Below are 65614 nucleotides of genomic sequence, written 5' to 3'. Positions count from 1 at the left end.
ATCAGAACTGCAGACAGAACAGTTCAGCACCCAGATTCTTCTTCTGGGATGCCATGCTTTTATGATTGATGCACTTTGAGGATTAGCATTGTCTTGCTGAAATATTCAAGGTTTTAACTGAAAGAAACATTGTCAGGATTCCTACAAGTTCTCTTTTTCTTTCGTTGAGATTATGTACTGTAGATGGTGGGATGCATTGGGAAGTCTTCCCAAATTAAAATTAAGGAACCTTTTTTATTGTTCCACAGTTTTTAGATCCAGTTTTTACATATTTGTGAATATCTGCCCTTCTTTGCTTCTGAGAGACACTATTATAACCAGTTATGTGCACTAGTTGCTACACTATAAAACTCAAAAAGTTAACTAACAAAAGCTTAAGTTGAGGTAATATCATTTGTAAGTTAATGAGGAAAGAAAATGCTAAAAGTGAACAGTATTGAGAGCACAGCCAACACAGAGTTACTATAGCAGCTCAGAAAATGATGCTTGTTCTTACAGTCTACGACACAGAGAATAAAGCAGTTAATTATAATATGTAATCTACAAGTTATATATATAAAAGTTAACCTAAGGTAGCTTGAGGGGGATCACTACACACTGATAGTGAGTGTCAAAAAATGAAGAATACACCCAGTATGCAAATAGATTGTGCAAGAAGCCAATGAAAAAAAAGCTGCCAATGGCAACAGACTAAACTTTCAACTCAAGTAAAATGTATGTGTGCCCACAAATATACTCAAAAGAATTTAAATATCCAATTTGTACGTAAAACAGCCTCCAGCTGTTTTAAAATTAATATAATTTTTTCTCAGGTGTGGTGATGTTTTTATATTTTAGCTTCATTCCCCCTCATTCATAGAGAACTCACTCGCAATCTACATTTAGCGTTTAACAGTCATTTCCTGATATAACAGGAGAACACAAAGTGGTCAGAGTCCCCATAAACGACTCTGCCCATGCAGAAAATATATTTTGGATTAGTGGTTCTTTATTTGTTTGTAAATAGCTGTTGTTCTTGACTCACAGTCACTGACTGGTCTAGATATTAAACCTGCTAGATATTTGCTGTGTGTCTGTGAATTGTTGGTTATCACTCAGCGACGGCTTGGTGAGCATCTTTCAGCAGTTCACTCTACACGAGGGCTTGTAGCATGAACTCGGCATAACACACCAAACACACACAGAGGTACCTGCTCATACAGGACAACGAGTATTTCATCACTAAAGCACGTGGACATGTCTATTGCATGACTGTTGTAGCCCACCCCCACATCACCACCTCCTCACCTTTCATACCACTCTGAAATGTCTAGCATGTCATTTTGACCTTGTGAGTTACATACACTCAGCTGGCACCTTCCTCAGTGAAATAACAGCCCCTATTGTAGTGCCCTCCCACACACGCGTCATTAAGACATGTCTAACATGCCTGCTTTACCTGGTATTACACACAAACACACACATTACCACGGCATGTCACTCATTATTGACAGGCTTCTTACGCTGAGAGAGAGCATTTTAGATGTGGGTGGAACACAATTGCTGCAATTCAAAGAAAGCAAAGATCCTGCATGGTCTGTTACTCTACACTATGATCCAGAAGCTGGTTGTTTAACTGGTTGCCCACTTGACCTTTGATCAGTGTAGGGTATGTTGTGTTTCTAAACAAGTATTAACATCAGTATGACCAAGCATGGCCAAGTTGGTTGACTAGCTTGACTAGGCCTAAGTAGAATATAATGAAGCTGGTTAAACAGCTAGATTGCCAGTATAGAGTAGGTTTTTACCTGGTTAACCAACTAGATCAGACCACGTTCCATGTTTCACTAAATTCACTAAATCTTATTAAAATTAAAACAACAGCATCCGTCTCTCAGAGTACCAGCAGCGTCCGTATGAAACTAGGGCTATTAAATATAAGATCGCTAGCACCAAAATCAGTTATTGTTAATGATATTATTACTGATAATCACCTTAATGCACTATGTCTGTGTGAAACCTGGATTAAACCTGATGAATATATCGCTTTAAATGAGTCTACCCCCCCAGGTTTTAGCTATTTCAGTTACCCACGCAGCTCTGGTCGTGGCGGTGGTGTTGCCACAATCTATGACTCAATGTTAGGTATATCTCAAAACTCACAATTGGATGCTAAGTCGTTTGAAGTTCTTAGTCTTAAAGTAGCAGGCCCGTCTCCTGCTTCCAAAACGCAGCATTCGTTTCTGCTTATAACACTGTATCGTCCTCCTGGACCATACTCAAATTTTATTAGTGAATTTGCTGACTTTCTAGCAGCAGTAATTCTTCTTTCTGATAAGATCATAATTGTTGGAGACTTTAATATCCACTTTGAAAAGGACCAGGATCCACTAAAATTGCATTTAAATCAGTTTTAGATGCTCTAGGCTTTAAACAAAATGTAATTGGCCCCACTCACCGATGTAGTCATACATTAGACTTAGTTTTGACACTGGGTATTGAGGCTGAGAATATAGTTACTCTTTCTCAACATGACTCAATATCCGATCATTATCTAATTATGTTTGAAATAGTTTTTAATCAAAATATCCTCCTCCCGCCCCGCTATATCAGCAAGCGTAAAATAACAACCGCAATTGCTAATGAATTTGTAAATAAACTCCCCGACTTAACCATCTCCCTTCCGTCCTATGAGCATGATCTCGAGCACAAAACAGAAAATCTACAAACTGTGCTCCGCTCTAACCTTGACCGCGTAGCGCCGACAAAAATAAAACAAATCAGGGATAAAAAGCTAGCACCGTGGTATAATGACCACACACGTACATTAAAACAAACCGCTCGTAACTTTGAACGTAAATGGCGACACACAAAACTAGAATTTTTCCGGCTAGCATGGCAGCATAGTCTCACAGACTACAAAAAAGCCCTAATTAAAACAAAATCCCAGTATATTTCATCGCTTATTGAGAAAAATAGAGACAATCCTAGATTCCTTTTCACTACTGTGGCTAAACTCACCGGCAGTCAAAAACAAACTAGCTCCGTTATCCCTGTCGACATTAATAGTAATGATTTCATGAAGTTCTTTGATGATAAAATTAATAGCATTAGACAAAAAATTCAGTATCACCCCCAAAATTTACTTATAGATATCGATGAATGCTGCTCCAGCTCTGAGACACACCTAGAGTGTTTCAGCCCGGTTACAGAAAAAGATTTACTTAGTGTAATTAACTCATCAAAATCAACATCATGTATATTAGATCCAGTACCCACACAGTTATTGAAACAGGCACTGCCAAAGGTGGGAAAATCATTACTAGAAATAGTAAATTCATCCCTTAGCATGGGCTACGTACCCAATTCTCTTAAATTGGCGGTCATTAAGCCCATTATCAAAAAGCCAAATCTGGACCCCCGCGAGCTTGCTAATTATAGACCAATTTCTAATCTTTCCTTTATAGCCAAAATCCTAGAAAAAATTGTGTTTAACCAGCTGCGCTTGTATCTACAAAGTAATAGTATGCATGAGGTTTTTCAATCTGGATTTAGACAAAACCATAGTACTGAAACAGCTTTACTTAAAGTAACTAATGATTTACTTTCAGCTCTTGATAGGGGCAGTAATGCCATCCTTGTACTGCTAGATCTAAGTGCTGCCTTTGACACCATAGATCACGCTATTCTACTTGATAGGTTAGAAAATATTATAGGAATTAAAGGATCAGCCCTCACCTGGTTCAGATCTTATCTGAGAGATCGATTCCAGTGTGTTTACTTAAATAACGAATGCTCTTATCAGTCTAGAGTAAAATATGGTGTCCCTCAAGGATCAATACTGGGTCCATTACTCTTTACTCTTTATATGCTACCACTGGGTAAAATTATCCGTAGGCATGGTATTAACTTTCACTGCTATGCTGATGACACGCAACTTTACATATCTGCTAAACCCAACGAGGAGCTCTGTACAAATCAAATAACAGACTGCATTAAAGACATTAAAAATTGGATGACACACAACTTTCTCTTACTTAATTCTGATAAAACTGAGGTCCTTCTATTAGGTCCTAATATTGATAAAAACATAAATGTTAATATTGTAGACATAGACGGTCACTTAATTATACCTGGTAAAACTGTGAGAAACCTTGGGGTCATCTTTGACCCAATTCTTTCGTTTGATGCTCACATATGTAGCATAGTCAAAATTGCATTCTTCCACTTAAGAAATATAGCTAAAATCCGCAGTATACTCTCTCTGGAAGATGCTGAGAAGCTGGTACATGCATTCATAACCTCCAGGCTGGACTACTGCAACGCGTTGTTGGCTGGAAGTCCACATAAATTACTCCATAAACTCCAGCTAGTTCAGAATGCAGCCGCAAGAGTGCTTACCAGAGCTAGAAAGTTCGATCACATTACACCTATTCTTTCATCCCTACACTGGCTACCTGTTAGATTTCGTATAGATTATAAAATACTTCTCCTGACGTATAAATCCCTCAATGGTCTGGCCCGGCATTATCTACAGGAACTCCTTACTCCTTACAATCTGCCGCGTTCACTCTGCTCCCAAGACGCTGGCCTGTTATTAGTCCCGCGTATTAGAAAAAACTATACAGGAGGAAGAGCGTTCTTTTATAAAGCTCCCCAACTTTGGAATAGCCTCCCTATTAATATACGGGACTCAGACACACTCTCAATCTTTAAATCTAGACTCAAAACATTTCTATTTGCTCAAACTTTTAAGTAATGTCTCATTACAATTTTCTTCCTCTTACAGCTTATCCAGCATATATAAACCCTGTCCTAATCATCTGCTTTCTCTTTCTCTCCCCATGTCCTGAGCTGCTGCTACCAGTGCCCATCCCACTCCAGCAGAGTTTTATAAAACCATTCTAACCCCTTTTTCTTCCCTCCCCTCTCTGTTCTCTCTCTCTATCTTTCTCACATGTGCTGAGACGCCTGGCCGGCCGGTCTCCCTGGATGTGTCCGTCTGTGGTTCCAGCTTTCAGGAATCAGCCCTGTCCTTCTACTCATCAGAATTATTTCACAACCCTTCTAACTTCTGCTTTTTTTTTCTCTCTTCCTTTCCTTTCTGTTTTCTCTATCTATCTCTTTTACATGTATGGAGATGCCCTGTTCCTGATCTTCCCAGCCTGGCTCTCCACTGCCCGCTGTGTTGTTCTCCGGCTCTGCAACCCTGCACTGATTACCATTAACACACTCAGTATCTGTTTCTGTATTAGCCATAGCTCTATAGTTTGTGCCCATCACATTCTTATATTCATAAATTAGTACCTGTTATATTAGCCATAGTTCACATTAATTCTCTGTACTGTTTTTGTTCTGTTATTTGTTTGTTGTTTGTTTGTACTGAGCGGGTCAACCCGAGTAGGATGGGTTCCTCGGACTGAGTCTTGGTTCCTTCCAAGGTTTCTTCCTCTTAAAGGGAGTTTTTCCTTGCCACTGTGTCACCATAAAATTGGCATCTCTGTGGTGCTGCTCATAAGAGGCGTGGACCTGTTTTTCCTGTAAAGCGGCTTTGTGACAACCTTTGTTGTAAAAAGCGCTATATAAATAAAATTGAATTGAATTGAATTGAATTGGCTATTTAAAGTTGCTGATAAACAACAAATAATCAAGAATTCTGAAGTTATATGTCCATAGTTTACTTTATAAATGTGAAATAGATTGTGCTTATTGTCACACAATAACTTGTTACACAATAAGCACATTTATGAAGTAAACTATGGACATATAACTTCAGAATTCTCGACTTATTTATTGTTTATCAGTAACTTTAACTAGCCAGCACTGTTAAACTGACTTAGAAGCATTTTAGATGCCTATTAAACCATTTTCTCTGACGCTAGCATTTTAATGCTACGCTAGCAGCTAGTAACTAGCCCATACTACACATGGTTAAACATGTTAGCATTCACCGCTAAATATATGTCTATTTGTCCTTTAGAGTGTGCAAATGTGCAGCTGCTGAAATCATGCTGTATTGATGACTGATATCTGTGTGCAGGTATGTTGCAAGTGAAAGTTATTTTTATTTTTTTATACAGAAATGTTTGTGTTTAGAGGTAATGTGTTCAAAGACTAGAGAAAAATCCCCTTACTCTAGCAAAATATTCAGCCAAAAGAGTATGACAACAACTCAGTGAATATTGTCTCCGAAAAAAAAAAAAAAACATTTATCCAATGTTATGTACAGTGTTATGTCACAGTTATCTTTTAAATACTTATATATTTATATAGTATAGTGTTTTATATATATGTGGTTGACATATTTGGCTGAAAAAATGTAAAAAAAAAAAATAATAAAAAATCCATCACGGAAATCACTGGGTTATATTTCTATCATCGCTTATCTTTCCAAATCTATACATGGTCTTGGAGATTTTTTTCTTGAAATTTACATTTATTTATTACTAGTTTACGGTCTTAGTAACTACAATTGTCATATGGTGTGACAGTAATGTTATTGTGTATTAAATTAAAAATGGCTATAATGTGATAATGTAAGTCAATTTATCCTGATTCTTTATCATTAATATATAAAAGTATAGCATTGTTCACATGCAAATATGTTAATTTTGCATTATTGTTCATTATCTACACAAAAAGGAAAACATTTAATCGAATTATTTTAATATACTTCAAATTATTGTGGGAATACCTTGTTATAAAAGTACCAAAATTCTTGTAACCTTTGCTGGCACTATTCCCCATATGTCACATTGAAGAGTTTAGGATAAATACTCAAAATCTTTATATATATATATTTTTTTTTATTCTGAATGTCACACCATATGATGAATCACACCACACAACAATCTGTATGCAAAAATCTGTATTAGCTACATTTAGCAAACAAACTTGGTTTGGCAAGTGACTGAAATCATTCTCAGTTACAGCAGAATAACAAAACTGTTGAAGAAAAAGTAAATTCTACTCAACATAGTGAGGAATTTTTATAAGTAAGTCATTTAACTTTTTTATATTTAATGCATCATTTTATTTTAAAATGAGAATATGCAAACAATAATCAAACAGACAGCTGTGGATGTATTGTTACATGTGGGTATTTTGTTTCAAATCATTAATAATTAAATACAGTATGAGCCTAAATTGAGTATATGATATACTGCATCTAAATTATTACTGTTCTGATTGGCTGCCTTGTGTTGTGCTTCATTCAAAAGCCGTCTGGGCGGAAATACAGATTCTCTCGGTATGTATGACTGTTTATATGTAAATGGGTGCAACATTGTGAACATAATGTATTCAAAACAGGCTGTTTTTGCATGTTAGTTTTCACACTACACTGGCCAGGCACCATAATGTCTGACCAAAAAAAAGTCACCAATCAAAAAAAAAAAAAGCTCACACTCTAAAATTTGGTTGATCATCAGATAAAAAAAATTATTGATGGAATAACCTGGTCTGTATTCAGTATATTCAGGTAGTCAGCTGACCTCATTCTTTCAGCACATACTGTTGCTGAACCTAGACCTGCAGACCAACTGCAGCATCAACCCCACATCATTTACTTACTTAAATCCAGGTGGAGACGTTTTTTTGGCCAGGCAGTGTATAACGTGTTTCATTTGGAATTCCATGGTTTTCTCCCTAATCGTGTCATAAAATGTAAGATCATTACACCTTTAGCTGTGGCAGCAAAGGCTGGATTGAAGCACCATCATCAAATCTTGAACAGAACAAGGTTTCATCTAAGGTCAGTCCAGTTTTCTTGTTTATGACATCGATGCAAACAAAGACAACAGTGGCTGGCTGACAGACGGCTTTGTTGGCGTGCAAGCATGCTTCTTTTAATGACGCCCCTCTCCCTCATTCTACTGGGGAGAATGTCTTTGTAGAGTTTTTTTTAGGGGCATGTCTTGCGGTCAACAACCTCAGAAATCCAATCTGCAGGCTCAGGGTGCATCAGTGTCAGTTCAAACTATCTGTCAATATTTGAATAAAATAAACTCTATGACAAAAGACCCAGGAGGAGCCCACTGCTGAAACATAGAGATAAAAAAAGCTAGACTACAGTGTGCCAAATTGTGGCAAGATGAGACAAGATAGAACTTTTTGGGAAAGCACATCATTCTACTGTTTACAGAAAACAGAATAAGGCCTGCATAGAGAACAGCCCAGTTTCTACAGTCAAATATGGTGGAAATTCAAAGATGTTTTGGAGAAGTTTTGATACCTTTGGCATTGGGTGGATTTTGGGTCGCAATGTAGGGACCAGTGTCAGAAAATTGTGTTTTCATCCTAGCTCATGGGTCTTCCAGCAGGACAATGACCCAAAAGATACTTCAAAATCACCCAGAGATGGATGAAGACAAAGCGCTGGAGCGTTCTGAAGTGGCCATCTATGAGTCTAAATCTTAATCCCATAAAATATCTGTGAATAGATCTTAGCATTGCTGTAGGTAATAGTAGAAGGGTGGTCAAAAATTAAGTTGAGAGGTGTAAAAAACTTGTTGATGGTTATAAGAAGTGATTGATTTTACACGGTATTTGATTTAACACTGTATTTGCGTAAGACATAACTACAGGCTGAATGAGTTTTGCAGCAATGTGAGGTATGTTTTTTTGGGTCCATGAGAGTATTTATGGACTGGACTAAATAATACCTGACTAGGCTCACAGGATTATAAGGGGCACTGATGATTTTTGGGAAAATTAAAGGCTTTAAATGCATCATATGGTGCAAAAAATACGGTAAATGTTGTCGTTTAAATTGCACTAAGCTACAAATGTAAGCAGTGAAGATAAGTACAGCTTTGCGTTGTTTACAGTAAAGCCCTGGCATTTGAGGCATCTGAGCAAAAAAAAAACCACAACTGTAATCATCTGCATCGCTAAATTCCTCAACCAGCGTGCGGTTCTGACTGCCAGCGAGGAATCCTTAACATGCTGTTCCTCAGAACAGCAGAGCCTCATTCACGCTTATGTCATGACAGTTTGCCAGCTATTTAACATCTTTCTGTCATCCTGTCATCTGCTCGCCCCAGGCCTAACAGACTACGTCCTGTGGGTGTAAAATTCAAATGAACATAAACGTACGACGTTAGCTTAAAAAAAAACTTTATTGAGACTTTACTAACAACAGCTCCGCAAGCAATATACAGAAATGCATTGCTAAAAGAATACAAAAACACAATAAAACATTAAAAACAGTTCATTCTTGCATGCACTAGTGTGTATACTATGTGTATGTACTGTACATACAGCGTATACAGTATACGCACTAACGTAAAAGGATCCTGCCATTCAAAAGGTTTCACATGAATACTCGTTGAAATCCCATTCTCTCCTACAGGCGGAGGTAAAGATTTTGTTGCTTTGCTTTTAGAAACAAATATGAATGTAAAATGTTGTACATTGTATTGAACCTGTAGTTGCTTATTGTACATTAAAGAATCAACTATTGATTTACATTTGTTGTTTAGTCTTCGTTCCTCATAACTTGCAACTTTTGGACAGATGAGACCAAGATAGAGCTTCTTGGTATCATTCAAGCTCATCATTCTACTGTTTTCCAAAAATGCAATGAGGCCTACAAAGAAAAGAACAAAGTACCTACAGTCAAATGTGTTGGAGGTTCAAATATTTTTTGGGGCCGTTTTGCTGCCTCTGGCACTGGTTGCCTTGACTGTGGGCAAGGCAGCATGAAATCTGAACATTACCAAAGAAGATTTTGGGTCACAATGTAGAGCACAGTGTCAGAAAGTTGAGTTTGCATCCTAGGTCAAGGGTCTTCCAGCAGGACAATGACCCAAAACATTTCTAACTTCAAAAAGCCCCCAGATATGCATGGAAGCAAAAAGCTGGAGCGCTCTATAGTGGCCAGAAATGAGTCCCATTGAACCCAAGCAGGAAAGTGCCAGATTTACAGCTTTGCTACATCAGCTAACAGATGCCTGTGTTGACTAGCATCACACTGATGACTTGACTGGGAAATAATGGGGGAAAGAGTGCCATCTACTGTACCCACCTAGGGAGAGTATTGTCAATTGTGCTCTCTCTCGGACTCTGGCTGCTGATGCAGAAGCAGCATAACCCAGGATTCAAACTTAGCATCCTAGTCCTCTGTGGCATTTAGAGCCCTGATTTGTGGATTTAGTAATGTGAAGAGTTAACACAACTTCTACAAACAAGCTTAAAACTAAATTAAATTTACACAATTTTAAACAATATACGATAAATGCAGCAAATGAACAATAATTGTGCATTAAAGTTTGCATAATTGTCTCCAACAACATGTAATTTGACATGGGTTGCTCAAACGTTTGCACACAACTGTGTTATAGACACATTTGGCTTTTTGTTACAGGTCTATAGAACTATAATTGGACTATATATATAGTTTATATAAGGCCACAATATGCAAACAAACCACTTAAACCCTTTATTTAACTTAAACAACACCTTAGACCCAGATATGGGTTTCTAATAGGGTTTGGATGAATCAGGAAATTCATCTGATCAAAACAATGGAGGCGTATGTATTCACCATGACATAATAATATATTGCGAGGATTGACTGCATCATGTATCACTATAATCTCAACACATGACTATATATTTCAGTCGCAACTCAGTTCTAACTAGAATCTCACATATGGCTTCGTTTTACACCAAGAGCCCATTGTTCACAACATTTTAAATCAGTCACATCGTAAATCATTTCACGCAAGATCAGAAAAGACCCTGCTGGATGTGACAAGTGATGAGCAAAACAACAAACGAAAGGCAATAATGGAGCTGAAATAAGGCACTCAGATTTACAGCGCAGAGCGGGCAGGAATATGCTCTGGGGGAAATTGTTCAAATAAATGAATTGTTCTACAAAACCCTGTGCCAACATTCTCGTCTGAATCTATCTGATTACTACAGATAAATCAAGCTGCTGCTGAGCTTCGGTGACAACCGTCTCGACACTCCAGCACTCCAGCGTTCAGTAAAGACGTAAAACACTGATTTTACAGGCAAAACAGGACAGTTTGGGTTTGGGGGAGCCCCCAAAAAAATCCAGCCTGATCCAAACCCGTGCTGGTTCTGTCCAAACCCAACCCAACCCAGCCCGCCGCATAATATGAGCTCGAGCCCGATTTAAACCCCACATTTTTCATCAAGTAGCTAGTTACTAATTGTAACTACAGTTCCAAGTTGTCTGAATGAGTAAAATCTGTTTAGAATGATGTTAATGAACAGTGCAATACTGAAGAAGCATAGACCTTAAGAAAACTGTTACACACAGCATGTTCGGGTTGGGCATCGACTTAGGCAGGGAATCTAAACTCTAAATCAACTTGATGGTTGTGTATAGCGGAACAAACTGAGCATGCTAATCATGCTGGTGGAGATGTGCGCAGGCGCAGTAGCCATGACAACCCAAAAAAAAGGGGTTTTGTGCATCATTGGGTTACTATAACATGATGAACTGCTTGTGGTGTTTTTTATCAGATTTTATCAGTGATTTTTAAATATGTTTCTTGGGCACCGAGTGGTCCACCGGTCTAAAACACTGCCACTATGATCGGTGAGATCTCTGGTTCGAATCCCGGTCATGCCCTGAGAGAGCACAATTGGCCTTGCTCTCTCTGGGTGATGTCGATCAGCACAGGGCGTCTGTGAGCTGATGTATCAGAACCAAGTTGCTGCGCTTTCCTCCGAGTGCACTGTGATGCTACTCAGCAATGCTGCATCAGCAGCAGTTTGAAAAGAGGCGGAGTCTGACTTCACATGTATCGGAGGAGGCATGTGCTGGTCTTTACCCTCCTGGTGTTGTGGCATCACCTGTGATGGGGGATATACTGCTAAACAGGTGGGACAATTGGCCTAGCTAAATCGGGAGTAAAATGTAAAAAAATTGAAATTAAATTTTGCTTTAAATGCATACATATTTTGTATTTTTGTAAGATCAGCAGGGGTCTAAAAAACTGAAACTGCATTCCTGAAACTGCACTGTTGCCTTATTTGTGTGAGGCATATACAACAAAAAGGCACATACAAAGCCATTTCCAATACAAATACCAAAAAAAAAGAGTACTAAAGTATAATAAAACAAACATAACGTGAAACACTGAGATATACTGTATATCATAGCACTAATGATAACATACATATTAACATTACATTAAGTGCATGACTGGGGCTCTGTTTTAAAACAACAAACAGAAAGGCACGATGGTTATATGTATGTAGCAATAACATAGTTCCACTTAAATTAAAATAAAACAGCAAAAAATTAAATAAAACGAAGATTCACAGCAATATCGTTTATGGCAAAACCAGCGGAGGCTCCTGATTCGTTACTGACCAGCTTTTTCAAACCTGTCAGTCAGTCTGGGGGTGGACACAAGTTCAGTACAGTTCAATGTGTCCAACACAAGAAACATGAAAGTCCACCTAAATCATGATAAAACTACAAAACTATAATAAATCCATATATAAAACGCTAAAAAAGTCTAAAGTAAGTTAATCTACTTTTGTCTACAGGCTACAGAATGTGCACTATATGTGCTGCTATTATATATGACATGATATAATATTAAAATATTATAAAACACGTATAAAAAAAAAACATTAAAATTATAAAAAATTAAGGAAAAATAATGATTACAAATTACAAATAATTTACGATAATATCAAAACAGAACAAAAGTTCAAAAAGATGAAAGACAGATAATAAAAGAGACAAATATTTTACACAATTTGCGATTAAAACCAAAAACAAACTACATGAAAAAATGTGGTAAATTTAACAAAAATTTAAAAATAACAGTTAAATAAGAAGAAATCATATAGCAAACACCCTTAAACACTCTAAATATGTCTCAAATCAAACAAGTTTAAGCACATGACCGCATCACTGCAAAGCGTCCAATTAAAAGCTGCTGATTCATTCCTGCTGTTCTGTGGAAGCGATGCGAAAGCCGAGCCTGAGTGTGATGTGTGGAGTGATGAGAATGTAACCAGCGGCGTAGCGTCCTGCCTTATCTTTACACAAGTATGCATGCTTTGATCCAGAGATGGTAAAAAAGAAAAGAAAAAGAAACTGAATACATATATGCAAATTTACTGTAAAATACCAGTCAAAAATTTGGACACATATCAAAGCTGTTTCTTAGGACAATAAGTAATGATATGAGATAATTACTTCAGCCATGAACGAATGGCATCACTGCAAAAACTGCCCAAAGCATTACACAGCATAATGCTAGCCAGTCTGGGAGGCTGTTAATTCCACATATAACCAGTGATTAATGCTCTCCTCCAAGCATGTTTAGCTGTCTAATGAAATTTAGAAAGAAACATGTGGTATTTGGCTTTGTATGAAGCTCATAGCGGTCTTCATTGCTGTTTAATGAGAAGGTTCTCAACAAATCACTACCTATTTTGTAGATTTTATGGATTTTGTAGATATTTAGTGGATTGTCAATTCTGCCAATTCTTTTGTAAGATGAATCCCTTTTAAAGTTTATATTTAACATTTTTCGCACTAAAAGGCGCACTTAAAATCCATTTTCACAGAAATTGTCAGTGTGTCTTATAATCCGGTGCACCTTATGTATAAATTCTACCAGTCAGGTTGTAAGGAGCAATAAACCCACTCCGCTAAAGTACAGCGTTACACAGGAGTATACAGGAGCAGTATTAGCATTAGCCACTAACCACAGCGATAGCTCTTTCCCCATTCAGAGGTGAGTATATTGAACTGTAGTCTGTGTGTTTTCTGTGTTTAAACAAGCTACTCGAGATGAAGCGCTAGCTGATAGCACCCTGGCTTACCAGAGGGTTACTCAGTGTGGTGCTGTCAGGCGGCATTTACTAGTGCTAAGCGCTAGCACTTCTGCTAACCGTGCTAAAATATTGGAAATCTATGCTTACTGTAAATAAACGAAAGTGCTTTACTCACCCAAATAAACAGTTTTCAGGAGAGAAATCTGTGTAGATTAACTTTGAAAGAAAAGGTTTTTTTTTAAGAATTAAAAATGATTTTGTTTACTTATTGTTTTGTTTAATTATTTTGAGACTTGCTGGATTAGGAGGGAAACATTGTGACACCCCTGTTCCTTACTATTGTCGCTTAAAATTTGCCTTATAATCCGGTGTTCCTTATGTATGAAAATAGACCAGAAAATAGACGTTTATCAATAGTGCGCCTTATGATTCCATGCACCTTACAGTCTGTAAAATAAGATATTTAACACTATTCTAAAATGCAAAAAAATAATGCTAATAATAATAGGGTTAAAGCTAATGTCTTGTGTGACATGTGTCCAAATTTCTTTTGGTATGGCAAAAAAAAAAAAACTCTATGAAAATACAAACATAGAAAGAGAGAAATACAGAGAGAGAGACAGAAGTATCCAGAGTAGTGGGCACTCACAATATAATAGAAAAATGCTACAAAAAATACCTCCAGTCTAAGGAACACCCCATTATCACCAGTGACCATCTAAGTGGTCCGAGTGATCCAATGGGCTAGTGAAGTATAGTTCCGCTTAATGTTCCATTGTTGTTTAATCTAGCCAGTGATACATTTGTGTGTGTGTGTGTGTATGCATACATGTGTGTGAAAGTGCAATCTCAGGTCCGATGCAGTTTCTCATTGAAGCGATGTATGGTGATGCAGCCGTGATAGGAGATGGGGCGGGGCATAGCAGCCACGCCTGTGATGATGCCGGAGGCGGGGTCATAGCACACAATGCTATCAGAGGCTTCGCCGTTCTCTCCTCGCCCGCCCAGGATGAAGATCTTTCCGTTACACACAGACATCCCGCAGCACTCCTAAACACACACAAACCATGAGGAAACTGAGCATGTCAGCAATGCTAAATGTTGCAAATTAGCATGCTAATCCCTCACACACTCGCCTTTAAGTGACTTATGTTTGCATATAAAAAAAAGTTCTGTGGTGTTTTTAAAGTAGTGATTTTTATGCCATGTTTATTTATTATTATTATTATTATTATTATTTATTTATTTTTGTATATATTTTTAAATAGTTTTGTAATATTTCCTTTTAACTTATTTAGATTTTATTATTTATTATTTAGATATTTTTATTATTATTATTGTTTTAATTTTTTTAGTTCATTTATTTATTTACATTTTTATTGTATTATGTAAAAGTTAGTTGTAGCTTAATCTGAACAGTTTTTTCTCATATTAATCTTATTTTCTTTTTGTTCTTAATTTATTTTCAATTAAACCAAGTTTTATTATAATTTTTATTTATTTTTTAATTCTATTTTTATTTTTTTATCTATTCTCTCTTTTATTTACTGTTATTTTAAAATGATTAAATTCGTTTTTTTTTTTTTTTGTCATGTCAGTCCCTGTATTTGTAAATGCTCGGTTACATAAAAAATTAGGGCTGCTCTCAATGTGCTTCCGAATCAAAATAAAGATTGATTGATTGATTAATGTAAATTGAGTATGACCTAAATCAATCAGCCATAACATTAATACCCCCTGCCTAATGTTGAATAGGTTTCCTCTTCTGCCTCCACAAAACATCTAACTATTCGACATTCAATACAAGACTTCTGAAAGTGTCCTGTGATATTTGCCACCAAGACCTCTATGAACTGCATCTGTCCGCCTTAAGCAAAGGTATCAGAAGTGATAACATTCATTACTCAGACAGAAGTATAGATTCTAGGGTTTAAAATACTTATTTAAGTATTAAAAAGTGTAAAAATACTGCTTTTAAAACTACTTAAAGTATAAAAGTTATAGTAATAATGTAAGGGGAAAAATGCCATTAAGGACAAAAAAAAAACACAGTCCTATAGTGCAAAAATGAAGGAAATAAATGCAAAATGGAACAGAAGGCTCGGTATATAGTGTATCTGTAATTAGCAATGAGCTTAAATTAGCTGTAACCCTGCTTTGGAAAAGCGTGGTTCTTCTGAATTCCAATGTAATTAGATCATTATCAAGGTGTATTAGAGCAGGAAACCTGATATCAGGTGACCGGCACCTGATAGTTGAGTGAGCAGGATTTACCTGTCTGCTGAAGGTGTTGACAACTGGCATCCAGAAGTCCTGTGCTGGGTCGTAGCAGTAGATGGACTTGGTCAGGCCTCCACACACATACACCAGGTTGTTGAGTGACACGGCCGCGATGTTACGCTTGGAGATTGGAACATTGGCTCTTAGCAACCAGCTGTCTGTCTCTGGGTCATAGCACTGCACCTGTAGGTCACACAAAAACGTATCACCAAATCAGCAACTGACTCTATACAGCTATACAAAATAAAATCAGTTATCAATGTGTATGAATGCACAAGAATCGCAGGACCTGCAATGCCAGGTGGAATGTTGAATTACTCCAACGTTCCGGAACTAGTATGGTCTAGCACAGGGCCTGTGAGTTTGTTTGAACTATTATGAATGATAATAAAAAAAAAATTAAAAAAAAACTTCTCTGGCGAGCTTTTGTTTAAATCCCTCCCCTGTCTCTCTGTCACGCTTGGCATGGCTTTAGTTTCCGCCTGTTCTTGGGCTCCTTATCTCACTATCTATCATTTTTTCCCAGCCATGTCCCAATTCACTAGCCAGGGCATACTGTATTGGACAAGGGTTTGATCTCTCATGAGGAGCAGTGTGTTTATTTATTTATTTTTTACCTGCTTTGAGATCAACTGTTCTTCAATTGTGTTCAACAACCCTCTGGGCTGGATAGCTAATAGTCTGTAGCACTCCATTACACTTCATTTTCCAAAACAGATTTTTTTTGTGGCCAGCCATATAAAATGGCTTGAAAAATATCTGCCCCCCGGCCAAACTGAACTGCCGACCCCTGGTCTTGCAGGAGGGTCAATTCTTGCAGTTGGTAACCCCTAGTAGTGATACGAGCGATATGTTCAAAACATTTGTTGCTTCTGAAGCCAAGGCTTCCAACTGACATTTTATCAGTAGGATTATGCTCACCCACACACAGCAGGACGGTCTCCACCATATTGCGACACTTCCTTGTCACTTCCTTGCACAGTCACCAGATTAATTGCCTACATCAAGTATTTAAGGGACCTGCTGGCTAACTATGAATGTAGCGCAGGATCTAAAAGCCCAGCTGCAACAACTGTGAGTAAATGTGCCGCAGGATGCCACATGATAAATGTATAGTTCCATACCCAACTCTTCGTTGAAAAAAAAAACGACATAAGAAGTGCTGTTAACAGTAAGCCATGTAGAAAACACAACAAACGTGGAAGAAGGTGCTGTGGTCAGATAAGACAAAAGTTGAACATTTTGGTCTAAACGCAAAGCGCTATGTGTGGTGGAAAAGTAACACTGTGAAACGTGGTGGTGGCAGCATCATGCTGTGGTGATGCTTTTCTTCAGCAAGGACAGAAAAGCTGGACAGTGTTGGTGGAAAGATGGATGGAGCTAATCCTGGAAGAAAACCTGTTGGAGGCTGTAAAAGACTTAAGACTGGGAAGGGGATGCTTATGTGATGGAAGGAGAGTTTATTGTAACAGAAAATGTGCAATATGCATTAAAGAACCAAAAGTATGGGCACCCTTATCATTTTATTGATTTGAATACTCCTAACTACTTTTTACTGACTTACTGAAGCACAAAATTGGTTTGGTAACCTCATTGAGCTTTGAACTTCATAACCAGGTGTATCCAAGCATGAGAAAAGGTATTTAAGGTGGCCAATTGCAAGTTGTCCTCCTATTTAAATCTCCTCTGAAGAGTGGCATCATGGGCTCATCAAAACAACTCTCAAATGATCTAAAAACAAAGATTGTTCAACATAGTTGTTCAGGGGAAGGATACAAAAAGTTGTCTCAGAGATTTAACCTGTCAGTTTCCACTGTGAGTAGTAAGGGAATGGAAGACCACAGGGACAGTTCTTGTTAAGCCCAGAAGTGGCAGGCCAAGAAAAATATCAGAAAGGCAGAGAAGAAGAATGGTGAGAACAGTCAAGGACAATCCACAGACCACCTCCAAAGAGCTGCAGCATCATCTTGCTGCAGATGGTGTCACTGTGTATCGGTCAACAATACAGCGCACTTTGCACAAGGAGAAGCTGTATGGGAGAGTGATGCGAAAGAAGCCATTTCTGCAAGCACGCCACAAACAGAGTCGCCTGAAGTGTGCTTTTGTTATTAGATATATCAAACTGAAATGACTGTTGCAAACACCCAAATATTTACAACTAAAATGATTAAGAATAATAGGGGTGGCCAAACTTTTTCAAATGACTGTATTGTTATAGGAGGGCTGAATACTTTTGCATGTCACACTTTTCAGATTTTTATTTGATTAAAATTTTGAAAACTATGTATAATTTTCGTTCCAGTTTTCCACAATTAAGTTATTGTAAGGTGTCAAAAAGTGAAAAGCTTTTGCCAGCCACTGTAACTAGAAGTTTGTATACAGCTGGGTAAGAAAATACTGTTGAGCATATTTGAAAAGCTGAACTGCTCTTCTTTGGAAGAATTCTTCTGAAAAGCCTGTGTACAGTAAAGCTGCCCCCAGGGCACAAAAACAGAAAAGATTAAAGAGAATCCAATCCGTTCCTGAGAAAGGAAAGAGTCCATCAGCGTTACTATAAACTAGTGTGGGATTCCTGTGGGAAACTGAGGTGTCAAAAGAGATGAAACTTTATACAAACAACCACACTGAGAAAAAATTCAAGATATCGTATGGACACATTCCATTAACTGGAAATATTGGCACACAAAGACTCATATGAGCTATATTATATGACAAACATTACATTGTTAGACGAAAGTGGGGTGGCAGACAATAGCCTTACATACGAGCAGCAGGAATTCTGCTAAAAAAAAAAATAAAAATAACAACATTCTGTAGATGTGATCTCTGAGTGCTGTAAACAAAACGCTATCTCTACAGTGGAAAATGCCAACACACCCCTCCCTTCAGTTCCTCACTCTTTCCTCTCCCTCTTCTCTCTCTCTTCTTTTTATTTCTTTCACTCTTTAGGACTAGAAGAGGCCTCATTCAACATTACAACCAATTCAGCAATACTATACCGGCAACCAGCTTCGTCCAACATCGCTACTACATTGACAGCACACCAGCAACCAATGTACTTGTAAGTGTGATTTTTTCAATACTTTTTGGGATTAAATTGGCACAATTGTAGTATATAAAAGTATACTTTTAAGTATGCTTTGGGAATACAAAAATGTTATGAATGCCGCGGGGTGAGCGAAGGCTGCACGTGCGACGCCACTCTCCACACGGCCAAGCGGTTTGTCCGACCCCCCACAATCCCCCGGCAACACACCCACCCAAACATCCCCCCCAGTGGGGGCGTAGCTTGTTTTAACATGGTTAACAGAAAGGGTACAGTCCACTTTACTCAACTCTGAATGGCAAAAGAGCTAACTAGCGCTTAGCGCGGTAACTGCTAATGCTGCTCCAGCAGTGCTAGCCGGGTTAGCAGCAGGCTACAGGTTGATAATTCTCACCTGTGAACGGCAAAAGAGCTAGCAGTAGGCGCAGTTAGCAGGTAATGCTAATGCTGCTCTAGCAGTGCTAGCCAGGGTAAGCAGCAGGCTACAGGTCCATAATTCTCACCTCTGAATGGGAAAAAAGCTAGCAGTAAGTGCGGTTAGCAAGTAATGCTAATGCTGCTCCAGCAGGGGTAGCCAGGGTAAACAGCAGGCTACAGGCCGATAATACTCACCTTTGAAAGGCAAAAGAGCTAGCGCTTAGCACGGTTAGTAGCTAATGCTAATACATACTGCCTTAGTCTCGAGTCTCGGTGCTGGAGAACTAAACGACAGAAATAAACTATAACGCTGTACTTCAGCAGACTGGCTTTGCTGCTACTAATAACCTGACTGGTAAAATTCATGCACATATTTTAAGTGCGCCTTATGGTGGGAAAAACACGGTACTACCTCTGCGATAACACACTACCCTACCGGCCTTCTCTGACATAACTACTACAGTGATAGCGTACTGGATACCAGCCTTGTCGAACACTACTATCTCTGCGATAACACACCGGCTTGTCTAACATCACTAGCTTGCTTACAATTCATGTTGAGAGAAGATGCTGAACATTGCAGAATCCCTGCACGATGATGCACTATCAAGTTAAAGGTCAATGGTATCAGCGATCAACCAATCTAATTGAAAGACAATCTGTGTACCTTCCCCATAAACACTGATTGGTCCACCTCTCTTCTCATTCTATTTCACCTTCTTACCCCCTCTATCTCTCTATTCTTCTCTATCCCTCTCACTTCACTGTGCTCTGTCTTTCTCTCTATCTTTGCAGCAGATGGCTGGTAAAGAATGCAGAAATTAGATCAGAGGTGAAACAGGAGAGTCCACGTGTGAGACGTTACTAAAGGCTGAGAGGACCCAGTGTGGGAGGCGTTATTTGATCCCTGAAAAAGACAATCCAAAAAAAATCCCATCTGCTGTCCAGGTTATCAATCACACATCTACACACCCCCACCACACCCCATATGCCGGTTTCTGTTAGCCACTGGGCTTAAGTGTGATGTGAAGAGCTCTGGTTACAGAGAAAGATTCCCACTGATTAGCAGCTCTTTCCACCAGCCAGCGCCACTGAGCTCAGCCAGCAGAGCAGATGGCCCAACCGACTTCACAGATAAAGCCAATATTCAGGAAAATAACGACTGTGAGGGGTTTTACAATGCGTTTACTGTCTCTACCATTCTAGAGAGTAGCAGTGGGGAGTACTGCCAATTAGGGTTCTATCAGCTGTTTAATCGGCAAGGGATTACTTTGGCAAACCTTTAAAATGTCAAACTCTACAATACGTTACAGTTACAGTGGTTTGGAAAAGTGTTCATACCCTTTGAACTTTTTCACATTTTGTCACCTTACTACCACAAATTTAAATGTATTTTATTGTATGTATTTTTAGTGTTAGACCAACACAAAGTAGCACATAATTGTGAAGTAAAAAAAGTGTGAATCCAACTGTGTGTAAATTAGTCTCAGTATAAATACAGCTGTTGTGTGAAGGCCTCAGTGGTTTGTTAGAGAACACTATTAAACAAACAGCATCATGAAGACCAAGGAAGAACTCACCAGACAGGTCAGAGATAAAGTTGTGAAAAAGTTAAAAGCAGGGTCAGGTTATAAAAACACATCCCAAGCTTTAAGCATCCCAACGAGCACTGTTCAATCCATCATCTAAAAATGAAAGAACAAGTATTCTACAACTGCAGACCTGCCAAGACATGCCCATTCACCCAAACTGACAGATCGAGTAAGAAGAGCACTAATCAGAGAAGCAGCAAGAGGCCCATGGTCACTCTGGAGGAGCTGCAGAAATTCACAGCTCAGGTGAGAGAATCTATAAGTCGCGCACTTCACCAATCTGGCCTTTTTGAAAGAGAGTATACAAGAAAACTATTGTTAAAAGTAAGACATAAGAATTGTCGTTTGCAGTTTGTAGCCACAAACCATGTAGGAAATACAGCAAACATGTGTAAGGACATTTTGTGATCAGATGAGACCAAAGTTCAACTTTTTGGCCTAAATGCAAAACTCTATGTGTGGAGGAAAAGTAACTTTGCTCATCGCCCTGTGAAACATGGTGGTGGCAGCATCATGCTGTGGGAATGATTTTCTTTAGCAGGAAAAGGCATCCTGGTCAGATTTGATATGAATATGGATGGAGATAAATAAAGGGCAATGAAAAAAAACCTGTTGGAGGCTGCAAAAGACTTCACACTGATTTGTTGCTTTAAGTGCTGTTTTTATTTCTTCTTTCAATCATGAAAATAATTTCAAACTCAATATAGACACAATATAGCCATGTTAAATGATTTAATCCAATCTGTGAAGATCTGTTTTAGACTGAATCCTCAAAACAAGAAACGTTTCTACTGAAAAGCAGCTCAGGAGCTACGCGCTCACCATCTGCCTCTTCTACCTAACTAGCGTTGGTAATAATATCCTAATGACAGCAGGATCTGGAGCTGATAAAGAGCGGTTCAGACAGACGGGGGTTTGTTTGAACAGCACGGTGATGCTGAATGGAGCGGTGAGGTTCCACTCGGCTGGGTGTGTGTGGGGCTCTTCATTGGGAGGAAAGGTGAAAGGGGTTGGGAAAGAGCAGCTGTGTGTGGAAGCTAGCAGGGGGGTAAACGTTAGAACCGCAGCCGATAACAAAAGAATGGTTTAACTGGAATTATAAAACCATACATGCACGCACGTTAACTAGATGCTGTATTAAAAAAGCATGGGTATGGCATATACCCATTTATATTTTGTGGTCCTTGGCAACCATAGCAATTTTTTTTTTCTATAATAAATGTAGATTTTATATATATTAGTAGTAATTTACTTCTTAATTGACGAACAAGTATTGTGTGGTTTTGTTGTGTCTTTCATTGTATTGCATGTATATTTTGTTCTTTGTTATTTATTGTGAAGATTTTTGTATAATTGTTTTGTTTAATTTATATTTGTTTATATGCATGCTCTAAAAAAATAATGCATTAAGTACTTTATTATTTTGCCAGTGTTTCTTGGCTGTTGCTTTTGGTTCAACAGTTTGGTTATCATTAGAATTTGATGCAGTTAAGTTAAAAAGTGAAATACAGCAAAAATAGAAATACAAACTTATTTTCAGTAGCAATGTATTGTTTTTAAGCAAAAAGGCAGCTGATGCCATACATTACAGTGAAGAAGGATATTGATGTTTTACTACTAACAACACTGCTTAATACATTGCTTTGAGCGTTAACTGCGCATATATATATATATATATATATATATATATATATATATATATATATATTATTATTATTATTATTTTGCTAAAAGTACATTTAAATAAACATGAATTTGCTGTTTAAAGGCAGATTCTATAGATTAATTATGTTAATGACATTTAGTTGTTGTGATTAACTTCTTTGTAATGCACTTCATTAAAAAGCAGTTAAAATGGATAAAATGCCTCTTACACAACCTGACCTCCCATGACTTTTGCTAAAATGCCCCATGCCCCTTGTTAACTAAAGAAGATACGTGTGTGCAACCTCCTGCATTAAATGTGAATGTGATTTTTGTCAGAGTCACTTGTCTGTTCTCATGGACAATTCTAGCCAGATGTTGCTTGTCACAATCATTATCACACACTGCACTAATGCTGTTCACTGAGGGTGCACTAATGCTTTCTACACTGGGGATCAAGGAATGCCCACACATCTTCAGAAATAGAATGTCCCATCAATCTGTACCCACTATCAGGTCCCAAACTGATACTCTGATAATTCACATGGCCTTGCCATGAGCACACTGGCCAGTGCTCAGCCTCACTTACACAATAACACCTTACAACTTCTACAGATGTGGCCATTCCCAAGCTGTTCCCTAATGTAACATTTTATGGTCAATATACACATTTTTACAATATATACAGTGGTGTGAAAAAGTATTTGTCCCCCTACTGATTTCGTTTTCTTTTTTTTTTAAATCTTGTTTTTTTATTTATTAAAGGAAAAAACACATCCAAAACAATCTAGTCCTGTTTGCCTTCTAAATCTAATAACTTGGTTGTGTCACTCTTGGCAGCGACAAAAACTGCAATTAATGTAATGAGTCGTTCACATCTCTGTGGAGGAATTTTGTTCCACTCGTCTTTACAGAATTGTTTCAATTTAGACACATTGGAGGATTTTCCAAATAAACACCTGTTTAACAGCATATCATCCACAGCATCTCAATCAGACTTCGACTAGGCCACTCCAAAACCTTCATCTTGTTTGTGTGCTTTGGGTCATTGTCCTGCTGCAGAACCCAAGTACACCTGAGCTTGAGGTCATAAACAGATGGATTGTCTGATAAACAGCAGAATTCCTGGTTCCATCTATTACAGCAAGTTGGCCAGAGCCTGATTTAGTCAAAATATGTAAGGGGGCAAATACTCCACCTTGCCGGTGGAGCGTCTCAGTATACAAATCTAGCTCTTTCAAAGTCAAACGAGTGCTGGATATTAATCTACACAGATTCCTCTCCTGAAAACTGTTTATTTGGGTGAGTAACGTGCTTCAGTTTATTTACAGTAAGCTTAGATTTCCAGATGTCCACTAAGGCTTGCTGCACCAGCGTTAGCATAGCTATCCGCTAGCACGCTAGCTAGTCCCCTAAACTAGTAAAGTTAACCCAAACTTAAACGACAGCGTTACACTGAGTAATCCTGCGTGTTCTGGTAAGACAGTGAGATATTAGCTAGCGATTCGTCCCCCGTAGCTTGTTTTAACACGGTAAACAAGCAGATTACAGGCTGATAAAACTCACCTCTGAGAGAGTTAGCGCTTAGCATCTAGCTAATGCTAGCCAGGCAAAGCAGCACAGACTTACAGGCTGATAACTCACCTCTGAACGGTGAACGCTTAGCGATTAGCATCTAACTCTAATAATACTGCTCCAGCAGTATTAAAAGTACTAAATTTAGATAATACTGATCTCTGAACAGTGAAAAAGCTAGCTAGCTTAGCGGTTAGCATCTAGCTAATGCTATTGCTGCTCCAGCCTCGGAGCGGCACGGCTCTGCACGGAGTGTGTGTTTACTTTAGATAATTTAGATAATCCTGATCTCTGAACAGTGAATAAGCTAGCTAATGCTATTGCTGCTCCAGCCTCGGAGCTGCACGGCTCTGGACTCTGTATAGCACTGAAACTCTCTATAACGCTGCACCGAGTGTGTGTTTACTGCTCCTTACAACCTGACGGGTAAAATCCATACAAAAGGCGCACCGTATTATAAGACGCACTGTCAATTTTTGTGAAAATTAAAAGTTTTTAAGTGCGCCTTATAGTCCGAAAAATACGGTATATATTTTTTTACTTTTACTCACTTTTATTATAGTCATTTTTACATTATTTGGAGACATGTTGGGTCCTTTTTTTATTACTCAAATAAAACTTTTTATTAGCAGTTCAGTTGGTCCAGTTAACCCACCCACTGACTAGGACTTCACCTATCGCCCTGTCTCCAAGGATCAGGACAAGCGAAAGCCTCCTCCTATACATCTGAAGTCAGACACCGCCTCTTTTCCAACTGCCACAAATGCAGCATCACTAGACAGCAACCACTTTTGAAGAAAAATAAAGGAAACAAATCTCCAGCTCTGAGACATCAGCTAACAGACACCTGTGCTATCCAACATCACACTGGGAGTACTCCAGAGACTGCACCATCTACACACCAACAACTGCCCATTTAATCATAGCCAATGTTTTTTCTTATGGTTAATTTTGCTGAAGGTACAGCTGACGCCTTCATCAACCCAGTCCCTATTGTGTGTATAAAAGTCACTCTTTTATTGAGCTGGAACAGCAGGAGTTCATCAAGTGTTTTTATTTCCTTGCCAGTCATCTGTTTAATCCGGTAATAACAGAGCCCAATTTATTATTAACTCTGCATTTCTACAGAAGCTGAACAATGTTCTCTTCATCTTCCCACCAAGTGCTGTAGAGCTCAAAGGCAGCTGCTGTGTGCAGAATCAGATTACAGAAAATATGCTGTAATGTGATGGAATGTGATGAGATGTGAGTCAATAACCATATTCAAACTACCCACTGAAATGAGTCAGTGTGTTTATAAAAGGGCTGGTAAATATAGTAAAAATATCATATCCCCATAACACTATATCACAATACATAATATTTGTCACAATACACGTGCCTGCAGGCAAAATGCATCAGTAGTGAGAGATCTTTAAAAAAATATTTAAAAAGTATCCCACACTGTTTGCAATACTACTAGCTAGCGCTTAGCGCGGTTCGCAGCTAATGCTAATGCAGCTTCAGCAGTGCTAGCCGGGGTTAGCAGCAGGCTACAGGCTGATATACTCGCCTCTGAATGGCAAAAGAGCTAGCACTCAAAGGATTTTAAAGGAGACCTCCAGTGTGAAATGGACTGCTAAAAAATATCAACATACCGTCGAGCACGAATAATAAAACATTTTGAGCAACGTATATGTAATTTGTTGTTGGTTCTTTGCATTCTAATATCAACAGTACCCAGATATTTTCAGCAAGTATTCTTCAGACTCAAGATGGAGATAAAACAGTTTTTGTGTGCAACTTTATAAGGGCGATTTTTCCCGGCCATGTCACAAATCACTAGCCGGGGCAGCGGTAGTGTATTGGACAGCGACCCTGAGGACACGGGTTCGATTCTGCGCGAGGAGCGGTGTGTTTATTTATTTATTTTTTCTTGGGTTTACCTGCTTTGAGATCAGCTGTTCTGCAATTGGGTTCAACAACCCTCTGGGCTGGAGAGCTACTAGTCTTGTTGCTGACCCCTGTTCTAGTATATGTATGACATATTGCAGCTCCATGTAATTAAAATAAAGCTGCAAAGTAAATTTGCAAAGCAAAAATCAGATTACTGCATGCCTCACATAAACACTAAGTTTTTTTTTTTCTGATTACCCAAGTTTATGTCATTACATTAATTGGATTACTAACATTCTTTAACGTTCTGCAGTAATCAGATAAAGAAGTGCATGGAAACACTCTCAATGTTGAGAGAGATCAGGTGAAGTTTCAGCACTGCTCTGTGCTCACTTTACCACTGCATAGCTAAATGTGTTTACATATTAGTGACATGATCTATGAGTAAAGTGGTCTAATCTGGTCTAATATAAACTCAGTAAAGCTCATGCGTACAGTCTCACTCTCACCTTGTCAGTGCAGCTGTTCTCGTCCGGCTCTCCCCCGATGACGAACATCCTCCCAGCACAGCTGGCCACTGCTGGAGAGCTCACAGCCTCCTTCAGAGGGGCCACCTCCGTCCAGCGGTTAGAGAAGGAGTCGTACACCTCCACGTTACTGAGGCAGGACTGACCGTCGTATCCGCCTACAGCATACGCCTGCAAATATAAACACACATATACATGCTTACTGTACATTACAGCTTATTTACAATTATTTCAGAAGGCAATCAAAATGTTTCAGACTTTAAAACACACCCACTGGTGACATCACTCAATCAGTACCATGATCAAAGAATTTTTGACTGATATTTTACAGAATTGCCTTTATTTAATTTTTTTTTAAGCAAAAATACATGAAGAAGCTTAAAAAACTTCAGCTAAAAAAAGTTGAGCAGATAGAATAGCTCCCACTTCTTGGCAGTTTACACTAGATTGGGTCGTAAGATAGACAGTGCCTTAAAGAAGACCTGGACACTGTTTTAAAGGTTTAGAAGGGTTGAGAGTAATATGTTAAAACATACTGTATTTTTCACATCTATAAGGCATGCTTAAAATCCTTAAATTTTCCCAAACATCTTCAGTGTGCCTTATAATCCGGTGCACCTTATGTATGAATTTTACAAGTCAGGTTGGAAGAAGCAGTAAAGCCACTTCACTGAAGTACAGAGTTATGCAGGAGTGTCAGTAAAGCTTCTCCAGCACCATGGCTGAAGCAGTATTAGCTTTTTCGCCATTCAGAGGTGAGTATATCGGGCTGTAGTCGGCATGTTTGTTGTGTTAAAACCAGCTAAGTGGGACGAACACTCAGGGTTCCTCAGTGTAGTGCTGTCAGGTGGTATTAACCAGTAATAAGCTTTGGTAACAGCGGCTAGCCCTGCTGCTAACCACACTAAAATATTGGAAATTTAAGCGTACTGTAAATAAACGGGAGCACTTTACTCACCCAAATAAACAGTTTTTAGGAGAGAAATACGTGTAGATGAAAATCCAGCATCCAAGTTCCTGTTCACCCCTGTTCCTTTCTAGTGCCACTTAAAATGCGCCTTATAATCTGGTGCATTTTGTATTAAAATCGTCCAGAAAACAGACATTCATTGGTAGTGCGCCCTAAAATCCGATGGGCCTTACAGTACAGTATTTACAGGAAAGATCTGGATGAGTATTGTTTCCAGTATCTAAAAAACACGTTTCGTCACGAGAACACACCAGAACTAAACACACGAGAACAAGTGATGCCATGCCAGAGAATCTCTATAGAGGAGAATACACACTTGCAGTGAGTGCAAAATAAATGGATTATAAATGTCTGATCATTTTTAAACTAAAATATGTACTTATGTCCTCAACACAGAAACTATATCAAATTTTTCAGTACTTGACATCATTTTTTTAAGGTTTTAAACTCCAGTCCTCTAACTCAAGGTCACCAACCAATCAGCTCATAGCATTGATGCTAGCATCTTTACTGACTAAACCCTGTTAGCTGCAGAAAAATGGATGTTTACAGGCACACTTAATTTGCTTTTTTAAGAAAAAAAAAAGTATAGTGTGAATCTGGCCTAATGCGCCGGACATTATTGCCCAGCTGGCAGCACTGAGGAGAGTTCTCAGAGGGTAAATGAAAGAGTTTAATCAGAGCCTGCACTGCGGCACTATTTGACGGTGTGGCAACATAAATTAATTATCTGAAAAATAATTAAAAATACATAGCTCATATCACAACATAGTATCTTCTTACAGAGAAACCAATCAGACAGGTCTCTTTATGCAGCACAGTGTGGGTGGTTAGGTTTTAGTACTACTGAAGCAGAAACTGCTCTACTCTTGTATTATTTCTATTTGGGTTTCAGTTGATTCCATCCCCTTTATGCTCATCACTGCATACCAGCAAACACACACACACACATATACACACACACACACACACACTTATAAAATATGATAAGATCTGCATCAACTTCTGGAGAAAAATTCTCAATCAGCTCGAAACCACACATACCTGTGGAAACTGGAGATCACTGTCATCTATGTTTGAAAGACAGCCAACTTATTAACATATGTGTACTGTGTGTGTGTGTGTGTGGCATCGAGTCCATGTCTCATATTCTGAACGGCTGTAATTTTTATAAGGACATGTATATCTCCAGACATGAGAGAATAGTGGAATTAATTTGTAAAGAACTGTCATCTGTTTTTTCTTCCGCAGTCTCTGTACAGACGAACTGTTTGGTGAATTCTGAAATGTTGCACAGTGTGTTTGGTGAAGCGGCTCTGTGTGAAATATCTGCCAGAAGGCCTGATGTGGTTACTGTAGATGTGAAGGGTAAATCTGTGTTTCTGATTGAAGTAAGCTGCAGTTTTGACTCATCAATGGAGGAAGCTTTTTGTACAAAGTTTGTGAAATACCAGCCACTCGCAGAGTGTATTAATAGTTACAATTATTAGTTACAAGTTACAAGCTACAAATGTACTCTGATTGTGCTCATTATTGGAAGTCTTGGTCACGTACACTGATTGGCTCTTAGAGGCCTGCAGATCCTTGGCTTCTCAAATACTAGTGCCAAACAGTTAGTTCTATTTTGTTCTATATCTGCAATAATTGGAAGTCGACATATTTGGAGAAAGAGATGTTTTGTGTATCCATAAAGGTATATGTAAATTACAAAGATTTGGGTCTTTTAATTATGTATTTTAAATTGTAGGCCTAAATAAATGTGTTAAATGTGTGTGTGTGTAAATATGAATGTCTTCAAACACCATCAAGCTTTAAAGAAGACGAGAGGTCTTGCCAAAGTACAAAACAAACCAATCATTCAGACTTCAAGGCTTACCAGATTATAAGGCACACTATCAATAAACGTCTATTTTCGGGTCTATTTTCATACATAAGTGACACTAGTAAAAATGCATACTTGAAGTGAACAGTGGTGTTGCCATGTTTCCCTTCTAATTCAGCAGGTCTTGCCTCTTGGGGGGTGGGGGTCGTAAGTAAACGTAACTTAAATTATTCTTATTTTTTTATTATTTTTATTTCTTTCTTTTTTCAATTTTCTCCCCAATGTCCATGGCCAATTACCCAACCCACTCATTAGGACTCCCCCTATCACTAGTGATGCTCTGACACCAGGAGGGTAAAGACTAGCACATGTCTCCTCCGATACCACCGCCTCTTTTTGAACTACTGATGATGCAGCATTGCCGAGTAGCATGACAGCGCAATCAGAGGAAAGCGCAGCGACTCGGTTCTGATACATCAGCTCACAGACGCCTTGTGCTGATCGACATCATCCTAGGAATGATGAGGGGAGAGAGCGCCCTCTAATCACACAGAGAGAGCAAGGCCAATTGTGCTCTCTTGGGGATCCAGCAGCTGATGCCAAATAACTTTAATTCTTAAAAAAACGTTTATTTCAAAGTTAAACGAGCACTAGTTATTAATCTACACAGATTTCTCTCCTGAAAACTGTTTCATTCATTTACAGTAAGCTTAGATTTCCAGTATTTTGTTCGAGGGTGAGCGCTAACTGCAGTTAGCAAGTGCTTAGCTAGCCCAGGTAAGCAGTGCTTAGTGCTAGTAAATGCCGCCTGATAGTGATACACTGAGGAACACTGAGTATTTCATTGCCAAGAAAGCAATATGCCAGAAATGTACCTGAAAACACCTCACCTCCAGACCATCACCCCCACCACTGTAGATTTCTTAAATGGCGCAGGTGCAAGGCATGAAAGTGGACTGTTGGCAAGGTGTAAGATAGTAATGAGCACTGTGACATGTCTTGTGTAGGGTGTAAGATAGGGCGCACAGTGTTTAAACTGAAACACAAAGACTGGAACGGATCTGAAACCCAATACTGAATACTGAACAGTCGTGTTTGGGTACAAAAGCCTCTTTCACTTTCACTTCTTATCAAGCTTTTGATTTCAGGTTTTGCTTTTTTACCCATCCTAGACTAAACCTATTACAAACCCTAGTCAAAAATACAGCACCACTATATATATATATATATATATATATATATATACATATGTATATATATATATATACATATGTATATATATATATATATATATATATATACATATATATATATATATATATATATGTGTGTGTGTGTGTGTGTGTGTGTATATGCCAGCGCTGATCCTAGAGGCACAGAATAACCTTATAAACATTGAGTTCTCAGTTACACTCTCACAGCTGCACCCACAGAGTGAGATAGAGAGAGAGAGAGAGAGAGAGAGAGGCGAGTGTGTATTTGAGAGAAACACTGGTCATGTTACTAGGGCAGGGTGGCAGAGAGACGGGTTGCACAGGGACATACACTCCTCACCCAACTCAAAACAAACCAAAGCACTGTTACAGCCTCACAGACAAAGGTCATGACCTTATGAGTCCTCCCACATACACACACACACACAGCCTCATATTGTGCTCTGCGTTGAGCATGTGAATGCAGTCCATCAAGCAGATCTGAAGGGAAAAACAGCCAGCTGGCCAACATTAGCTCGTCAGACAGGAAACCAGTCCAACAGGAAGGAGGGGGGAGGAGAGGGGGGTATAGTAGGGGAAGGCAGAGATACCAGAGAGGAACTGAAAATAATAATAATTGATAATCAAGTTTATTAGTACTGGTGCTTGTTTAAAATATGCTGCTTTACAGAGGTGTCAAGTAACAAAGTAGGAATTGGTTAAAATTACAATAACATAATTTATTGCAATCAATACTGGTGCAACATATTGTCTCAATGGATGTTGTTATTGTGACAGCCCTATACAGCCCTATTCTACAATGCAACTGAACAGCTGGAAACATTGAAAGTGAGGGAGAAAGAGGAAAGGGGTATAAAAAGAGAGAAAAACAGAGTGAGGAGTTTACAGAAAAGCACAGTTGGAGTGTGTAAAGTGTTTATAACCCCTTTGCAGGATTACTGAACACACACAAACACACTCAGACAGAAAGGCTCTGTGGTTTGACTCTCAGAATAAAGTCAAACCACTGCCATTGCTATTAGACTGAAAATGCTGTTTCTGACAGAGGGATGAGCGGAAGTGCAGGGCAGAGCAGCAGGACAGAGGAAGGACAGAACAATGCTCGATGACAAAAAAAAAAAAATCATTCCTGCTGTGAGAAACATCCACAGCACTCCTCTAAAGTTTGAATCCAAAATTGAGTCAATATGTATAGCATATTATATAGCACAGCGTTTCTCAACCTTTTTTCTATCACGACACCCTTTAAATATATGCGAGATGTCAAGGCACCCCAGTTTACAGTTGGGGGGGGGGGGGGGGGTGGGGGGTGCTGGCGGAATATGAAATAAAATAGCGCGACACAATTAGCGCGATTAGCGCGAAACCTGCTGACTTTTCAAACGAGTGAAATACTCTGCTACACTCACTGCTGAACTACCACTGGATGAAGAAGTTAATGGCTCCGATTCAGAGTTATCTGAATCTGCAATCTTCTTTAAAAAAAAACGTTCCATGCTAGCTTGAGTGCTTCACGTGGGGGAAAAAAACTTTACAGTGTGTCCCAATTTAGGGGCCGCATCCTTTGGAGGCTGTATTCGAAAACAGATTGCGTCACAGCTGCGCAGTAATACACCGCCTCTGTGGGTCGCATCCTTCAGAGTATGCTGCCTGTGAATTGGGACACACCCCGACACGCGCTGACTCTGGAAAGGAAATATACACGTGAGGCGCAATATTTTGACGGCACCCCCGATGAAGCCAGACGGCACCCTGGTTGAGAAACACTGATATAGCAAACTGTATAGCAGGTAAATGTATACAATATTTCAAACCCTATTCTAATAGTGATTCTAATACACTGGTACTGTACAGACTTTAACATTAGGTTTAAGTCATTTTTGATGCTTTTAGATTATAATTAAGATGATGGGCCCTATTTTAGTGTTCTATATCTTCTCTGAAAGTATCAATGTTATTTTATTATTTATTTTGTTTATTGTTGATGTAAAAGCTGGATTTGTGCACTGCATCGCATTTACTTGTGTGTGTAATGAGCGAGGGTGTACACGTGCTGAACATACACAATGCAACTAAGACAGGATTTGGAGGCTGACTGTTGACTGTTGTCAGGGTTTAACACAAGCAGTGGCGCACCACCGTATTTCCTGCCTCCAAAATAGAAACATGCCAGATATTTACCAAAAACACACCTCACTTTAGATCACCACAGCTATCAGTGTAGATTTATTACTAAACTCTTACAATATTTTAAGGGCGTGGGCGCAAGGCAAGACTGTTGACAGGGTGTAAGATAGCAATGAGCATCGTGGCGCGCCCTTCGCAGGGTGTACAATAGGGCCTGATGTATCATAAATATCTACAATACTTTTTTTTATAAAATTATTGCAATATATTTTTGTCATTTAACAGCTTTAACTAAACTAAACATTTAAACTACATTAAACTAAGATAATGCATTAGTTATTGTCATTTTTTAACCACCATCTTGCTGGGGTAGGGACAAGGTGTGAAGCGGGACTGGGTCTTTTCCCACTAAATCCAACTTATTGTTAATAATCTACTATAAACTTGGTAAGCTTTAACTGATTCAGAGAGTAATGAGTATAAATATGGTCCGGTATGTCCTATATCTTGGTTTGTTTGGCTACGTGATAGAGTATAACATGAATATTAATAATAATAATAATAATAATAATAATAATAATAATAATTTCACTTTGTCACTTATTATAAAGGGACAGATAGGAAACAGGAAGACATGTCAGTATCCTTGATCACTGTTTATCTGTAGAATCAAAGGCAGAGATTTCTCTGAGGACCTCAGTAAACGTGTGAAAGGGCACCAGTGTTCTAGCCTGCTAAAAGTACACACTTCACATCTGCACAGTGGCGTCATTGTAGAGACCAGTAGCCAAAGTTTCTGCTATTAAATACAGAGCTGGAGAAGACTGAAAAATTAAATGTTCTCAATTTCAAGCCTAGAACTAACTGACCTTAAAGAAAATAACAGCCATGGCTATAATAGGTTGTAAATCCTGATCCTGATCAGTGGTTCAGAGATAGACTGACACCTATGCCTACAGGTCTTAACTCAGCAAAGTCATAAGGAGTGTGTGTGTGTGGGGGGGGAGGGGTAGCTTGGGTAAGAGCATTAGTGTAAAGTAGAACAGAAAGTCATGGAAGAGACTGAAAAAACAGACTATTTCCAAGAACTGGCTTACAGAGCACAGACTGCCCCCCCTGTTTTACATGTGTCTAAGAACAAGTATGTGTGTGTGTAGGAGTTTGAAGGAGTGATTATAACTGTTTTCCACAGATAATCACAGATCCTCACCAGAGAGCGATGGCGCTGTAGTTTTTAGAAATGGTAGATTTTTATTTCTAGCCAAATATATGCTTTTTCCCCATTGGGTGTTTGTGTGGAAAGTGCTGGAACAGTGCTGGAACTTTTTCAGTACAAGTTCAGTCCCTGGACTGGTCTGCAGGAGGCGCCAGTAAGGTAAGACGAATAAACACTTCAGAAATTAGTAGTGTTTTCGGATATTTTAGATTTAGAAAAATAAAATGTCTGTATGTAAAGATGAAAAATAGCGATTGCTCCATTTTGAAAATTGCATAAAAACTGTCATTTAATTTAACCGAATTAATAGTGAAATTCGCCCAGCACTATGTACAGCACATGTGTGTATGTGTTTTAAGGTTCTATTTACAAACAAACTTTATATAATGATAATTATGATATTTCAGGGAATACAATATTAGAGAAATGAAATGAAATGATTAGTTTATTGAGGAAAACTGTACAATTTGTACAAGTGTTTCAACATGTTGGACACATTACTGGGAAACCCTTAATGGGTATGGACAAGCACTAGCATTATCCTCCTAAAAAAACTATACGAATCCCTGCTTTTTCCCCCTCGGTTTGGTTTGTTTTCACACAGGAACAAATGTAAGCAGACCTAAATGTGCTGTGACAAACCACAGAGCTGATTGGTCAGAGCTGTTTGGTGCAGGAGCAAGAAAGTAAATATAGCAAGAAGATTCTGTGTTTCAGAGTTGTGTTGAGTGTGAAAACAGCTTAGTATAGGGTAGCAGAAGATGTTTGTTCATTGCTTTGGAAATTATCTGGGCAAATAATCAGACTAAACTGCACCTGAAAAGCTATGTAGTTTTTTTTTTTTTTTTATAATTTTATTTCTAATTTTTTCCCATTTTCTCCCCAATTTACACAGCCAATTACCCAACCCATTCATTAGGACTCCCCCTATCATTAGTGATACCTCAACACACCGGGAGGGTGAAGACTAACACATGCTTCCTCCGATACATGTGAAGTCAGCCACCGCTTCTTTTCGAGCTGCTGCTGATGCAGCATTGCCGAGCAGCCAGCGCGCTCGGAGGAAAGCACAGCGGCTCGGCTCCGGTACATCAGCTCACAGACGCCCTGTGCTGCAGACATCACCATAGGAGTGATGTGGGGAAAGAGCGCCATCTACCCACCCAGAGGGAGCAGGGCCAATTTTGCTCCCTCTAACGCCGGCAGCTTGATGGCAAAGCTGCATGAGCTGGGGTTCGAACCTGCGGGGTTCGAACCTGCTCATAGTGGCAGCGCTTTAGACCTCTGGACCACTCGGCGCCCCTAAAAGCTATGTAGTTTAAACATGAGAAGTGTATATATATAATATAGTTGGGTTAAACTGAGTTTGGATCATGTTCTCACCACAAATGTACTGCTCCAGAGTTAGTTTGAAACTGGAATGAGACCATCTCCTCTCGTAGGTCTTGGTACGGATGTTTCGTTTGCACACGAGTGTGATTACTGTTTTTTTTAAACCAGCCCAAATGAACTGCACTAATAATACTGCAAATAAAGTTTCTAACTGGACCAAACAGTGCTGGTGAGAAAACGCCCCTTAAAGAAAGTTTGGAAAAAAATAATACATGTGCCATTTTCTTTGAAAACAACTTTACCAATCTCCACAGATTTTAGTAGAGCAAGAAAACAAACACTAGTGGGGGAATGATTTTGAAAAAATAGGGCTTGCATTTGCAATCTGGCAACAACTTTCATGACAAAACCCATGAAAAGCCTAAAGGAGAGCAACATGGGTCTTACATTACATCACTTAGCTTCAAGTAATCAGCTCCCTGAAGCTTCATGAAAACAGAACTGACGAAGACGGCATGCTTACAACAATCACAAACACATGAATAAACTCATGCCCAAGTCCAGAAAAGGCGAACCATTTCAACCAGCTTTCCATAACATGTTACAAATATGACAGGGTTCTGTAAACAATGGCTCTGATTGATTTATCTAACAGAATGGAGACTGTATTGTTAAACATTTGTAAGAGTAAATACTGGGCTAATTGAGTTTGTACACTAATGCAACTCAGATGGCCTGAGATGCGTCTATTAGAAGTTATTCATAGCAAGAGCTTTATTCAATAACAATGACCTTATGTTCCTAGAAATAAGCCACACAAGATGCATTTAACCAATTATGCTATTGCTATTTTGAATACTGTAAGATAAATGTTAGGCTATTTTGACTTGTCTCACTGTTGATTTAAAGATCATGTTTAACTAAAATGGTCATGTTTAAGGTCATGTTTAAATCAGACTTATTTAATTGGCTTGATTTGAAAATGGGTAAATAGGAAGTTTGATGGAAAAAATTGGACTATAAGGTGCACCGTATTAAAAGGTGCACTATCAATGAATGTCTATTTTCTGGTGTGTTTTCATTCATAAGGCTCACTGGATTATAAGGCGCATTATGCCACACTAACAAGGAACAGGGGTGTCGGCATGTTTTCCTTCTAATTTTGAAGGTTTTACCGCTGGGTGGTTAAGTAAATAAAACTGTTAAAACATTTCAAATGATTTCTCTGCTCAAAACCGTTTATTTGGGTGGGTAAGATTGGGTCCAGACTCCACTAGGGCTGGGTGCAGCAGCATTAGCAGCTAACCACTAGTGCTAGCTGCAGTTAGCAGCTAATGGCACCTGACAGTGCTACACTGAGAAACAATACGTTTTCCAGTAAGCCAGGGCACTATTAGCTAGCAGTTCAAACCATGTAGCTTGACTACAGGTCGATAATACTCACCTCTGAATGGCAAAAGAGCCAGTGCTTAGCAGCTAATGCTAATACTGCTCCAGTCTCAGTACTGGTGTACTAAACTAAACCTCCTTTGTGTGGCTCTGAGTGGCTTTACTGCTCCTTACCGGTAAAATGAATTCATAAGGCACACCAGATCATAAGGAGCACTGATGATTTTTGGGGAAATTAAAGGATTTTTTAGTGTGTCTTATAGTGCGAAAAAATACGGAACACCCATTGTCAAAAAACTAGTTTCACTCAGAAAAAAGCAACTGACAAGAATGAAACTTGGTAGACAGTTTTGACATTGTCATGAATACAAATTATTCAAGTTTCACTGTTGGCCTATGCGTGTGACAGGCCAAGAGGGGTCTTTTATCAAAATAGCAATCCTACTACTCTCAGTCCAATGATGTGACCCCTCTCAAAACCTGTCAAACTGGGCAAAATCACTTTAAAGGTCGTGGAGGCCTATCTGGCAGACAGTGATCTCTCACCAAGAGGAACACTACCCAAAAGTACATCACTGACCATATAAGGTCACTCATTTATGTATGCTTCCCATTATGACTTGTGTTGTTGTGTTGGTAGCAACCGTTGCAAGAAAAACTTTATTTTCCTACTTTTTTTTATTGTACATTTAGTGTCCCAATTCTTGTTTAGGCTGGAGTGTTAAGGCTACATAACCCTTCAAACTGAGATTTTTCCGAGGCATGCTCAAAAAAGAAAGTTATGAAAATCACTGGCAAGATGGCGGCAAAAGTGACTAAAGAAACCCACAAATTTGAGTATTTTCCTTGTTACAAATGACAATAACCACTTTATTACCATAGTTTAATGTGCAGTTTAATGTCCACCCTAAACTGTGCAACAGATGGTAGAGGCTGCAGAATTTAAAAAATATGATGCCCTAAAGTTGACTAATTAACCAGCAGCAGCTAGGTTGCTGAACTTTAGCGCTCCACTGCTGTAGTTATATCTGTATCAGGTGCTTAATTTCACCCCTTCCCCTTGTAACTCTTTTGGGCCTGGGATTGGGTCCTGGAATGATGGTCCAACAAGGAACTTCGTCCCCAAAAGAACACAGTCCCCAAACACTCACAGTAGGTGGTTCATTAAAGAACAAAGAACGTTTTTTTTCTATGTCTCCATAGACTCTATGCTGTCTTTGTTTATATAAAGTATCACATGTCAAATTCCTATCTGTACCTTTCCAAGCAGCACCAACATCTTGTGTCTCCAGCGGCCCTTGTTAAGCGAGGCGACCCTGATCCACAGGTTGAGCTGAGAGTTGTACATCCACACATAGCTGCTGTTGATGCGTCCACCTGTAAACAGCAGAAAACAACACATTTCAAACCAGATGATCATCACTGGAGTATAAGTTCAAAGTAGTTCCTGTTGAAAGACCTGCTTTTAACTCTCTAAAGCATCTCTGGGATTCAAAGAAATTCTGAGGAACATCAACGTGATGATAGTACATTCCTCAGTAAATGGCAGGCTGGAAATACATGCTACTTAACCTGTCAATAAAGTGCTTTGTTCAAGTAAACATATAACTTAATCTAGATGACTCACATTGTTTTAGCTTCTTAAATGGATGCTTGGGTTGCTTGCCTTTTAATTCAGCTAAAACATGCTCTGCCCACACACACTGACATTTATAGATATTGCTCTGAATAATGTCACCATGTTAATGGCACCAAGTGGATGCTGTACCAGTATACAATGACATGACGAATGTCTTGGGACAAGAACATGTGACCCACGTGACCCATGACTTTTGACATCTCCTGCAAACTAAAGAACATTTCACTGACCAATGGGATAAGCATGTGGGGCCTTCAGTATTGAATTAGAGCTTTTTTCCCCCTCACATTACTTTAAAACCCGTATGTTTACCCTTTTACCTGAGCAAAGCGCTTAAGTTTATACTTCAACTTCTACAGAGTAATAAATGTCAATACTCTTTTTTTCTTAAATTAATTTCCCGTTGTCTCGCAAATTACCTAGTGATCCCACAACACAAGGACATGCCTCATCCGACACACGTAAAGTCAGCCACCACCATGCGCTCAAAGGAAAGCACAGCGACTCGGTTCCGATACATCAGCTCACAGATGCCTGGTGCTGATCCACATCACCCTAGGAATTATGAGGGGAAGAAGCGCCATCTACACACCCAGAGAGAGCAAGGCCAATTGTGCTCTCTCAGGGCTCTGGCACCTGAATGCAAGATGCATGACCTGGATTCGAGCTAGTGATTACGTGATCATAGTGGCAGCACCTAGCCCGCTGGACCACTCAATGCCTGAATGTCAATACTTTTGACACCATTGATCATTGAATGTTCATGTCACCTTGCCATGAGCATGCTGGCCAGTGTTCCACCTCACTCACTAGATAACAACTCACAACATATACAGGTTTGGTAATTTCCTAACTGTCTCCTGAGGTAATAGCTTCTCTGAGTCATAGCTTCATAAACAATTTATACAGTGGACAAAATGATTGAAACTGAATTCTGTACTAAAGCTTATACTCAATAAAAATCTTTTATAGTACTGCTGGATCTTTTCATAATGATAAAAGTACATGAAGGACTACATATAGAAATGTCCATATTTATCAAACTTTTCAGAATAAGAATCATCATCTAGAATCATTTAAAAGTTCATTGAATTCAGTTAGACAGCTGATTGGAGATATGAAATTACATTAATTTTTAAGTTCGCCCCAATAAACTGGGTGAACTTTTTTGTTGTTGGAGCTAGACTGAGCATGCCCCGTGCTGTTTACTCCGACTTCTGCTGCTCTGAGAGCCAACTGGGTGATCCTCCAACTCCAACCCCAACGATTCAGACAAGCCCTGACACTATTCTCTCCCAAATCTTCACCTTACCTCCTCCTTATTTTCCCTCACAGACAAACAAAAAGCAGTGTGGATTTTAAACATGCTATTCAACACGTGTAGAACTAGACTTACTGGAAGGCCTTCTGCTAGACTTTAGAGCATTGCTGTGAGGATTTGATTGCATTTAGTGACACAAGCATTAGTGATTTTAAGAGGACCACCTAATCCCCAACTTTAGGGGGTCTATTAGCATCTTGGCTTCAATCCTGCCAAATTTGGCTTTTAGCATCATGGCTAACATGCTCCAACCCCAAAAAGCTCATCTGCTGAGTCTGTTAGCATCCCAGGTCCTACCCTGTTGAGGCTAGCTGTTAGCATCAGGGTTAACCAGAGGTTTTACCCTCACTTAAATATTTTAGACAATAATGTGGTAAGAGTAATAACCCAAGAGTTCGTCCAAAGCTTCAGCAGCGTCCCCTGGAGTGAAATGCATACACAGCAGATTTAACACAGAGCCAGTCTGAGACAGCCCACATTTTGGCCCACATAGAAACAACGCCACAGTTCATTAGCAGTGTTAGCTCTCTTGTGCAAGAACAAATGAAGCAATCACACACTGCTGGACAAGAAACAACAGAGCTAAGAACTGTACAATTGCTCCACTCTCTGACCTTGATATTGCCCATTACACAACAATAAAGGTGAGTGATTGTTGTGATTTTTTACATTGTAAATGTAATATTGAAGACTATTAAAGCTATATGGAAACACATGCTGAATTAGTCTGCATGCTGTGAAGCTCCAGTTCATCCCAAATCATACCAAAAGGTTTACTATGTAATTCCACATGTGTCCATTAACTGTTTCATGTTCTGAAAATGTAGAAAATACATTAAATAACAAAAATAAAGAAAAACACTGAATAAGAAGGTGTGTCCAAACTTTAGACTGGTACTGTACATCTGCCAGACTATTATTAATTTAAAGTTTGGTGATCTTAAAAGTGTGTAAATGAATTGTTATAATAACATTTAACATTTTAACATTAACATTTATCTTAAAATGACAATAATATTATTTATCACAAATATTTCTTGAATCTAATACAATACAATTTAAGAGTCACTAAAACCCTAAACCATATTTTTTCATTAATAACTGAAATGTGTTTCTTTGATGTTGTGAAACATAACAGGCCTGCTTAAAATTTTTATAAACATTTTCTAACCTTTAAAAAACGATTTTATTGTGGTAATTTCCTCCTATGCAGCGCCCCCACAGGTTTAACAGTGTTATAGGCGTGGATGATGTGTTTGTGTACTTTGGTACACAGACACAATATCACAATATGCAAATCAGTCAATTAAGAATACCGCCCCCCCTGCTGATGCCGTCTCACTTCGTCTGGTTATCAGAGGCCTCTAAACCCATACATCACCCAGTGCCCCTCCCAAACACCTACCCCTCCCATTTTTAGCCTTTTTCAAATTCGAGCTAAGGGTGAAGTCAGCTAAAATCAGGGAGTTTAGTGTCCTTTTAACACATGTAATTCATACACAATTTTAAATAACATATTTTTTAATTTTTGCACAAGCTCAGCTGCACACAGGATCTCAGATAACCAACAAACTGCCTCGGCAGCTCAGTGTTTACTAAAGCAGTTTAATGATAAGTAAGAGCTGAAGCTTTAAACCAGCAGACAGATTTCCTGCTTTTCCAGACCTTATTAGGACAAGACCCAGCTAAAGTACATACACATGCATCGAGGAGCTCTGCTGCAAGTTTTTGTTTGAGTTTCAGGGAAGCAGGGACAGTAAAGAAACAGAGAATGTATTGAAAAGTTCACAAAATTTCACAGCAAATAAAAAAAAGCAATGCACACCCATGCAGCTATCTGTAGACCTAAATTTTTGTTTTACATTTTAAACAAACTAAACAGCAAGAAGCATTAACAATTTAAAAAATCTAAATAAATAAATACATTTTAGCCACTTCTTTTTAATGTTTGATTCTTATAAAAGCTGCAAAAATGCTAATGCTTCTAAACAGATAAAAAAAATTTTTTTGCCAATTTATTATGCTCCAATGCCTCAATAACAAAGGCTAAACTGGTTTATATGTGGATAAATATAGAAGTGAAAGGATTTCTGACTTGACCTCACATTGTGGAACTCATGGATGTTTATCTGTACGCAGACAGGATGCACTGTTTTTGCCCTTTAATCTACAGATAACATGAGCGGACCTGTCTCTCTCTCTGTCTGTCTGGAGCTTTGAGCTCTCCGACATCAGTCACAGCTCCTGAACAGGGAGGCAGTTTGGGTCGATTGACCATCTGTTACATCTGCAGTGAGAACCCAGCCCACACAGAGAGCCCGTCACAGATTCCATCACTATCACACAACCATCTCACATCACGCAGTTACCCATACATCTACACACCGGCCTAATAACAGTTATTAAACACACAGGAAATGCACCTGTCAGGACTGTTTGACATTTCTGTCACATTCTAACGCAAGGAAGTCCAGAGACATATGATGGATCGCGCAGCTCAGTGGCGGCTAAAGAGCAGATGCATCTGATAAGCAACAAGAGCTACAGGTTCCTCATTTTTACTCTACCTCTATCGCATCTTTTTCATCCCAGACCTTTACCTTTACTTCACCCCCCGAACTCTGGTATGCTTCTGGAATGTGAGCTCCGTTTTTCACCTGGTTAAAAAAGCAAATATGTCCTGGTTTCTCAAATATACTGTATCTGCATCTTATCTCAATCTTTTAGAGCAAAGCTTTATGTTCACATTGCCTTTATAAAGAGTTCCACATGAAACTCAGATGATAATCAAATTTCTTTCTAAATACACTTCCTGCACCAACTCACCATTTCTCAGCAAGTCAGGAAAAATATCGACCTCAAATTGCACAAAATGCATTATTTGACACAATTAATCAACAAGAAACGAGCTGAAATTGTAGCTCTCCTATACTATCTTATACTACTATATACTATCCTTTACCACCTACACTACCCTATACTCCACATACTCCCCTATACTCCCTATTAGGGGTGGGCAATATTATATCGTATACAATATATCGTGACACAGAAATATCATGATATTAAAAATCCATATCGTGATAATAGGGCTGTTCTGTCTTAAAAGTAGTCTATTATTTACTGTGAAGCTTTAGGTGTATTTATTGTATAATTGTTTTAGTTTGCAGTTTATATGCATGCACTAAATATTCTGCAATATTATTTGCTGCATTATATTATTTTATGCTATATTATTTATTTTGCCACATTATGATTATACTGTTATACTATTATACTATATTCCTGAAATGAATTAATTATTTTAGTTTTTCTATATCACCAAGTATATCGTTATCGCAAAAATACCCTGAAATATCGTGATATTATTTTAGAGCCATATCGCCCACCCCTACTCCCTATATTACCCTATACTAACATATAATACACAGTACTACCCTATACTACAAAAATTACCCTATACTAGGCCTATACTCCCCTTTACTACCTATACAACCCTGTACTCACATATTGCTCTCCTATACTCCCCTACTCCTCCTATATTACCCTATACCAGTGGTGTGCCGTGAGAAGGGGTGACAATAGGTGCATGTAAATCATTACATAATATTTAATAAGGAAATATATATTATAGTTATTGTAAATTATAACTACACTAAAATAAAAAACAGCAACTAGTTCAAAGCATTAGTCTGTGTTTTTCAGTTGCTATGGGACTCTTATCTGACTACCCTATGCTCCTTTAACACCCCTATACTTCTTTATACTCCCGGTCCCCCTAAACTTGCCCATATTTGGGCCAATGCTAGTCCTGCCTGGCCACAGCAACAATAAAGATGGCAATAAAGATTATTAGTTAAATCTCTCTATATAGCTTATTTTAATGTGGCCCTTAATTATGGAGCGCACCACTGCTTACATATAAATTACAGAAACAGTTAATCTTGGGAAAAGAGTTTAAGGGTACATTTGTCACATATTGCTTCCATAAAAACCTTTTAAAATCATCAAAGCCACAAAGCCTCAGGACCAGCATGGAGTCTATGAACTCATGATCTAGTTGAAGTTGCTCTGTTTTTGTACCTGGGGGCCTGTGCACACGAAGCAGGTAAGAGTAAAAAAAGAGAGAGAGAAAGAAAAAGAAAAAACGAGGGAAAAATGTGACATGTTAAAGACTTTCGCAGAAACTCTACACACACACACTGTTCATGGAAAGCACAAGAGCAAACATGCGCACCCGCACACACACACACACACACACACACACACACACACACACACACACACACACACACACAGACAGACAGACAGACACACAGATCCACTTAAACTGTGTACGGTGTGCCCACATTACACAACACACAGCTCACTGTGTTCATATCTAAACCTCATGCCTAGACTATGTCAGCTGTTTTCATGGAACCTGAGGTTCTTTGTATTCAGAAAGAGGCCATCCATCAGATATATGATACAGCTCACATACCAGCTGAAACCAGCAACACGGCATCGCAAAAATAAGCCCTTTTTCCTTAAAGCCCTGTGGACTGTATTGTTTTTAAACATATCAAAAAGAGCTGGATGAAAAACACGGGCAAGAAACCTATGAAGTTGCCTTTCCAAGTGTTCCCTGTTAGAATGTGAATTCCTTTGATTGATTGCATAAAGATAGTCGGATTTCGGTACAACACGGTTCTTCTTCTTCCTCTTGTTTTTCTTTTTCTTCTATTCCTTACTGGGTGACAATAGTTCTTTGGGTCAGAATTAGATTTAGTTCAGACCAAACTGAAAAGTCCAACAGACCAGACCAAACAAGGCAGGTGTGAAAGCTGATGTTATAAGGAGTGTTTCTGCGCTTTTTAATAAAACAAAAAATACAAAGCAGCCAATCAGAAAGCATTTACAAATCAGAGAAAATGTGACTAATACCCACAGTTTAATAATAAACTGAAGTTGGAGATTGGCTAAGCCTAAGTAAACAAAACTGTTTATTTGGGTGAGTAAAGCGCTTCCGTTTATTTACAGTAAGCTTAGAATCCAGTATTTGGTCCAAGGGTAAGCACTAGCGGCGCTTAGCAAGTGCTTAGCCAGTTGTGGTTAGCAGCGCTAGACAGCCATGGTTACCGCTAGTACATGCCGCTGATAGAGGTAGACTGAGAAACCCTCAGTGTTCCAGTAACCCAGGGCACTATCAGCTAGTGGTTCGTACCAGCTTGTTTTAACATGGTAAAATCACCTACTACAGTCTGATGGACTCATGTAACTAATGCTAATACTGCTCCAGTCTCAGTGCTGGAGAAACCTTACTGAAACTCCTGTATAACTGTACTCCAGCAGAGTAGCTTTACTGCTCCTTACAACCTGACGATTTTTGGGAAAATTAAGTATTTTAAATTCATCTTATTGTCAGAATAATATGGTAATCATTTTAATCAAAGAAGCCCCACATAAAATGTGTGTTAAAATCTGGGCTTCACAAAAACATTTACAGTTACAGCAATTTAGTTTAAACACGACCCCCAGGAGGCAAGCATGACATGATTTGCTGCATCTTGTCCAACACATGCAGCCAAACTATTTTACAGCTTGGAATTCTGCTGGAGTCGGCCTGGAGCTCAATCTCCTGCAGAAACTCCGCTATCCAACCAGAGTTAGCTCTGGTCTGACTCTCAGCCAATAAGCCTCTTGGATTTGCCAAAGAGGAAGAAGGTCCCTGGGCAGCCCTGCGTGAGATCACAGAAACAGATGTGGTTTCCTCTTTTCCTCGAATCTGCCTAAGCCTCGAAACGCTGAACATAAACAAGCCGAGGAGGCCCAGTGTTCACGCATTAGCATAAGCATATATATCTTTAAACCGGTCAGAATGTTAACATGCTCATAGAATTGAATGGGAATGTCCAGTGTCCAATTTCCAAATCTAGACACTCTCAGGACAACAAGCAAGCAAGCTGATAATTAGGTAGAACAACATTGGTGTATTTCTTAAATCTGGTCTTTTCACTGCACCTTTAATAAAAACATCTTAAAAATCGTATTTCCTGAACTGCCTTCAACGGAGCCTTCATGCCTTAGGAGTGTAAATATGAGGGGAGGACTAGAGTTTTAGATCAGCTGTCTAGACGTCTGAATCTATATCAGTGTAAATCATATCTGTCACTGAACTTGCTTTAAACCAAAGGTCAACCAACCAACTCTTTTTACAAAATCTTGCACACAACACAGGATTGAATTTGATAGTGAACTGATTCATCATTTTGTTATGTAGACTACATAAAACTGCAGATTAATTCATGAGATTGCAGTATACAGTCACAGTAGGGGTGTAACAGTACAGAAAATTCACGGTTCGGTTCACACTTTGGTATAAACCCCATGGTTTGGTACATTTTTGGTACAGTTGGTGGAAAAACTAAAAAGGCAGGGCATTCTGTATAGCCTCACCTTTATTAACTTCATAATAACAATGAATCTTCATTATAATAAATTTTTCTTTTTTGGATGGAATGTTGTAACGGGGCTCGAGCTCTTTTATTAAATGCTTTAAACCAGCGTTCTCTCATACTGTCATCATTAGAGGCTCCATCTTTTGGATCTTGTTGGAACAAAAAACAATGAGTCTGATTGTGGTGATTCATACAATAATTTTTTTCCTAAACATATTGAAAGATAGAGAAAGAGAGAGAAAGAGAGCGAGATAGAGTGAGAGTTCACACACACGAAAGGGAGGGCACGTGTGCGTGAGAGTCTCCTATAGGCTGTACCGTGTATTCTGCATGCATTTTCGTGAACCGAATCGTGAGCTCCGTAATGTGACGGTTCGCAAAGAATAGCTGTACCATTAAACCCCTAAATCACAGTACTGTTCTTCTTAAGTCTTCTTTTCCTGTCATTATTATTCCTACGTATTTTGTCTGTGTAACTAGTGCTGCAATTGACTTCGCCCCAACACTTGTATACAGCTTTTCGATCGATGGATTTTGTTAAAACTTTGTTAATGTCGCTTTTTTGTCTATTGAAAATTGATGCTGCGCAAAAAAAAAAGCAACACCTTAGCAATGACCTAGCAACCATTTTGTAACACTATGGCCACCACCATGGATACCATAGCAACACCTTAGAAGCCACCTAGCAACACCTTAGCAACAACTTAGCAACAACATAGCAACGAGGGCTGCAAAGATTAGTCGATACAATCAACAATGTCGATTATTTAAATTTGTCGACTACAAATTTCATTGTCGACTAATCATTCATTTGTAACAGTAATAGTATCGTATTACACAAAGTGCTGGGGACAAAAAAAACTCTCCAAAAGTGCCCAAACACAACAGATTATATATTTATTCATTAAATATCAGAACTCTCCGCGTTTAAAAAAACAATGTGGAAATTTAAATGCCTTTTAAGTCTCATATTTAGCGTTTTTTTGTTGTTTTTAGAAAAAATGATCATCAGATTAGTCGACTACAGATTAGTTAGAGACTTAATAGCAACCAACACGAAAACCATAGCACAACCTTAGCAACCACCCAGTAACACCTCAGCAACCACCTTGCAACCACTTAGAAACAACATATCAACACCTTAGCAACCCCTGGCAACCCTAGAACTTTCTTCTGTTTATTGACTGTTTACTAAAGCACTCTTCATGTGCTGTTTTCCCGTTAAAGCTTGCTTCTTGAACCCATGCTATCCAAAACACGCTAAAGTCCAAAGTGCATATAGCAGTACAAAAACAAGACAATAACAACTCAAATCCCTAAACCAAAAAAACTCTTCCTCATCAATAACAGTCTCAGAAGTTCATGAACCTTTTCCCACTTGTTCTGAACGTGCTTCAGTAGCTCACCTGAGACGAGGATGTCGTTGCGCAGGGCGCACACCGCGTACTCCGACTTGGTGAACTCCGGGTGCTTGGCCAGGGACTTCCACTCACCCGTGACTGGATCATAACACTCTGTGTAGGGAAGATTGAACCCCCCCAGCCTCTCACAGCCTCCCACCACCACAATCACCTCCGAAAAACCAGTCGACCTGCAACAGAGACATAGAGACAGAGAGAGAGGACAGGAAATCTAGATTACTATCAGGATGTAGGACTGTGAGCCAGCTGTATCATTAAGAGCAGTGGAAAAAAGCAGTTTGAGGCACAAAAGGCTTTTATTAACTCAGGCAGCACACCTAGAGATTTCTGGGAAGACGGCAACAGCCGATCATTAACACCTTGTTGTGGTGGCTGCTACTGATAACGGTAATCAATTTAAAAACAACAACAAAGTTCAAACTTGAAACAGTGAATTGTTAAAGCATTAACTCATGCGATTAATTTGAAATCACCCCCGCCTAACGTGAGGATTTATTTTCTAGAGGGTACACTTGTGGTTAAAACAAGTTCTTGTCTCGATCCAACCCAGCTATTAAACATACTGCTTTTTACTTAAGCTAAATTGCTGATAAGGAGCATTTTCATCTGATCTATTAGCTAAATAATACACTGCTATGAGAAAACGCTGTCTCTGCTGCTCCATGCTGTTTACACACACAGTAATGTGCAGAGTTCACTGCTCCCAGCTCCTGGCAAATTTTCAGTGTTCTGTGTAAAAACAGCTTTACACTGCACAGATGTATGTGCTGGAACACAGAATCTTCTCGCTATATTTACTTTCTTGCTCCTGTGCCAGACAGCTCTAACCAATCAGAGGAGACCATGTGCTAAATGTGTGGTTTATTGGTGTGCATTTCGGTGCATTTAGGTTTATGCCTGTGTGAAACCAAATCAAACAGAGGGAGAAACGCTCCAAATAAACAAACTCTTCAACTGATTCAGACCAGAGAAACCAACTACAGGAGTGAAAATGCCATTTTATACTCAGCTAATTAAGTTCGAATTTAGAAATCCTTACAACCAATCTGAAATGTTTACAATAAAGTACAAAAAAAAATCCTCCATTTAATTAGTCATGGATTCTTTATTCCAGCGCCCCACATTGGCTTTATCTCCCCTCAAACATACAAGTATATACTAGTATTTTAATTGACACCACTGATATAAATATAATTGCATTTTACATTTCTTACATTCATTCTTTTATTTACATTTAAATTACCAATATAAAGTGGACTTGGATTGTAGTGAAACATATAATGAGTACAGACTTTTGTTGAATAGCCCACCGTGATTCACCCACAGCATTCTGAAAAACAGAGCTTTTAGCTGATGCTCCCAACAGGCTTACAATGCTAGTGATAGGAGCATAGTGTTGCCCATGCAATCTAAGTAATCACTATTTTTTCCACCATTAACAAACTCAAAGTAGCTCCACATTTCATTGGTAGAATGAATTTGAGGGCCCTGATATTTAAAATGAGGCACCGAACTTTGAAAGTGCACAGATTTATTTTTATTTTTTATTTATTTTTTATTTTTTAGGTTTATTAAAAATACACTGTTTATACACAGGATACCTTCATGTAGTTCTCTGGATGCTCCTACCTTGAAATTAAGTCACTCAATAAGTTGAGTGAGGAGCATAAATTAATAGATAGAATAGGGGAACAGATTGCAAAATTAATTTAGTAGAAATGTATGAATATTATAAACAGATTTTCAACAACACGTGTAATTTATGCATTTTCACTAAAATCATGTTGCAATCTGTTTAAAAATGTTATGGTCTTCAGAATTCTACCAATGAAGTGTGAAGATATTTTGAGATTGTTAATGGTGTAAAAATAGAGATTTCATAGCATGGGTAGTACTATGCCCAAAGCCCTAGCGTTGTAAGCCTGGTACCCGTAAGGTTTGTACCCATTATTATGTTTCACTTCACCCAAAGTCCATTTCGCACAGGAGTTCTCCTTTAATTTTCCACAACCAACAATGAACTCTGACAAAAAGGCAGAGAAATAAGTGATAAATACTTCCTTAAACTTCCTTAAACTGTTCTTTACATAATAAACACTGCCCAGCCAACTGCAACAACACACCAGCTGATCACATGCTCCATCTGAGTTTAATTAGGCAGGAGGGAGGAAAAAGAGGGCTGTGTGTGTGTGTGTGTGTGTGTGTGTGCAGTTCATCCATGCCAGTTAATGACAAGCTACATGGACATAAACACTCAAACAGACCAAGAGCAAAGTGCTACAGAGCAGTCAGCACAGCTGTCTCACCAAGAGACCGAGGAGAAGCTTACATCACCAAGTAAACAAAGAGCGAGCGCGCACACACACACACACACACAAGGGAACATGGAGGTAAAAAGGCCCTCTGGCCAGACACACACACTCTTACACACACACACACACACAAGCTAATCTGCCTGGATACTGCCTAAACCAGAAAGACTGTGCTAGCATACTGCTAAAGCTAATTCCGGATCACTGCCAAAAACAACAATAACAAAGAACTCAGCATAAGCTGAACTGACTAGCAGGCCGTAAGTGTGTGTGTGTGTGTGTGTGTGTGTGTGTGTGTGTGTGTGTGTGTAATTACACAAGATGCGGTTTCACACACTCATACAAAGACGTGTCCTGATAATTCTCCGAATAAAAACACACACATACACACACTCTAACTTTACGACAGCAGCGGTATTATCTCAGCAAGGATTGTCTGAAGTCACGCAGAGCTCTTGACAGGGTCATGCTTGAATAGCTTGCTGTGTGGAAAACACTCATGCAATGGAAACAAGCCTCTCTGATAAAATCACTCACTCGCACTTCCAGTTTCACACAAAGGTTTGCAAAAGTTCAGTAACTCTTATTCCAATGGCATTTTAAGTTGATTCTGTAAGTTGAAAAAGATAGCAATCAAATCCTATTTATTACATTTATTATATTTTTCTAAGGCGAAACTCAAATAACTCAACAGTTGTTATGCTTTAGGGTATTTTCACACCTGTAGTTGCTTGCTATAGTCCAGATCAGTTGATGAGTTTGTTTATTTTGAGTGTTTTCTCCCTCTGTTTGGTTTGGTTTCACACAGGCAATAAACATAAATGCATCAAAGTTTGCACCAATAAACCATGGAAGCGCATTCTCTCTTCTGATTGGTCAGAGCTGTCTGGCATGGAAGCAAGAAAGTAAATATAGTGAGAAGATTCTGTGTTTCAATCTGCTTTAACAGAAAATGCTATAACACTGTGCTTTCAAACACAGTGTTTTCAATAGAAAGTGCAGCACAGATTTACACGGAGTCGCGCGGCTGCAAGAAGTGAACGCAGCACACACGGCGCATGTAAACAGCATGGAGCAGACAAAGAATTTGTTCATAGTGGCTAATATATAAGATTAAACTGCGCTTTATCAACAGATTTGCTAAAATAAAAGGTTGAGACCGTATCACGTTCTCACCACAAGTGAACCGCTCCAGAGTTCATTTGGGAACAGCCCGAGACACTTCTTGCAGCCGCGCGACTCCGTGTAAATCTGTGCTGCACTTCCTATTGAAAACACTGTGTTTGAAAGTCCCACCCTTAAACTGAAAGAGTGGAGGAAGTTTCTTTCAGTGTGGAGATCTGAGCAAGTGTAGTAGCCATAACATTCGAAGAAGTCAGATATTTTATGCATTATTGAGCTGTAAACTGTAATTTGACTCTCTGTTTCCAGTACTTTGGTCTCTCCCCCCTCAAAGAGACATGAGTACTTGTATGACTTGAGACAACTGCCCATCAGTGTTGCTGCAAAGATACTGAAGAGTGAATAGGCTTGCCTATAAGGACTTTTTTCTTTTTTTAATCTACCCTGATGTTTTTTGTTCTTAAATCAGCATTGTATGATATTTGGAATTTCATTCTACTACAGTCAGGAAATAAAATTCACTGGAGGTCAGATGATAGTGCAGTACCTGCGAGGTCTAGTTCGTGGTGACATCATCTCGTTTCCGAGCACGTGGTAGCGCCGGGCCTCGTGCAGAAGCTGGTAACATTCTGGAGCGTTCTGGATCAGCTGATCACCCTCCACCTGTGAGGACATTATAGATTAGAAGAGCATTACAATTACAGTTTGTCTTCTTTGCAGTGTAAAAGAGGCATTAGAATCTGTAACAAGACATTTATCATACAAACAGAGATCTCAATAATACTGAAGACACTAGACACTGTAATGTGTAAAATTCCTTCACATCACATTGACTGTATGGTCAAATGTAATGTATACTGTATGTGTCAATATTTGTTGAGCCAAATGATTATTCTATTTAATTAGTTAACTACAAGTTGATTAGTCAGTGATTTTTTTCTGCCATGACCTTTATCTCTGCTCTTCTGTTGGCAAGGTCCTGTTCCAAAGCATGTTTTACCTTTCCTGCTTAAATGTGCACATCTGTGAATGCTAGCCTGCTGTCCAGCATTAACATAACATACCAAATTCCCATATGAAATTTAAATAATGACCCATAAAACATAGCTTGATAGCCCAACTTCGGGGAATATTTTGATTAAAAGTTTGACTAACTTATTTTATTTAACATATTTATAAAAGATAGTCCCACAAGCCAGTTGCTTTTATTTCCACAAGATCCTAGACTACTCAAATATGTCAATATTTGAGAAGTAAATATCACCAAAATGTACATATTAGTATAAATCTGCTCCTCCACCTTTCCTCCTCTATCTGACTATTCCCCTTTGGCCTCTTGTTTTTTGTGTGCTTGCAAACAAACAAAAGGTCTGAGAAATCTTGGAAATGTACAATCTATACTGTGTACAATCTATACTGAGCTACCACATCATATTGAATACTGGGGTTCAATTCCCAGTCTGGATGACTAAATGCTGCACTACACCAAACAGAGTCCATGGGCAAGACTCCTACCACTACACTGGTCCATAAGCTTGTAAAACACTTTAGATAAAAGTGTCAGCTAAATGCCATGAATGGTAAATAATATTGTACAATTACAATACAACAGTTACTGTAACACATTACAAACACTGAAATATCAAGCTGAACTGGAAAAGACTCCCTACGTGACACTGCACAGTGCAGAACTGCTCTAAGAAAACACTGATAAAGTGCTTATTTGGTATATTTAGCTAAGGCTTTAGTTCACCCACCGTCTGTACGAAGTAATTAGGGTGCAGGAGCGGCAGCCTCACATGCTGGAGAAGATCCTTCAGCTGGGGCTTGCGACAGTCCACAGTAAAGTACACCCATCTCATCACAGCTTCAAACACCACCTCCTCCCTGCCCACGCAGAGCTCATCGCTGGCTATGTACTCCTCCAGCTCCTCCCTTCGCAAGTCCAGGAACTCCTCATGCTGGGCGACTTCTGGAAAGTTCTGCAGGGCATAGCCTCGGCACTGGCTGGCCAGCTGTTTGAGGGAGTGGGCATCAGCGAAGCGTTGCATGCCGAGGCAGTTGCAGGGGTCCAGCTGGTCCTCCAGGAACTTGGCGCAGGCGTCCCTCAGAATGGCGATCTGAAAGAGGCTGGAGGTCTCAAAGAGGTACTGGACGTTCTGTGTGGTGATCTTTGCACGGCCGGTGTAGACGTACTGCAGGAAGACATCCATGGCCTCCGCCTGGATGCCGTTGATCTCCACCAGCATCTGGCGGCTCTCGCGGTGGTCGTTGCAGAACATGGCGCGAAAGTAGCTGCTACAGGCGGACAGGACGGCACGATGGCAGGGGAACTCGCGGCCTTGCACGCTGATCACCACGTCCGTGAACAGCCGGGTCTCGCGGAACTCGTTGAACACCTGCAGCACGCCTTCGGCATGAGATGGGCCTGAGGAGAAGTCGAAGACATCACTCAGGCTCTTGGGATCCATCTCGAAAACCTTGCGCTTGATGGCGGGTGACTCACGGACGCCCGCCGGCTCCTCGCGGTTCAGACGCCGACCCAGGATTAACACCATGATTGCGTCTTGAGAGGACCACTCAGTCTACTGATCAATTACTTCCAATATCTGTGGAGAAAGAAATCAACACTCAGTATTGGGAGTACAAGTATACCAGTTGGTATCAGTTTCTTAGACCTTCACTAGGGCTTAGTCAAGTCTAAAACCAGTTCCAGACTTAAACAAGAGAGAATCACCATTGACTCTGCAATTTAAACCAAGACTGAGTTTGATTCAAAGTCCAGGAAAACAACTGAGCATGCTCAGTAAGATACAGCACGAGATCCTAAAGAATCTTAACTTGAAAATCTAGTCTAAACTGGGTTAACAAGTCAGATCATGGTTTATTAATGGAGGTGTACATGCCTAACCTCATTAACCTGATGATTCTTTAAAAAAAATATGCACTTAAAAATGTCCTAAAGAATCATAATGGAACTGAATCATATATGACTAAACATTCTAGTCTAAGCTGGGATAACAAGAACTAAAATTATGGTTAATTAATGGAGGTGTGATGGTCTGGTCACATCTGGGTTAACCAGAGCTAAATTCATGGTTTATTAATAGAAGATGATGGGTCAAACTGAATTGTAGAGAGGTAAGATTTAATCATTTACTAAATAATGCACTTCAAATTATTTTCAAAAGAATCACAAACAAATTGAATCATTTACGACTATAAAAAATAGCCTAACCTAAGATAACCAGTTTAAAAAGAATGGTTTAATGCATTAAAGTGTAATTATCTGACCTAACTTCAATTCAATTTGATAATGAATTGGAATTGAAAGATAGAATCTGATTGATATCAGACATGAAAAAGTGGTATTATGACACCCCTAGAATTTTTTCTTTCATTGTTCATTTAAGTAAAATTAGAATATTATTGAAAAGTTACTTTATTTCAGTAATTCAGTTCAAAATGTAAAACTCATATATTATTAAGATCTATTACACACAGAGTGATCTACTTCATTTATTGTTGATGACTATGGATTACAGCCAATGAAAACCCAAAAATCATTGAGACCAACTGATCTTTTTGGCAGTGTCCAAAGTCAGTGCAGTTTTGTTTTCCTGGAAAATCTTACAGCACTTCATGTTTCCCTCTGCTGACAACTTTTATGGAGATGCAGATTTCATTTTTCAGCAGAACTTGGCACACTGCCCAAAGCACCAATTTCCAGAGACACTGCTTTTTGTTTTTTTTATTGGCTGTAAGCCATAATCATCAACAATTAAAGAAATAAGCACTTAAAATAGATCACTCTGTGTGTAATATATCTATATAATATATAAGTTCCATGTTTTAAACTGAACTACTGAAATAAAGTAACTATTTAATGATATTCGATATATTTAATATTCACTATTATATCAACATGCTGCTGTGCTCATTGTTATCATAAAATATTATTGTCACTGACAGCTGCATAATAAAGAACACAGTGTGACGTACAGTTATATTGCATAATTAGAGTGAATCGACCTGTGATTGAATTGTGCAATCTTTCTTTAATGCTCAGGTTGTTTAGGTTTTTAGAGACGAGTCTGAGGAACGTGCAGGGTTGCGCAATATTTACTACTTTATACTGACTCAGACACATTCCACCAGATCACATCCCAGTTATCAGGACTGCAAATTAGCCTCAGCGACAAAAATGCAGAATGTAAACTATAGCTGGTCAAATTATCTGTGAAAATTCAATTATTCAAAAAAAATCAGGTACAAGCATGAATAACCCATGTGATACTATACAGACACCTGGCAGAAAAGTCCTTTACATATTAAAAAAAATAATAATTAATTGCCATAGATCATATAGTGGTAATAATTATTTTCCATTATATATTTTTACCAGAGACATTATTTATTTCACTCCTCTCTAAGAAACACAGAGAGTATATTTAATATTATGAGTTTAATAATGATGGATTATTGATTTCATAAGAAATTCCTGCATATTGTAACATAGACAATGGTGTGAAAAAGTGTTTGCCCCTTCATGATATCAATTTTTTTGCATGCTTGTTTGTGACCTCAAGCTGAAACAAAAGAGGGAAGGTAGCAACAGAATATGGAAGCAGAAGTGATTTTGTACTTCTCCTTCGAACTGAAAACAAAAAAACAGTCACCAACCTCTTCAACAATGCTCTACGAACACTGATATTACAGAGAAATACATACATAATCCTGTACCATACAGTATCTATATATCTAAATAATACATGCCTTTAACTTAGCTTAACAGCTACTATCATAATTAACAGCAGCTCTATGAGACCCAGAACAGAACCCAGGGGGACCCCACAAGCTGTACTAAACCACACAGTTTACAAATAGCTATGCAATAGTAACCATTTGTATTAAAATATTATTAATAACTAAATAATAAACCAAGAGGTTTCAAGGGGATTAATGTGCCCCTATCTAGCTTTACCAAAAAAGACAAATAAATACAAATTTTCTTATATCAATAGATTTTAAAGTATTGCTGCCAATGTGGCTTGGTTCTTGTCCAACATACAATAAATACCTCAGCAAGTATCAGCTTGATACCAATATAATTCCGACTTCATTTTTTATCCCTAATAAACACTTTTAAATGGTTAATTAACATCTTAACTCTTTTTTTATTAAAAAAAATACATGACTAAATTGTAATGCTTACAAATGTTGTATATAATAATGAACTGAGACATTATTTAGAAAGGGTAAAAAAAATAATAATAAAAAAAAAGATTAAGTAATAAAAAGTACACAAGCTATACTAAACCACACAATTTACAAATAACCATGCAATATTAACTAGCTATCTGTATTAGAATATTATTAATAACTGAATAATAAATCTAGGCTTCAAGGGCACTTAATGTGCACTTATTGCCCTTATCTCTAATAATCATTAATTTACACTAGTTAAGACATTACTAAACATCACTCAATTTTAATGCTTAAAAATGTTGTATATTATAATGAGACATTAGTTAGAAACTTCTCATAAATAAATAAAATAAATCAAAATATAAATACAAAAAATACACAAGCTATACTAAACCACATCATTTACAAATAATCATGCAATATATAACTGAAAATTAAACCAAGGTTTAAAGGGGTTGATGTGCCCTTATTGTAAAATTTTACCAAAAACCAAAAAATAAATAAATGAAAAGAAAATAAATAAAAAATATAAATAAATATACATTACACAAGCTATACTAAACCAATATTATCTGTGTTAGAATATTAATAATAACTGAGTAATAAACCTAGGATTAAATGGGTTTATGTACAATTACTGTAATGTTTCATCAACACAAAATCAGAGGGTGATTACAACTTTACATTATGTCAATATATTTATAAAAGTACATAAAATAAGAGTTGAGTTAGGCCCCAAATAAGATTAGTTACTAACGAATATATTAACTATATATTAGTGTTATAAGAGTTATTTAGTTATTTAGTATGTAACGTTACAGGTTAACTATAGTTATAATTTACTCACCTCACACAAAGAAGTCAGGCGTCCACATGAACTCTCACAACAATAAAGCGGGTCTGGAGTGAAGTTGAAGAGTCCATATGTCGATAAACAGAGCAGACATCACTTTAAACTGAACTCTGAACAGCTCTATCTCTGTTTTACAGAGAGGAAAGGTGTAGAAACGTCGCTCTATCTGTTTTTAACAGCGTGTTTTGTATCGCGCAGCTACAGCGCTGCCGCACACTCTTCTGTTATTGTCAAAACCGCTCCGACTTTAATACCAGACCCCCCCCTCTAAAAAAATCTCTACCGTCAGCTGGAGAAATACCTGCATTCTGGGTAATGTAGTTCTCCAGAGATACAGACCCAGAACTGAACGCGGCGCGCGGACTACACTTCCCACAGTTCTAAGCGGTGAAGCCGCTCCATGTGATTCGGTTTTGTTTGCAAACAACAGGGACAGCCGGATTTTCCCTCTGGCCCACAGGTTCAGTGGGCCTGTGTTTTACCAGACAGCTTATACACGCTTTTTTATACACGTTACAGATTAAATATTACAGGAATGACTTCAAAAAGCGTTTACAGAACAGTAGTTACAGTTTTTCTCTATTGTTTACACACTAGTACTGGTACTTAAGACACAATGACCACACATGTAACTTTGGTTACATTCACATAACCAGGCTGTAGTGACTCAAATTAGTTTTTTTGCTCAATGGCTACGTTCACATTAATTGCCACATTGCAATCAAATTATTTATTATTATATCTTGATCACACTCACAAATGTAAGTGACCTGTATCTGTGTGTAATGTGAACAAATCTGTCCCTGAAACGTCTCACATGAGCACCTTAATACATGTATAAATGCCGCCTTCTTCACCACCAACAAAAAAAACCCATATTTGAGAGATGACTCGTAGTTTATAAAGGTGGAATGGAGGCATTTGTTAGCAGATCATATTTGGTGCATCTTTTGCTGGAGTGGAGAAACAGTAAACATGTGGTTTGAAGTTCATGCTCAGGTCGAGGAGTTGAAAAAAGGACAGGTGGTTTGCTTTTGCTGTTTTTCCAGCTATAGCTGAACAGCTGCACCATGTGAGATGTGTGGGTAAAAAGACAAAAAGACACATTCCGATTTGACCGTTCACATTGATGTTGCATGTCCAATGATCGGATACTTATCTGATTTAGGACCACATATGAAAGTGACTTAAATCTGATTTGAAAAAATCTGATTTGACACGTTCACACAGTCATGAAAAAATATGAGCTGCTAATAAATTTATTTCCCTTTATAAAGCTACGATTCGTCTCTCAAATATGACGTTCTTGTTGTTGGTGAAGAAGGCGGCATTTATACATGTATCAATGTGCACATGTTAGAGAGACAGAGATTCAGAGACAGATTCGTTCACATTACATACAGATACAGGTCACTTACATTTGCGAATGTGAATCGTCAAGATAGCTTAATCCGATCTCAGCAAAAAAATGGATTTAAGCGATGTGGCTTGTAATGTGAACGTAGCCATAGGCACCTGAATCAATTCTGCTAAACTACAAGAACAAATCCTGCTTTACGCTCAAATTGCAGTTCTAAAACACACTTTTTTAAAGACAAAAACACACTACATACAATTTTCATTAAGAAAATCTCTTCACAAGGAACATGCTGTTGTTTAAACCTCTAAAGTTATTTACCCTAATATGCACACAGCAATCAGAGCTTTAGCAAGGGCAACAGGTTGGCTCAGCCAAATTAGAGGAGGTACACTGTAGTATCCATCATCTGGACTGTACACCACTGTATGTGCAACTGTGTGTTGGTTGGGACACAAACTGTATACATTGTTTTAGTGGGAAAATAAAATATATATTTTTACTGAGTATTTGTATGTGCGTTTTGATCATGAAAACAACATTCTAAAATATTTTACAACACAATTGTGCATGAGCTGCCTGTAGTAAGGGTAACCCTGAATATAAAAAGCACTAAATCATTATGATGAATGGAGAAGTTTTTACATTCATTATAGTGTTTTACTTTATGCTCATCAGTGTTCAACTGGTTCTTATAAATGTTTACCCATATGATGGTTTGTGTTTGTCATCTGAACACAAAATACCATTTTGAGAAGAGATAACAATGATTTGAATGTAAAGTTTCATTTTGCAGCAGAATTGAGGTGTTTTTCCCATTGTGTGTGTTTTTGTTTGAGTTCAGAGAGTATGAGGCATGCTTTCAGAAAATGGTTTACTATTATAATGCTGTTATACCTGTGGTAGGTTAGTATGTAGTCATACTCTAGCCGGATAAAGAGATTTACCTAGCTAATACTGTGGTATTGGAGAAGCGCTGTCATTAACTAATCTGCTCTTAGTTATTTTAATTGTAAAAAGGTTTCAAAAATAGTGTTTTCATCAAGTTTAACAAGTTTGCAAACCATTTATAACCAATTTATATTAAAAACAAATACATTACATAAAAAATACAACAAATACATGTTAAAAACAATAACACCACAAACTGGAATTTTGAAAGTTAGATGAATTATTGGTTTACCTGTTAACAAAGCTGCCACCATTGCATTTTTTTTTTATTTCAGAACAACACTGCTTCCTAGTGTCAGGACATGGAACAAGTCATTCCTTCTATAATAACTCATACAGGCTATAGCTATTCCATACAATTGCTTTGTACCAATTATTTTTTCTCTTAATGGGTTAAATAACACAAAGGTTTGGACACACCTTAAATTATGTTTTAAACAAACCAGAGAATGTTTTATATTTTAGATTCTTCAAAGTAGCACCTCTTGCTAAGATGACAGTTTTGCATATCTTGGATGGATTTACTCACCTGGAATGGCTTTTAGTTAACAGCTGTGCTGTACTTATCAAGAGTTCAATTTCTTGTCTCTTAGTGGGTTTGAGAGCATTTTGGTAACAGTTTAGCATATTTTGTAAAGTCCCACATGGTTCTATGTTAGGGTTTATAAAAATTATGGTTAAACAGTTCAGAGAGACTGCAGTTATGTAGAGAACTGATACAAATACATTTTTGTAATATCTGTATCCGATTTTTTTTTTACATTAAAAGGGTTTACAGGTCATTTAGTGTGAGGTTGTAAATGATGAAATAGCCTTGCTTTGCTTGTGTTTCTGATTTAGTAATTGTATTTGATCTTTTAGTGCAAACATGATTAAAGAGCTGGATGTGTACAGTGTACAGTCTGTCTGAGCAGCAGTTGTTGACTAGTCATGTGCCCTTCTCGAGACAGCCAATAAGGGCTGTGGTCATCAACATACAAAACAATTTAGTGTAGACTTTTAAAGAATGAACAGATAAACATCTTTATGATCAAGTTTGAGACCAGTGTGAGGTTAAGAAAATATTTATAACATACGTATATTTTTTAAGAATACAGATTGTATTTAGATTTTTTCTAAAAATTATTCTAAGAAGAATTTCTTTCTTTAGACACTTTTGTAATATTTTATAAAGCCTTGTGCACATTCTTATATTTGTGGTACAACTTTTATGTGGCAAGCTTTCCAACTTTTTTTTTGGTGCTTAGTTTTTAAGGTAAATTTTAGATTTTTGACCCACTTTCATCATATACGTATTCTTTTCCATGATGGCTCATCACAGATCTATTTGTTTGAAATGTCTTAAATTTCTTAATCATGAAGATTTGGGTGTTTTTGGTTGTGAAGCAACAGTGTAAATAAAATACTTATAAAATGCTATATTTTTCTCAAATGTGCAACAAACAAGGGTGCCAGCAGTGGTCCAGCAGTCTAAAGTGCAACTATGATTGCTGGTTCGAATCCAGGTCATTTAACTTGCTGTTAACTACCAGAGCCCTGAGAGAGCACAATTGGCCTTGCTCTGTCTGGGTGGGTAGACGGTGCTCTTTTCCCTCATCACTCCATAGGGTGATGTCGATCAGCATAGGGCGCCTGTGAGCTGCTGTATCAAAACCGAGTTGCTGCACTTTTTCTTTCGAGTTCGCTGTGATGCTACATAGCAATGCAACATCAGCAGGTGGTAGCTGACTTTACATGTGTCAGAGGAGGCATGTGCTAGTCTTGACCCTCCTTGCGTTGTGGCATTACTACTGAAGGAGGATATACAGGTGACTAGCAGCCAAACGGGTGGTACAATTTGCTTAGCCAAATAGGGGAGAAAAAAGGGACAAATTAAAAAAAAGCTGTAAAGTAAGATCTATTTTTTATAACCATTTGGTTCATCTCACTAAGGCACAGTACAGGTACTTATACAAATTAAAAAATAGTTCATGGTAAAATGCTACAGTATTAATAATGCTACAGTGAATATACTTTATATGCTTGATTTTTTTCTTTTTTTTTTCATATTTTTAAAGAGCCACTAAACCCTAAACCATATGTTTTCCATTAATAGCTGAAATGTGTTCTTTTGAAGTAATGAAACCGACCACTCCTGCTTTAAACTCTCTGCAGCGCCCTCTCAGGTTCAACTATGCTATAGGCGTGGAAGATGTGTCCCTGTACTTTGGTAGGCAGACACATCACAATATGAAAATCTGTCTATCAATAATACTGACCCCTGCTGATGTCCAACCATCTGCGCCTACTGAGGCATACTGCTGCTGCTCAGCCAATCAGCTCTCCCTCCTGTTCTGCCTCTAAACCCATACATCATCCAGTGCCTCTCACAAATAATGCCTCTTAATTTTTTTGCCTTTTATTTAAATTTGAACTGAAAGTGGAGTCAGCAGAAACCGGCGGATTTAGTGCCCCTTTAATATGATGATACAGATAACCCATCCAGTGGATATGGATCGGGGACAAATCCAGACATATTTTAATAGACCAGGTTTCAAGCTACTTTAATCCCAACCCGGTCCTGAGTCTTTGTTTTAACCACAGTGTTCAGAGTGCCATCTGGTGTCCTCAAGACATTATTGTCCAGCCGGCAGCACTGAGGAGAGTTCTTAGAAGGTAAATAAAAGAGTTTACATAGAGTCTGCAATGTGGAACTAATTTAAAGTGGATCATTAAAACATTACATAATATCTTAAAATATAAACCAGTAATGAACAGCGTGTTTAGAACTGAGTGGATACATACACACCCAGATCATAGCACATTCACCCATTATAAAACATTTCAGTTTATAAAATGCACACAGTCACACATCAGTAGTCAACAGACAACCGCAGAAAAAATGGATGTCTAATCAATAAGTTTATGCACTTATTTGCAACAAAAATTACAAGAAGAGAAAGACAAGAATATGGATTTACCATGAGTGTCATGAAGCCAAATGCACCTATGTGAGCTTGTCTGCACACTTTGATCTGTTTCACTGGTTTTTGTGCAATTACGTCACATTGGTCGCTAAAGCCAAGTCGAGGTGGTCTCTACAAGAAGTATGCTAAGGTCTTCCCACAAAGGACAGAAAGATAGTGATGCCAAGATGTTCTAAATCATCTTAAGACGTATGTGAAGTAAAGACACCGTCTCTATCTTAAGAGATGAAATGTCTTAAGACAAAGCATTGTTCTAAGTCATGAATTAATAAACACAAAATAATTGTTTCCTAGTCTTAAGACATTCTATCTCTCAAGAAAGAGACTGTGTCTTTACATCACATAAGTCTTAAGATGACTTAAGGCATCTTTTTGAAAGACCTTAGAATACTTTTTGTGAAGACCAACCAATTTGATGTCTAAGGACAGTTAGAGATGCCAAGATGTCTTAAGTCATCTTCACAATTATTATTTTGTGAGCCTTAAAGACAAAGCATGAACAATACATTGTCTTAAGACATAGAGATTTTACATCTTAAGATATAGTCTCTTCAAACATGTCCTAAGACAACCAGAATGAGCACCACAATCCATCACATTACAGGTGTGATAGCCCTTGGCCTATTTAGTCCAAAGAAGTCCAGCAAAGGTCCACGCAGATCCCTGTACCTGAGTCCATACAGGAAAGGCGCAAGGCCTTTGGGTAGGACCAGCAGGACGTTGCACATCACCAGAGAGATCCAGAGATCAGCACTAGGGTTTAGCCCAGTGCTGTTGCAGTACAGGAGCAGTTCGATCACCAGTAGAAGGATGGGACAGACTGACAGGAAGAGGTGGAGGTAGTGAATAAGAAAGGTCCCTTTAGCACGCGATGATCTTTCCCGTCTCCAGACCCCAGATTTGCTGCTATGGCAGTACAGTGCCACGTAACCAGCTACCACCAGCAGTAGGATGACCAGGATGGCTGTAACAGTCAGCAACATGCAGACCTGCAGGGGACGTGAATGGCTAACTGTTAGCACTAGCAGAAGAGGCAGGGAGCAGATGAGCTGGGTGCAAGGACCTGTCGCATGGTACCAGAGGAAAAGAGCCACAGATGCTGCAGGGAAAAAGACAGACACCACCCAGGTAGCAACGATAACTCCGTAGGTTCTAGAGGTGGGCCAGAGTGTAGCATAGCGTAGAGGTGCTAAGATAGCCAAAGAAGTGTCCACCACTATGGCTGTGGCACTGAAGACACCAGCACTGTACAGAACTCCCATCAGGAAAAGAAAAGCACCGCAGGCCAAGTCCGACATCAGTACGGAGGCTGCATTTAAACAAGTGATTAGCATGTAGAAAACCACGAAGATCAGGTCGCTAAGCAATGCGTTGGCCAGGAGAAGGTAGCGTGTCTGCTGTCGAAGGTGTGCCCGGGACATAATGCGGAAGAGGATGATGGGTGTGGTCAAAAAGACGGCTACAAATCCCAGGATGGGGCAAACCTGCAGTGCCCTCATGTGAGGAGGAGGTAAAAAGACGTGCCAATCCTGAACAAACTGCTCTATTAAGTAAGAGGTGTTCGTCTCTCCAAACTGCCGTCCGATGTGCTCCACCTGTCCAGAGCTGTTGTACCAGTCGCCAAACATGCACAAAAGAGACAGGAGAAGATCTTGCCCTGCCATGAGGAACCCCTGCGATCCCCCCTGCAGAAGAGTCTCCATCTCTGATTTAATCCCGCACAAACCAATATCCAGACCTGACCCTGCCGGCAGGTGTACGGCTCCTCTCGTCTCTATAAAATGACAGCAGGTGTGCGATCAGGCGCCAGATGAATGCGAGAGTTATTGATTTGTCTTGGTCATCTCCGTTCACGGTTTCCACAGAGATGGAGATGAAAGTAAACATCCCTTAGCAGGTAAATGGACTTGAGGGAGACGGTTCACTCTGCACAGAGATACATATGCATAACACGATGTGGTTGAACTCAAATAGCTTTAATAACTGTTTTGAGTTAGGAAAAAAATTTTGTGTATGGTTTTGTGCAGACAGATAAGATTTATAAGTTAAATAAACATAAAGCCCTTAAAGTGCTTGAATATACAATGAAGGTTGTGTTTCCTTAATGATAGGGCAATGCAATCAAAATATTGCAAGATGTTAAATATAACTTAACATCTTGACTCTCTATTTGTTTCTACACCCATTATCCATGTTTTAGCTCCACTGAGCATATACAGTGAGATAAAAAGGTTTGGGCACCCATGATCATTTTTAAGATTTTCTTTTATAAATCATTGGTTGTTTAGATCAGCAACTACAGTCAAATATATCATACAGCAGATGAACACAGTGATATTTGAGAAGTGAAATAAAGTTTTAAGTTTTACAGAAAGTGTGCAATAATGCTTTAAACAAAATTTGGGCAAATTTGGTTGTTTTATTGATTTGAATAACTTTAGCACTCTAGTCACTGTGTATAGTTTAGCTATTCAGCGCACTTTGCACAAGGAGAGGCTGTATGGGAGAGTCATGCAGAAGAAGCCTTTTCTAAGCACACGCCACAAACAGAGTCGCTTGAGGTATGCTAAAGCACACCTCTTCCTGCGTTTCAGCTCTGCACCACATTCCAAATTACATTGGGATGGAGGAAATCAGAGTAAGTAATTGGGTAAAAAAACAAAAAGAATTATGTGATTTCAAATGGATGATGTCAACAGGTCATTTAATCATGGTTTGGTACAAAAGCAGGATCCATAGAAGATCTATGTTACAAATTATTTTAATTTTAAATGTTTTAAAACAATGTTACTCAAGTACAAATTGGAAGGGGTTTGCATATTTCTCTAAACAAATGGGTAGAGGCCTCAAGCCTAAACTAAATAAACTGAATATCTGTGATCTCTGATTCCTCAGATGACAATGTATCACGAACTAACATTTAACAATAGTGCAAAAAAGTGCAAAAAATATAACTGTTTATCTTATTTAGTCAATTTACTAAATTTACAAAATTACAAAAATGACAAAAATCAATCACCCTTATACCTGGTTCACACTACACAACTTTTTAAAACATCACGTTGTTGCGCAATTCACACTCAGACATGTATAAAGCACTAGAGACCCAGACTACAGTACAAGTACAAGACGTTCTTTCAAAAATTGAGTAGAAGTTTAAAGGGGACATGAAACATTTCAGTTTGTACAAGTTTTCTAAGGGATTAAATATAATGGAATTTATTTTGGGGGGGAATTTTT

The 65614-nt window shown here is 38.5% G+C and overlaps 2 protein-coding genes across 2 annotated transcripts; both read right to left on the bottom strand.

Annotated features, from left to right (window-relative positions):
* Window positions 1-9079: 9079 nt before the first annotated feature.
* Window positions 9080-57356, bottom strand: klhl24a (kelch-like family member 24a). The gene is made up of 8 exons (XM_007236375.4): window positions 57095-57356; window positions 52797-53648; window positions 51587-51702; window positions 47591-47775; window positions 38043-38161; window positions 26697-26885; window positions 16033-16221; window positions 9080-14808 (listed from the first exon to the last, which is right to left on the bottom strand). Exons 2-8 carry the CDS (start codon window positions 53595-53597, stop codon window positions 14608-14610), a joined length of 1800 nt encoding a protein of 599 aa, XP_007236437.2. The 5' UTR covers window positions 53598-53648; window positions 57095-57356; the 3' UTR covers window positions 9080-14607.
* Window positions 57357-62886: 5530 nt separating this feature from the next.
* Window positions 62887-64077, bottom strand: LOC103031974 (probable G-protein coupled receptor 148). Its single transcript, XM_007236380.3, has one exon. It carries the CDS (start codon window positions 64075-64077, stop codon window positions 62968-62970), a length of 1110 nt encoding a protein of 369 aa, XP_007236442.3. The 3' UTR covers window positions 62887-62967.
* Between the last annotated feature and the right edge of the window lie 1537 nt (window positions 64078-65614).

This window comes from Astyanax mexicanus, chromosome 4 (genome assembly GCF_023375975.1).
Source record: "Astyanax mexicanus isolate ESR-SI-001 chromosome 4, AstMex3_surface, whole genome shotgun sequence".
Taxonomy (NCBI): Eukaryota; Metazoa; Chordata; class Actinopteri; order Characiformes; family Acestrorhamphidae; genus Astyanax; species Astyanax mexicanus.
Note: the sequence above shows the minus strand (reverse complement) of the source record. Positions and strands in the feature narration are given on the sequence as shown.

What these genes read in the sequence shown, in the direction of transcription:
- LOC103031974 (XM_007236380.3), bottom strand. Translation starts at nt 64,077, where the DNA reads ATGGAGACTCTTCTGCAGGGGGGATCGCAGGGGTTCCTCATGGCAGGG.
- klhl24a (XM_007236375.4), bottom strand. Translation starts at nt 53,597, where the DNA reads ATGGTGTTAATCCTGGGTCGGCGTCTGAACCGCGAGGAGCCGGCGGGC. An exon ending in CAACGACATCCTCGTCTCAG is followed by an intron (nt 38,162 to 47,590) that starts GTGAGCTACTGA and finishes TGCTGTTTACAG; the next exon opens with GTGGACGCATCAACAGCAGC. An exon ending in AGAACAGCTGCACTGACAAG is followed by an intron (nt 16,222 to 26,696) that starts GTGAGAGTGAGA and finishes TGTGACCTACAG; the next exon opens with GTGCAGTGCTATGACCCAGA.